At 37.9% G+C, this 60255-nt stretch overlaps 1 protein-coding gene across 2 annotated transcripts; it reads right to left on the reverse strand.

Moving 5' to 3' along the window:
* Positions 1–21924: 21924 nt before the first annotated feature.
* Positions 21925–44455, reverse strand: LOC112501286 (glutathione S-transferase zeta class-like). Of its 2 annotated transcripts, none has more exons than XM_025104996.1 (11): positions 44300–44455; positions 44074–44173; positions 43892–43948; positions 42838–42923; positions 42640–42711; positions 36005–36058; positions 35846–35921; positions 32100–32161; positions 24947–25006; positions 23372–23482; positions 21925–22172 (listed from the first exon to the last, which is right to left on the reverse strand). In XM_025104996.1, exons 1-10 carry the CDS (start codon positions 44300–44302, stop codon positions 23381–23383), a joined length of 672 nt encoding a protein of 223 aa, XP_024960764.1. In that variant the 5' UTR covers positions 44303–44455; the 3' UTR covers positions 21925–22172; positions 23372–23380. The 2 variants fall into 2 exon arrangements, with proteins under 2 accessions (XP_024960764.1, XP_024960765.1); XM_025104997.1 differs by having other exon boundaries at positions 23367–23482.
* Between the last annotated feature and the right edge of the window lie 15800 nt (positions 44456–60255).

A 60255-nucleotide genomic window follows, 5' to 3' on the forward strand; every position in this document is an offset into this window, starting at 1 on the left:
GCTTCAGATCACGTACTCGCCAGTCTCTAATCTTCAGTTTCAGTCTTCGACATTCGCTGAAGGTTCTTTGGTGTGAGTGTTGTCTTCTTGAAGTATTGTGTCTCTGAGATTTACAAAGCAAGTTCTTCAGCGATCACTGAACACACTCAGTGTCTGATCGCTAGAACTGAAAATACAGGAAAAAAAATTACATCGATAGATAAAAGGGATTATCATCAAATCACTAAGAGAGAGGTCAACATAACCTACAATGGCCGAGACCATCGAGTGTCTCGACGCCATTGGCTATCAATGGCCAATGAAGAAGGACTTAAATGCTACCATGAAGTTCTTGTCAAAGATTGAAAAGAACAGGATGTCAGCTGTTTGGCAATACTTGTTCTCTCATTCATCCAGTGCATGGGTGGAAAGACTGGAGGCCAGGACCAGGCCTCTAGGATCGCCTTGACCATAGGAGTATATGCGATTCAACATCACAATATAAATTATGTTGAGGTCATTTTTGATGACCTGGTGCTCAAGCTGAACAAGCGCCAGCGAGAAAAGGTGGTGCTTTACACCAGGTTCCTTTCGATGGTCTTTGCGAAGATCTTTGGAGATCATTACTCCACGGAAGGAAACCTCTAGGTTTCCAAGCTTGGATCCAGGATTCTGGATCATAAGTTGAGGGACAGTGATGTGGCGCTAACTTGTATTGTGTCCATCACTACCTCTTCTCCTCAGGTGGCCAGGACAAGGGCAAACCCCCCCAAGTCCAGCCAAGCCACCAAAACCCCTTCAAAAAACGACCCTCTCAACCAACTCTTGGTTCTCCTCAGAGAGCCAAGAAGTCCAAAAAGGGGACGGCCACGTCTCTGGCTGAAGCCTCTCCATAGGTTTTAGCTATTGAAACTAGCCTTAACCCCGAGGCGCCATTAGCTAACCCTCCTAGCTCTTCAATGATTCCTCTTATCACTGTCGTATTAGTGGCATCTACCCCAACCGCCTCAGTGATCCAAATCACTGAAGGTGTGAATATCAGCGTCGCCACCACTGAACACCCACGTCTCTTCTCAACCATTTTCTCTTCTCCTCCTTCTTTGGTCTTTACACGTGTCGATGAAGTATCAGCGACTGTCCTCCCTGATACTGAGACACACACCACTGGACCTGAGGTTGCTCTTCAGCATACAGATGACCATCCTTTCGAGGACATATTTGCTCATGCCAATGACAATCCTTTTGATGTCATTGATGGCCCCTCAGGTATTCCATCTTCCTACCCTTTCATTTCTACTAACATCGAGCCCTTTATTGCTTACACTTCCTCTCTTGCAGATCCTTCTACGCATCAGCCTGATGTTGAAGAAGAGGAAGAGGACGGGGGCGAGAAAGAAGATGGATGGGATGAAGTGATTAATGATGACTATGATATGGCATATGACATCAAACTTCTCCTCCCCGCTGTTGATTCAGTTCTCTGCAGGATAACTGAAGTCCACCAAGAGATTCCCCGCCAGGCTGACCTTGATGCTAACTTTTTAGCTATTCAAGCGGACGTTCAAGAAATTCAGAGTCACCTCTTGTGTTAGACCCCATAATTATTATGTTTAAAAGTAATGAAGAAAAACAAGTGATGAAGAACCAGAAGACCGATAGAAGACTTCAAGGCAAAATGGCTAAGTCCTCAATACAACCAGAGGGTCGATGGATCGATCAGAGGTGCGAAGGATCGAGCATCTTCATAGCCCCTTTGGTTACCAACACTTGGAGTTTTCGACTATAGTTCAACAAGAGGCATGCAATGAAGATATGAAGACAAGGTTGAATAACGCCCCATGGAAGACAGCTGGAGATGACTAATCGACAGCTAGATTCTATAAAGTCTATCTTGTTTTGTTTATTATCCATGTTTAGATAAACTTTATCTTTACTAGAAGATTATCTAGATAGTCTCTTTAGATAGTTATCTTAAAATATCTTTTTAGTATAAATAGGTGATTAGGCCATTTGTAATCTTGGACGCTTTTCACAATTACTGAAATAAAAGTGAATCCTTTGACACTCAAGTATATTCTTTGAATATTCATCTTTTGTTCTTGAGTGTGCATCATTTTATTCATCCAAACTATATAATTAAGTTATTCTTAACTTTATTATTAGTGTTATTGAGAGATCTGGGATCAACAATTGGTATCAGAGCAAATTGATTGTTCTTCAATCAAAACGATCATCAAAAAACTCTCAATTCGCCTTTTTCATTTTTTTGTTCATAAAAATCTTCTCTAAAAAGCGTAATTTCTCTCTTCCAAATCTTCAATGGCCAACTGGAATTCTGCTTATAGTGTTGGTTCCCTCACCAAACCTCCAACTCTTCAAAGAGAAGAGTATCAACAATGGAGAATAAGGAAGGTGAATTTTCTGGAAGGGATGGACAGAATTCTTCTGCGATCTGTCATGGAGGGTCCCTACATAACCCAAACTCTTGTTCCAAGAGTCCCAGGAACGAGCACGACTGCAGAAATACCAGCTTACTACATGCCCAAGGACGAGAAAAATTAGGATGAAGATGACATGGAGCGAGTAGAAACTGATAAAAAGGCCAAAAGATTAATTATCATGGCCATTCCCAATGAAATTTTTCAATCCCTTGATGCATGCACCACAGCAAAGGAACTACGGGATGAGTTGGCAAGTCAATTCGAAGGAGGAGAAAAAACGAAGAAAAATCGTAGAGCTCAATGTCTCAACGAATACACCAACTTCATGGCTCTTCCTGATGAACCGGTTCAGAAGACGTACGATCGTTTCAACACGTTGATCAATCAATGTCGTCGAAACGACATTTCCAGGACGAAGGAAGAAAATAATGTGTTATTCCTTAAAAGTCTCGGCGATGAGTGGACTCGGCTGTCGATGTCCCTCCAAGCAAATCAAGACTTAGACAGTTGGTCACTTCATGACGTCTATGGAACACTTGCTGCACAAGAGAATGATATAATGAAGAGAAAAGTATCTATCGGTGGACCCCTTGCTCTTGCTGTAGAAGAAAATGATGTTTCAAGGACCTCCACCAGAGACCACAGGAGAAAAGGTAAAAAGGCACTGGTAGTGGAATCAGAAGCGAAAAAAAAGACATCTGAATCCGATGATGATCTCAAAACCTTTGCGAAATCTCTGGCCTTGATAACAAAACAATTCCAGAGGAAGTTCATCAAAAAGCCGTTTGAGCAAAGAGACTCCAGAAGGGATAAGTTCCAGCCCTCCTATGAAAAGAAGCCGAAGAGAATGACCTTCGCTGCTTCAGATGCGAAAAAATCGGTCATTTTTCAAAAGAATGCAGAGGACGTCTGGTGAAGGATGCGGACTATTACAAGAACAAGTACAAATACAATCCTAAAGAGCGAGGCTGAAAAGAAAATTAGGTGTCTGATTCTTCGTCTGATGAATAAGACAAAGCACTCATCTGTCTCATGGCCACATCCAATGCAGAATCCGCCTCTGACTCTAATGAACAGGTATGTGAGTCTTCTATCGATGAAACCAACTCTGCTCCATCTGAGCTAGAGGTAAGGGTAATGAAACTTTCAGAGGACTTCTTGAAACTCAAGAAAAAATTAAATTTCGAAAAATCTGAAAGAATTAAAGCGGAAAAAGAAGTCAGTTTCTACAAAAGAGAGACGGATCTTCTGACCGAAGAAAAAGCTGAACTAGTCAACGAAAAGACTGGCATAGCCTCACTTAAAAAATTAGAGGAAGAAAAGCTTTTGGATTTGAACAAGAAAATATCTAAAGACTTAGAAAAGAAGGCAAAGGCCTTAAAGGAATCCGAGGCAGAGAGGCTCAACTCAGTTGCTCTCAAGGATTTCTTTCAAAAAGAAAGGGAAATTCTTCACCAGAAGCTTCAAACCAATAAACTTCTGATGAAGAAATAAAAGAATGCCCAAAATGTGTACGAAAAACTAAACGGTCAAAAGGACACTCAAGGGATAGGATTCAATGAATTGGACTCCTTCATCGAAACAAAGAAATCCACCCTTGAATCCACTTTCAAACTTGGATGCATTCAAAAACCCAACTTTTTCCCTAAACCCAAAGCAAACTTCAAAAGGGTTAAAGTCGATGGAAAAATTGTCCTTTTAAGACAGGATTTTGAAAATGTGGTGTACGAGAACAACACTTGTAAGAATTTTGATGAAGGGAACGATGCTTCCACACCAAAGACAGATGGACACCCCATGGTTCAACCAGACTCTCTGGTCATCGATCCCACTTCATCAGCAAGTGTTGCTGATGAAAAAGAGAATCCTAGTAAGGAACCATCATCTGATGAATCGATGAACCATCCAAGTAATATTGGAAGTTCATGTAAGTCAAAAGCGATTGAATCCCCAACAGATCACTCTGAACCATCAACCTCTGAACCCACTCCTTCCACAAACATCCATGACAATTTTAATTTTGAAAAATCCGTGAGAGACTTCCTTGACTCTGAATCTGAAGAAGAAATAATCTGCGAATCACCAGAGGCCATTGAGGATAAAAAGCCTCAAAACTTCAAGTCTTTAATGAAATCTGATGCTCCAGCATCTATGAAAACTTCAGATAGAGGAAAAGAAAAACTGAGTAACACCAAATCTGCTAAAGATACGCCACAAGGCCCAAGTACCTCCTCTAAGTTCATTAAGTTTACTCGCGAGCAAAAACAGAAGTGGATTGCCTCTGAAAATTCTAACCACCACTTTTTCTCTCATTCAGCTGAAGAAAAGCAGTCCTTCCTCAGGAAAAAAGTAAAGACCAAGCCTTCCACAAATAAAAAATCTAAACTAGATAGGAAGTTTGTAAAAACAACCGATGCTAGGACAGGATTTTCATCCCCTACATTTACTTCTTCATTTTCATCGAATAAAAAGAAAGTTAGACATTCATGTCCTAAAAATATTAATTGCCAATGTTTAGCTCTTTTACAAAACCTGAGGAACCACATGTTAACATATCGCTGCATATTTTCCAAACACGTCTATTGCTATAATGTTAAAACCAATGAAAACGTGAAAAAGCCCAAGTCTAAGGGCAAGGGAAATGGAAACACACCCAAGCCTGCAAAGGCTAAGGGTAATGAAATTCAGCCCACTCCTAAGAGGGATGATGAAAAGAGAAAGATCGTATCTCCGACTAACTAACGTGGACCCATTATGAAATGGGTACCTAAAAACCCTTGTCTTGTCTTGCAAGGCCAGCATGTGCAACCATGGTACATGGATTCAGGTTGCTCCAGGCACATGACTGGTGATAAAAGTCAGTTGTCCTCCTTCATCAAAAAATCTGGAGGCTCTATCACTTTTGGAGACAACAGCAAGGGTTCCATCAAGCGATACGGCACACTCATCAAATAAACATCTCCATCAGCAAAGTGGCTATTGTTGAAGGTCTGAAGCATAACTTATTAAGCATAAGCCAATCTGCGATAAGGGTATTGAAGTCAGATTTCGCAAGGGTTTCTGCATCATCAAAACACAGCCCGGCCAAACCATCATCAAGGAAAAGAGAGAAGGGAATCTCTATCTTCTGGATTTTCAATCCTCTATGGGACAAGACACCTTCTGCCTTGTATCCCATAAGAGCGATGAAAATTGTCTATGGCATCAGAAGTTCTCTCATTTGAACTTTGACGTACTAAGGAAGCTAGCCAAACAAAAGCTGGTCAAGGGGATTTTGGATCTTAACTTCGAAAAAGATCATATGTGCTCAGCCTGTAAAATGGGAAAGCTGAAATGGGCCTCCCATAAAACAAAGCCAGAAACCTCCTGCACCAAGCCCTTGGATATGATCCACATCGATCTCTGTGGGCCCATCTCTACTCAAAGCCACTCTGGAAAGAAGTACATCTTGGTACTAGTTAATGAATACTCCAGATACACCTGGGTTGAGTTTGTAAAGAAGAAATCAGATGTTCCTAAACTTCTCATCGGGGTGATGAAAAGCCTCCAAGTCCTTCTACAACGCAAACTCATAAAAGTTAGAAGCGACAATGGGACTGAATTCAGAAATGCCAGAATCATGAATACCTCATCAATGAAGGTATTTCCCAAAACTTTTCAGCAGCCACAACTCCACAACAGAAAGGAGTAGTGGATCGAAGGAACAGAACCTTCATGGAAGCAGCAAGGACCATGCTTGCTTCATCGGAGTTACCCATCACATTCTGGGCTGAAGCTATCTCCACTGCATGCTTCACCCAGAACCGGTCAATCATCAACAAGAGGCACCAGAAGACACCCTATGAACTCGTCAATCAAAGAAGACCAAATGTCAAATATTTCCATGTCTTTGGGTGCAAATGCTTTGTACTCAATGATAGGGAATATATTGCCAAGTTCGACAAGAAAGCTGATGAAGGGATCTTTCTGGGCTATTCTCAAATTGCCAAGGCCTACATAGTCTACATTAAAAGGACAAAGATCGTCATCAAAAGCATCAATGTGTCCTTTGATGATTCCACACCAATGACTTATGGACACAGCAATTCAGGACTCTGACTTCAACAGAGAGCCTCTGATTCATCACTCGCCAAACGGAATGAATCAGAGTTAGCTCATTTATTTGAAGACATCTTCGAAGAAAAAGTAATCTCTGAACGTGCACCCACTGCTAAACTCCCTTCCAAAGCCGATGAAGAACATGAAGTATCCAATGTTGAAGGTACATCTCTTCCCGAAACTCATGTTACTTCACCTTCTACTTCTTTTGTGTCTTCAAAACCAGAACATAAATCTAGAGATGATCTCTTCGAAGGGGAGCAAGCAGTTCCATCGGTCGATGAAGAACTGCATCCTGTTGCTCCAGAACCCCAACCGTGAACCAGATGGACAAAAGACCATCCACATCACCAAATCATTGGTGATCCAACATCTGATGTCAAGACGAGATCCACTAAAGCTAATGAATGCCTCTTCGCCAACTTTCTGATCGAACTGAAGAAAATTTCTGAAGCCCTACAAGACCCAAACTGGATAGATGCAATGCAAGAAGAACTACTTCAGTTTGAGAGAAACAAAGTATGGTCCCTCATGCATCTACCTAAAGGGAAGACGGCCATAGGAACTAAATGGGTCTTCAGAAACAAGAAGGACGAAGATGGCATAGTAATAAGGAACAAGGCCAGGCTTGTTGCCAAGGGCTACTACCAGGAAGAAGGGATTGACTACAATGAGACATTTGCTCCCGTCACAAGACTTGAAGCCATCAGGATATTCCTAACCTATGCAGCACACAAAGGATTCAAGGTCTATCAGATGGATGTCAAGTCTGCCTTCCTCAACGGTAAGCTTCAAGAAGAAGTATATGTGCAGCAGCCCCTTGGGTTTGAAGATCCAAAACATCCAGACTATGTCTAATTTCTGAACAAAGCCCTATATAGGCTGAAACAAGCACCCATGGACTGGTATGAAACTCTCTCTACTTTCCTCATCGACATTGGATTCACAAAAGGTACAATCGATACAACTCTCTTTCTCAAAAAGCATAAAGGTGACATACTACTTGTACATATATATGTGGATGACATCATATTTGGTTCTACAAATGCAAAACATTGCGAAAAATTCTCAAAGCTGATGAAAAGAAAATTTGAGATGACTATGATGGGAAAACTTAGTTTCTTTCTTGGTCTTCAAATAAAAAAAATTCCAGAAGGGATTTTCATTAATCAGTCCAAGTATGTAACTGATCTTCTGAAAAAATACTCTCTCTCAAATTCATCATCGATGAGAACACCCATGGCTACAAGAGCTAAGTTATTTGTTGATCCATCAGGTAAATCTGTAGATGTAACAACCTACAGAGGCATGATTGGATCACTCTTGTATCTAACCGCTAGTAGACTAGATATTATGTTTGCTACATGTCTTTGTGCAGGGTATCAATCCAATCCTAAAGAATCTCATCTCTCTGCAGTCAAGAGGATCTTTAGATACCTCAAGGGAACCCCTTCATTGGGTCTCTGGTATCCAAAGAACTCTGGCATTGATCTAATAGCCTACACAGATGCAGATCATGCAGGTTGCAAACTTGATAGAAAGAGTACGTCTGGAAGCTGTCAACTCTTGGGGGACAAGCTGGTAAGTTGGACATCCAGAAAACAAAATTGTGTGTCAACCTCGACAGCAGAAGCAGAATATGTTGTTGCTGCTAGTTGTTGTTCACAAGTTCTCTGGATGAAGACTCAGCTTAAGGACTATGGCTTTCAATATGAAAAGATTCCCATCCTCTGTGACTCCAAGAGTGCAATAGCCATCTCTACAAATCTTGTGCAGCATTCCAAGACCAAACACATCGATGTAAGATACCACTTTCTGAAAGACAATATCGAAAAAGGTACAATAGAGATGTACTTTATTTCTATAGAGATTCAACTTGCTAACATTTTTACAAAAGCTCTTGATGAGAAAAGATTTTTATTTCTTGTCAGCAAGATGGGTATGCTGAATCTCACCACTTAGAGGCAATCCATACTTTCAAACCAGAGATTCTCAATATCTCATGGTTATGCCTACAAGTGATATATCATAATGGCCGTAAACCCCAGGTAATCTAAACCAGAGCCTCTAGTTTTAAAGACCAGATCCTCTGGCCAATTAGAATTACTTGTATATTTATTGGCCAAAAGTTTTCATCGCCTTTGGAACCAGAGCCCCTCTGGTCCAAAGCAAATACATTGTGATTTTTTCACTAAGTACTTCCTTTTCAACCAGACCCTCTGGTTCTAAAGACCAGAGCCTTTGGATTCCAATCCTTTGAGACCAGAGCCTCTTTGGTCACAAAATTGGTCTCCCTCCTACTTTCATTCATATTAACTTAGTCATTTTACATCATTTATATAACCAGAGCCTCTGGTTACAAAGACCAGAGCTTCTGGTTTTCATGTCCTTTGCGACCAGAGCCCCTCTGGTTCAAATTGGACTTCTCACACACCTTTTTCTTACATACTTTCATTATTTTTGCATATCCTTCGTAACAAGAGCCTCTGGTTCCAAAGACCAGAGCCTCTGAATTCAAAGTCTTTGGAACAAGATCCCTCTGGTCCCAAAGGCCCATCCTTTTCATATCCATTTACATGAACTTAACCAAATTCCATATATGTTTCCATTATCATCCACAACCAGAGCCTCTGGTTGTATAAAGCAGAGCCTCTGGTCATCAAGTTCAACCTCCTTATTGATTCTAAAGGGAGTTTTTAACTCAATACACATCCCCATACATCATTTGAGAGGGAGTTTTGAATTCATCATCAAGCATCCATATTGCACAAAACATGCATTTTCCTACCCCAGAGCCTCTGGTTCATCTATCTAGAGCCTCTGGATCACAAGAATGCAATATAAATGATGAATCATCTCTTCCATTCAACCAGAGCCCCTCTGGTTCCTCATAAAGGGTTTTCCATGTTTAACCAGAGCCTCTGGTTTGTCTATCCAGGGTCCCTTATCAATAAAACCCAACATTCCATCGATGAATACATTCATCACGCTTAACTAGAGACCTCTAGTTCCCCCCCCCCCCCAAAAAAAAGTCATGACCAACCAGAGCACCTCTGGTTCCATGACAAAATTATTTTTAACCAAAAAACCTATCTCTGATTGAAAACAGTTGAAAGATTATACAAAATTGCAGCTTTTGTGACTAAAAACTATACAACATGGGTTTTTAGAAGACCAAAACTTTGTAAGTATTTATCTTACAATTAGATGGAATTTTACATATTAAATATTTTTTTGGATTATTTTCAAGTGATATTATTTGGGATAGTTATTTAATTATCCCAAACCACCCAAATGTCATCCTACACGCGCCTGACACCTTCAAAAGGTTGTTCCCAAGAAAACCCTTCATCTCTCAACCCTTCCACCCCAATCTGATACGTGTCCACCTGCATTAATGACACTGTGTAGATATTACGGCCCACGATCACCCTAACGATCACCTTTTTGCCAAACGTCCCTTTCAATCATCATTATCATTTAAATCAAAATACCCAAAAACCACCCTTTCCACTTTCCCACCTATAAATACTCGTCTTCCCCACCACTTACCTCTTTACGCTCTCAAAACCTTCCAAGAACACAGACGACCTGCAAACAAAAACCTGCAACTTCTTCTACAATGGCTTCCTCAGCTTCACACAAATCCCAAAACAACGACAGCGATGTGCAATCGACTGGCGCAGACAGTCGTGCACTTGTTTTCCTACCCATCAAACCCAACAATCATGCCATTGACCTACGAACAAACCTGTTTGAAGACAGGTTCGCTATTATAATAGAGTTCTTTCAAAACAGCATCCTCCAACCTGCTCTTACCCTATCTGAAAATGGCGTACCTTTGAAGTACGTACAACAATACTGGCAGGCATGCGAGTTCTTTCCAGAGAACCGTGGCATCATGGGGGACATTGATGCCCCAAATGACATGGTTTAGTCGGTGAAGATCTCCCGCGCAAAAGTTTCAAAAGTGTTATGCATCCCAACTCGCCAAGAACTCAACATTGAACACTATGCCAAGCCACCCACCAGTTTTGACATCCTTTGGTTCATCAAGATGCTAGGTTACAACCGTGACCTACGCAATGCATCAGATTTCAAGAGGCAGTTCTTGCCTCCTATGTGGAACATGTTCTTCTCGATCCACAACCGAGCCCTCACCTGTAAGCTCGGGAGTATGGATCAAGGGAACATTAACATTATGACAATAATTTATGGCCTTTTTCTTCAACCTAACGCTGGATTACGCCCTTCTCATCTACAATGAGATCCATGCAGTGGTGATCAAGAAGTGCAAACTCGTGGCGGCAGGAAAGCCACTCTCCTTTGTTCTCTTCCCACGGTTCTCTTTCCACGGTTCCTTGCCTTATTTATAAGGGAGGCGATGAGAAGACACAATCTACCGGCCGAAGAACCCTTCACGCAACAATACTTGATGAACGGCCATCGCCCAACCATCTCGAAGGATAGTTACACGACAGAGAGGACCATCTCGAGGGCCATGCTCAACATCATACCAGAAACGTCTGAGATTAGAAGGAAGTATGAACGCTCTCTGTTGTCCCAAGAACCACGACCAGCTACCACAGAGCAAATAGAGCCGTCCCCCGATGCGCGAGGGAGCGCAGGAGTTGTCTTCATCGGATGATGAAGATGATGATGATGACACTCCTCATGCATCCCCGGCCCTATAAACATAACTCCCGCACCCACCTCCCAAAGGGCAACCACACATGCTACCCCTGGCGATCAAGGCCAAAGGGGTATTGAACAAGGACGGCCCAGTCCAATCCTCACCCAAGCCAGCAATCCAGAGGCCACTCTTCAGGCCTCTGGAGATGAATTATCTGAGGAACCACATCATTCATCGCCTTTCTCTAAACAAGGAGGCGATGAAGAAATAAGAGCCACATCGCCTCATGGCTCGCCACAACCCAACACACACACAAAAGCATTTGTTGCTTCTGACTTTGAAGTTCCCCAAGATTGTTCAGCGCGATCTCCCATTCATGCACAAGCCCCTTCGATACTTGATCTAGCGAAGGGGACACACACCTACTTCTCTTACTCGGCCTCTGAATCCAAGGAAGAAGAAGTAGTTGTAGCAACATCGGGAGATAGCTCCTCATTAGAGGGCTATCAATGACTCGATGGAAGTCCTTCATTGCCTACATTCTCACAAGGCAATGAAGGCGCCTCTGGAGCTGAGGCACAACCTGCAGCATCTGTTGTTGCAGGGGTTACCCACATAGCTAATCTTGTCACAAAGGTAGAGTTCCAGGCCTTTGTCGACTCGACTCAGCGGTCCTTGGATGACCTAAAACTCATCTTACAACAGATTGTCGAAACCCCCCCATCCATCGATTTAACCCCAATTCGACAATCCCTTGCCACCCTTGAAGCCCAAGCCAAAGGCAAAACCACCCGCATTCGCATGCTTCAACAAACCGTGGAACAACAACACCACGCCTCATCCACCCTCTCAACCATTCGAAACCAGACCATCATGAACACACTTGCCACCCTCACGGCCCAGGCAACTACGACCAATGAGGCTATAGCTTACATCACCACCCACCTAAACACCATCACCAATACCCTCACTACTCTCCTAACCACCATCCTCTCCCAAATCCCTAAACTAACCCCACCCCCTACCACATCTATAGATGAAATCATCGCCTCTCTCTCCACCCAAATAGCCACCATACAAACTACCCTTACCTCACTCCCAGCCACCATATTAGCCTAAATACCTCAACCAACCCGTCCTCCACCCCCCTCTGTTGCTCCATCCTTTGATGAAGCCTTTACTTCCTTCATTGTAGAGGTGAGGAACATGCTAGCCTCTCTCCCCATCCCACCACCAGCATCCACCTCAACCTCCATACCTCCTCCCGCATCCACATCCACCTCCACCATCAAGTTTGCCACCAGAGCCGACCTGAGGGCTCTGTCAAAGGCACTTATTTCATCTTTCAATGAGTTAAGTGCAAAGTTCATTCATCAAGCCGCACAACCAGCCAAGGCTCTCTCCCAGAGCCTTGCCAATCAACAGGCTCGTACCAACTCTCTCCTTCACTTGATGGAGGAGAGTCGAAGACAGCAGGCCCTGAAGGTGTATCTTGTAACCTTCAGGGAAGAAAAGAAGAAGAAGAGGAGCAGAGCATCTTGCTCATCAAGTCACCCGCAGAAGAGGCCAAGGAATGAGGATCCAGACCAAGATGATCATGGTCTTTGTCCTCATGAAGGGGGAGAACCCGGCTGCTCAACATATGGAGTCTGCTGCACCACCACCATCACAAAACCAACCTCCATCCATAACCCAAGAAACCCAAGAAAAGGAACCAGAGGCTCAGCCCTCTAAAGATGTACACAATATACATGTTCCCCTTGCTACTACCCAAGTACCAATAACCCAAGTCAATGAGTTCTCACCAATTGAGGTGAGTTCTTCATCTGATGAAAACCCCTCAACCCCACAAATAGAAACCAACCTACCCTTAACTCCATCACCAACCCCTCGCAACACAGAACCTTCCATCACCCTACCCATACAACCAGAACCCATAATCACCCAACCTATCTCACCTCATCAACCACCAACCCAAACAGAACCCCATGAACCAAAAACCACCCATCCAGAGCCAAATAAACCAGAATTACCCCAAACTGAGCCAACCCAACAAGAAACCATTCCATCACCAACCCATACACAACCCTTAGCCCAAACTCAACCCTCAATCCAACCACTACAGGTGCAAGCGGACGTTCCCTCCTCATCGAGGCATCCTCCTCAAGGAGTAGTTGATGAAATTATTGCAACCATGGAGTCGCTAAGGAGACGTCCAGAGATGCCACCAAGGGAGCCAGTGATGATGGAGAATATCCATCAATACTTGTACCATGATCGTGATGAAAGTTTGGTACTCAATCCTCCCATACTATCACCAGAGTCGGTGAACCTCCTACACCACAGGTTTGTAAGGCAGACGACCAATCCACCACAGGCCATCTTCTCAAACGAAGGAATAAGGACGGTTCTGGACATCAAGATGAGGACCTTGGCAAACAAAGCCATCAAATACATCGAGTACACCATGGAGCGAGCCCATGGTCATGTTAGCGTCTTCAATGACAATGATTTGATCAATCTCAATCCATGGGACTTGATTAATCCTTATGCACATACAGCTCAGCGACAGAATCAAGGAATCAGATTTGGGATGGCAAACAGAGCGATCGTTCAAGCGATGGAAACCTTGGTGAAGCAYAGAGCTAAGAGTGATTTTCAAATTGCTCTTCAACTTGGCATCGACAGACTATCCTGCACTCCACCAAATGAAGACTTTCCAGGCCTGCAGGAGAAAAGATCTGCCTCAGTCTTAACTCAACCCGAACTTGGATTGGTTTTCAAGAATGAGTTTGGAGTGAAGAAATACTTTCGACTGACTGAAGCCTTCAAGTACTCGACCACAACACTTGAATGGTTTCAGAAAGTCATTAGAGAAAGACTTGGCAGACCTCACGTGCCGATGGGAGAGAGACAGCAACTTATTCATGAGATCTCAACTATCATTCGATTTAGAGGACTGTTGATGCGCCTCTGGGAAATATCACAAGGTAGATCATGAATGAAGTAGTTTTGCTTTGCATTGTAATATCTTTTTGTTCTGTCATTGTAAGAATTCATCCAATGAAAATTTTGGCAAATGATGTTTTTCTTTAGACTAGCCTCTGTTCTTCGTTTATACTTTGAATGTTCTTACACTAGTTTATGTTTGTTCTTTCATTACTTAGGGGGAGATTGTTAGACCCCGTAATTCTTATGTGTAAAAGTAATGAAGAAAAACAAGTGATGAAGAACCAGAAGGCCGATGGAAGACTTCAAGGTAAAATGGCTAAGTCCTCAATACAACCAGAGGGTCGATAGATCGACCAGAGGTGGTATGGATCGAGCATTTTCATAGCCCCTCCGGTTACCAACACTTGGATTTTTCTACTATAGTTCAACCAGAGGCATGCGATGAAGATATGAAGATAAGGTTGAATAACGCCCCATGAAAGATAGCTGGAGATAACTAATTGATAGCTGGATTCTACAAAGTTTGTCTTGTTTTGTTTATTATCCATGTTTAGATAAGCTTTATCTTTAGTAGAAGATTAGCTAGATAGTCTATTTAGATAGTTATCTTAAAACAGCTCTCTAGTACAAATAGGTGATTAGGCCTATTGTAACCTTGGACGCTTTTCACAATTATTGAAATAAAAGTGAATCCTTTGACACTCAAGTATATTCTTTGAATATTCATCTTTTGCTCTTGAGTGTTCATCATTTTATTCATCCAAACTATATAATTAGGTTATTCTTAACTTAATTAGTAGTGTTATTGAGAGATCTGGGATCAACATCTTGACTCTCCAAGAAGCTGTTCAAGCCAACACCGACGCCATTGTTGCTCTCTCCAGCAAGGCTGACGATGCTCAGGCTCTCGCCGTTCAGCAGACTGGACTTCTTCAGCATATCCTGGATGTTGCCCGTCAACCAGCTCCAATGATCCCACCTTCTTTCTCTGCCGATGATCGTGCCCAACTCAATGAGACACGTGAGGCAACGATAATTCTAGTCAGTGCTCTGTCAAGGCTAGAGGAGATGATGGTTCTCCAGCGTCAGCGCTTGGACGAACTCTCTGGCCAATTCTCTCAAGTCTTAGCCAGAGAGGGGGAGATGAGGTCCAACGCTGCTGGACCATCTGATGTTGTTGCTGCTCCTTCTTCTGTTGCTGCTCCAGCATCCGTTGCAATTGAAGCTGAAGCTCCTAGAACTGAAGCGGTTGTTGCTCCTGTAATCCCGACCACGAAGCTATTCCAACTGAGGTAGTTGATGCCATCCCCAAGGATGATGCTCCTTCCATCACTACTGTTGCTGGTGATGATGATGATGATGATGAAAATGATGATAATGAAGATTATGAACCTACCATCCCAAACCCCGGAAGTGACCTAGATGGTGACGACGACGACGATGATGGAGATAACTTTACCATCAAGTACCAGAATCCATCAACCGCCACCAAGGGAGTCACCCTCAGGGATTCTGCATCCCAGGGGGAGCAAAGGGAAGGTGAATCTGCTCCATCAAGGAACCAGGACCCCAAGTCAAAAGGCAAGGCGGTCGCTGAAGAAGGAAACTTGAAGGTATTGTTTAATATCCCTCAATAACCTTTATTTGAAGATTCTACCTCTCAGGTAGTAATCACTTCAAAATATCAACTTCAAATTCCATCAACCACCTGCGATCGACTGGAGTGGGTCCTTGATCACCCTGTCTTCAATGCTCCTATCGACCAGCAGATGACTCAGCTAAAGGAGTCACTCGATCAGACTAGTGTAAAACTTCCTCTTCGTACCTCTAGTGATGGTGACATAAGGCGATTATGGAGGACACCATCAGCGATCTCATCAAACGGATGTCCAGGTATGTCGCTGTCCATGACAGACCATCTCTGAAGAAAGGTGGGAAGAAGAAACTCAAGCTCTCTGATCCTAATGATGGAACATTCCTAAGGAACAAATATGAAACAAGGTTCTCCTTAGATGAAGTCCTGAAGGGTCATCAGAGTATAGACATTTCTATGTTGTATCTTGACTTGCCAGATAAGGGTCCCTATACACCCAATGTTGTGCATTTCAAACCTGAGTTAGGAGTTATATTCCTTGACCATGAAGGTGAAGTTAGATTTCAGAGAATGTCAAAGCTACATCTATGTCCAATGGGTTATTTGGTTTACCTCTTGCTCTGGATAGATGATAGCATGCCTGGAAAAGTCATTGATCTGAAGATACGAAGGAAATGCCTACGTCGAAGAAACCTTGGTGAAGATGTACCTAGCTACATAGATCTAAGTGTTCTAGAATAGTTTCTCTTTGTAACAACAATCTACTTTTCCTTGTAAATCTTTTGTACTATGTCTACTTTCAGTGATTATTCTTATAGTCTGTAAGCACTAGACATGTACTGAACTACCGGTAATATTACCAATGATAATAAAATGAGTATTTCATGTACTTCACTGAAAAAGATCCCTGAAAATAGTAATAGGGACACAATTCTATGAGTTCCAGTGTTACTTTTTACATTCACTGTCAATCTATAAGTCAGTGAATAAGCTTTCAGTTTCAGTTTCTATACTTGTAATTTTCTCTTAGATATAACTTAAGAAAAATTCTCAAGCAAAGACTGACTCACTGAAAAAGATCCCAAAATAGTAAAAAGGGACATGTACTTTATATGTAATTTTTCTTTACTGTTATTTGATAAGACAATTTTCTTTATGTTGTCTTGTTATCATCAAATAGGAGGAGATTGTTGATCCTCTCTCTCAGTGATTTGATGATAATTCCTTTTCACTTGTACGTTGTATTTATGTTTCCGTCTTTTCAGTTTCAACGACCATCATTGAGCCTATTCATTGATCGTTGAAGAACTTGTATTGTAATTCAATCAGAGACAGCGATACTTCAAGATGACAACACTCACACCAAAGAACCTTCAGCTAATGTCGAAGACTAAAACTGAAGATTAGAGACTGGCAAGTACGTGATCTGAAGTGGTACTCAGTGATTACAAGTCTGTCTGCATATGTGTGAAGACTGCTCAAGCCTCAGCGAATGCTGAAGAGACCTCCAGGTTATTCCAGCGTTCAGCGATCAAAGGAAGCTTGCTTAGCATGATTGTTGTTGTATTGTCCTTATGCACACAAAGGACAAACCCATACCCTTCTAAATTTTGGTACGGTATGGAGCCGACTAGTTGACTCTATTGCCCACCAACTTTAGGTAAGGATGTCCGCTCATGAATAGTGCTTTTTGGACAATTCACTGTAGCAAAGGACAAGCCTTCCTCTTAAGGCTTGACGTACTCTAACCCTACCATTTTGCATTAAATGAACATTTAATGCACTGGGTACATATAGAAGTGTTTCTTCTCCAGACAGAGTGTGCGCAACTCACTCTCTAAACTTAATTCTTACTTTGAGCATTTCCTAGCTTAAGTAAAAGAACTTTTCTTTACAGCATTTCTTTTCTCATTTGCTAAGAATTCGTGTGTAACCAAAGATTGTTTAAATAGGTTTTCTTACCTTATCTTTCCGTAGGTCAGTCTTGTAAAATTTGTATTGATCTTCTTTATCAATATACATTTTAAATTTGAAAATATTGTGTTTGTATTCATCCCCCCCCCCTTTCTACAAATTGTTTTACTTGTCTTGTAGACCCTCAAGGGACCAACACATGGCAATACTTAGCAGATGGCATTCTTTACAATCATCGAATTGCATTAACGTCTCCAGGTTTGTTAATTATACATTATAAGTATAGATTTATACATTTATTATTTAAATACTAAATAATTTATTGTTTTTGTATTTGTTAACTATTATGTTCTTTCTTAAATTGTTTTTTAGTTTTAGTTTTTATGTAATGATTGTTTACATTTACATTATACTTTTTATAGATTTATCTCTCAATGAAGAACAACTGAAGAACCTGACATTGTTTGAAATTGAAAAGATTTTACTTCGTAACAATTCCATCCTAAGAAAATTCACCACTATGCCTTACCCTGATAATGGTTCTCTTGAATTTTCAAACAATCGTTTGATTACGGAGGAGCTAGATTATAACATAGATAATCTACATGATGAGTTTCAGGAGCTTCTAACTGCTCTAACAAATGAGGAAAGATGTGTTTATGATGATATCATGACAACTGTTGAAAATAACAGAGGTGGTGTGTTTTTTGTTTATGGGCATGGCGGAATAGGTAAAACATTTATATGGAAGACATTAGTTGCATCAATAAGATCTAAAAAAGAAATTGTTTTAAACGTCGCTTCCAGTGGTAATGCTTCTTTACTTCTTACCGGTGGCATGACAGCACAATCTCGCTTTCAAATCCCTCTAATTATTAATGAGATTCTCTTTATCACATAAAGCCAGACAATGATGTTGTGAAGTTAATAAAAAAGACTACTTTGATTATATGGATTGAGGCACCAATGGTTCATAGGCATGCATTTGAAGCATTGGATAGAAGTATGAACGATATTTTCAATAGTTGACGCATTAGTGATTCACAAATGCTTTTTGGTGGCAAGGTGGCTGTTTTTAGATGAGATTTCAGACAAATTCTGCCGATTATTCCCAACGCAAGTAGACAAGACATTGTTAATGTATCGTTAAGGTCATCTTACATTTGGGAAAAATGCAAAGTCGTAAGGTTAAATAAGAACATGAGGTTAAGTGTTGACAGTTAATTTTCTGAAATTGAACTGACATTGATTTTTGCAAATTGGATTTTGGACTTAGGAGAAGGCAAGGATGGTAGTGATAATGATGGTGAGGCAGTTGTTGATATACCTCATGATCTTCTCATTACCGATTCAATGGATCCTATATCTGCAGTAATTCAATTTGTTTATCCTTCAATTCTTGTGAACATCAAGAATTCATCTTATTTTCAGTAAAGGGCAATTCTGGTACCAAAACATGAAGTCGTTCAAGAAATAAATGACCGTTTGGTATCATTGTTCCCAGGAGACGAAAAGGAGTACTTAAGTTCAGATAGCCTATGTGAATCAGAGCAACTTCACGACCAGTTTGATAAAACTTTGTACTCTCCTAATGTCTTAAATGGTCTTAAAATTATCAGGTTTACCAAACAATAAGATATTACTAAAAGTCGGTGTTCCAATCATGTTACTGAGGAATATTGATCAGAAATCTGGGTTATGTAATAGAACTAGACTACGGGTGTTATCTTTGGGAAATCAAGTTATAGAAGCAGAGATTATATCTAGAAGCAATATTGAAAGTCGGACATTTATTCCAAGAATGTCTTCGACACCTACAAACAAAAAGATTCCATTCAAATTTCAAAGGAGACAATTTCCAGTTGTTGTATGTTTTGCCATGACCATAAATAAAAGCAAAGGACAATCATTATCGAAGGTTGGTTTATTTCTAAGACAACCGGTCTTCACTCATGGTCAGCTATATATTGCTTTATCTAGAGTTAAAAGCAGGCAAGGTTTACAAGTATTAATTATAGATGATGATGGTATTATTAGCAATAGAACAAATAATGTTGTATATAAAGAAGTATTTAGTAATTTATGATATGTGGTTGTTATTCTATTAATAGTAGAAGGGTACTCGTGTAATGCATCGAGACATATCTTGATTTCAGTATTTCGTTTTATTTCTTTTTTATGTTGATATAATACGGTTTTATTTGGTTTTGAGAAAGCAATAATGTTTTTATTTTTGAATAACAAATAAATTTGAAAATATCATAAAATTTTGAAAAAAAATATATATCGATATCAATATCAAATTAATCATTTTAAAAGTTCTTGTGTTTTGGTGTAATTTTTTTAATTCATTTTTTTATAATAATTTAATTTAGGTTTACTAACAAAGAAATTTAATTTAGATTTAAAAATATATTTTTTTATGAAGATAATAATTAAGTATTCTGTTATAACTCAATAATTATCCTAATTATATTTAAGATGTTTTATATTTAAAATGGGATGCTTATCCAGTATTTGATTATGTTTATCTACAGTTAGTTACACGAATTCAAATATGGAGCTATAATAAGTTGTACTTATGCACAATTTACTTGTAATCTTAAATTTTAAGTAATATGCATCAATAAACGGTACTTCATGCATAAAAAATGGTTTTTAAGAGTTTTTGTCAAATACTTTAGAATATAGTATAGATTTAAACTACTTACCTTTGCCTAATTTCTTTTACGTTTTATTATAAATTTTGTTTTACAAGTTTTTAATATTTACTCATATTATTATTAATTATTTATAAAATGCATACTGCTTTCATTTAATTCTTGTAAAATACCCCGTGTAATACACGAGTTCGAACCTAGTGTGTATGTGTGTATGTGTGTTTATGTGTGTGTGTGTGTATATATATATATAGGCGGATTACGTTGCAAACCGCTCAATTCATGAAAACTATGCAAACCACTTTCGACCAATAGGAAAATTCTGTTTTTTTATTTAATTTTAATAAGTAAGGGTATAATGGTCATTTCATCGTACATTGATTAATATTGGAAAGTAATAACTACTGTTAACTATGAAAATGTATTAATAGAAACATTTCATATGGAAGAAGGTAAATCTTTTTTCTTAATATAATTTTTTTACCATTAATTTTTTTTATTATTTTATTGATTTATATTTATTAAAATATGAATTGTAAAAGCAGTAGAATATGAAATCTGTGTTTGTTTCATTTCTTGAAACAGTTTCATTTCTTGATTTAATGAAACAGTTTCATTAACGGTTACTGAATTAGTATTGAAACAAAAAATAATGAAACAATTTCATTTCTTGATTTAATGAAACAAAATCTTTGCTTTAGTATTCAAAATGTTTCATTATTTTTTGTTGATTATAGTATGTTTTATGTTTCATAATTTATTAGGATATACCTAATTCATTGTAGGTGAGAAGAAATCAAACGGTTTCACCCTTTATAGAACGAACTCACATGACTCTTTGTCACCTACGATGAAAGACAGACCGATTGTCATGTAGTGTTGAACGATAATTGCAAACTGTTTCATTAACGGTTATTGAATTAGTATTGGACTATTAATAATTTCTAATCAAAATAATTTTAAAACAAAGGAAATCCTAATAAACGATTAAACATATAAATAATAAAACATTTTTAAAAATTTAATGAAACATTTTGAAAATTGAAATTTTTTTTAATTTAATGAACATTTTTCATGCATAAAACGTTCCGAAATATTAATAAATTAAATTCATCAGTAAAATTATGTTCATGGTCACTATTGAACATGACATTCGTTTCATTACTCAAAGTACATATATTTTTTTAATGAAACGTATACAGATTTTATATTCTACTGCTTTTACAATTCATATTTTAACAAATATAATTTAATAAAAAATATTAATGGTAAAGAAATTATATTATAAGAAAAAAGATTTACCTCATTCCATAAGAAACGTTTCCATTAATACATTTCCATAATTAACAGTAGTTATTAGGATATACCTAATTCATTGTTGGAGATTTGACAAATTTGCCTTTCTTTAATTAAAAACTAAACTTTTATTTTTTTAATTTCTTAATATAAACTCATTTAATATTGACCATTAATGGAGAAAATGAATGGATGAAATTGGTTTGTAAAGTTTTCACAAATGAGGTGGTTTGCAATTGATCCCTCCCTCCCCCTCTCTCTCTCTCTGGTTGAGCCTTGGGGTAACTCGTACAGTTACCCATTATGGCACAAATTCATCAAAATGTACCTGGTATATGTCACTCAAAAAGCAAGTTCTTAGAAAAGATCTATCATAAAACCCATTTCGTGAAATGGAATAGAGGTGAACTTTCCTCCAAACAACATCATCTTTGCTTATATAGTAGACTTGAAGAAACAGTCATTATTGATGTTACATGAGAAAGCTCATAGCACAGTTGAGCAATTATTTATCGGTTTATACCTTCAAGCATTGAATTGGAGCATCATCTTTACGGTTTAACAACGCTTCCCAACTTTTCTTGAAGATGATGCATGCAATGAAACTGCAAATGGAATTGATGAAATACGAAGAGATTATTGAACTGCAGCAATCACAGAGGTTTTAATTCGCATTCGAACAACTGCAACAAATAAATGATATACTGCAGCAATCACAGAGGTTTTAATTCGCATTCGAACAACTGCAACAAATAAATGATATATATATATATATATATATATATATATATATATAGGTGGAGGTTCAAACGAGAACAACTCATTTTACGAGAATACGAGAACACCCTTATGACATGTGATAACACATGTGAGGTGACATGCCTTGCGACTTAAGCGTCTATGATTTAATATCACATGTAATGGTCTTGATGAAATATAGTATCACATCAAAAACACCCTTTATCACATGTGATAATAGATGTGAGGGGGTTAGTGGTGTAAGGACGATTTGTCCCGCAACCAAGATTGCGCTAAAAGTCTCCCACGTGTCTTATTTAGTATCACATGTGTATCATATGTGATAGAATAATAGTACCACATGTGATTGTATATAGTAAAAGGGTGTTCTTGCGTTCTTATAAAATGAAGGTCTTCTCGTATGAACCCTTCCCTATCTATCTATCTATCTATATAGATATATAGGGTATATTTCTTTTACAACCTTGTGTATTTGTACAACCCTTGCAACCCAATTAATTGAGATATTTATAGAAATGATGGGAGTTCATTTATTTTGATTTGAATATTTATGGAATATGAATAGAGTTCATTAATTATGATTAATACTTTATATTAGGAAACAATCAAAACTTCTATAAAATCACATATTCATCAAATGAAATGGACGGTTGAGATTGGGTTGTATTGGTTGCACAAATGTCAAGGGTTGTATAATAACCAACCTCTAGATATATATATATATATATATATATATATATATTAAAAACCACTTTCCGCCAACTCACAATGACTTACCTTCTCTCATATACCCATTTTTCAAACAATGAAATAATGTCCCGTCCCAAAATAAATGTCTATAATGAAAAAGGCAAACAACTTAAGAAATGTGTAATTATTACACATTTTAATCAATCAAATGACAATTTCTCCATTTTTATAGTTAAGGGTAGAATCGAATAGTATGCAATTACTTTTGAAAACGGACACTTATTTTGAGACAATTTAACTAACATAGGAACGTGGAAATTTATTTATAACCATTCAAAAAATTCAAATACCTGACCTATTTGTTTCAAGTAGCAGGAAAGTCTGGCTGGTTTTCAGGCAAAGCATCTTGGAAAGCAGGTAGCTGCATATACGCCTCATGCAACCGAGACAAAAGAGGGAATGGTTTCTACACCAACCGATAACAAATTAAAAGTTGTAGAATTGGTGATGAGATTGGAAAAAAAGATACATATGGCCATCAAAGACATATTTATGATGATTATGAACCCCTTAAAAGATGCATTCAATGTGGAAGACTGGACTTCCCAAGTATTTTACACATATTTCTGATGTACGTCTCTGATGCAGAGACAAACCAGAAACTAGCAGATCATGGAGCAATGGGAGAAAGGCAAACAGGCTGGAAAGAAGCCCAACTTAAAACCGACATAACTTCTGAACCATTATGAGTTTTGGGCCTGTATGGTATGCACAGAGAACTTGTAAGGGCGCGTATTTGATGACAAACTCCCTACGGAGGTTTCGTCCAACTTCGTGCGCCAAAATTAATGCTCATTGAGCTTCTTTCCAGCCCGTTTGTTTTTTTTCATTGCTCCAGGAACGCATGTGTTAGTTCCTGGACTGGATCTGCTCTTTGGCAATAAGAACGTGGAAACACCATGTTTTTAATTTCCAGGATGAACATCTAGATCAAAAAATCTGTTTTAGACAAGGCATTCATCTAGGAAGATCACTTATTTCAAGTTTTTGCAAATAGTTGCTTGTGCTACATTAATGGCTTCATGTTTTTGTAGTCAAGTTATGCATGAACAAAGGAGCAACTAAAATATCAAGCTCTTCCAGCAAGAAAAGAAGTAGTTATGCTAGGTCGCATCTTTTTTAGCCTTCCAAACAACATAGTAACTGCACATCTGGATAACTTTCAGAAATTGGAAAGAAAAGATAATTCTGGCACAATAAATCAAAACTGATGGGGCTTAACTAAAATAGTTTTTTTTTCTTTCCTTTTTTTGCAGACCATCATGTGAAAGGTAACTTTTTACCAAAATCCTTGTAACAGCCTTTCCAGCCACTTTTCCTCGCTCTGGGGTATAGGACACAGGTTTGTGTATATCCCAACCGCTAGGCACTACTTTCGAGTGGGATATACTGGTTTGTTAGGTTTGGTTTTCTTGCAACCAGCCTTTCCCTTGCATGTTGCAACTTGCAAAGAGGCGGTGTCTGCACTCGAACACCTGAGCTCCCAATCACAAGTGAGTGATGATATTGGTTGCTACATGTCTCAGTTAAAATAAAGTATTGTATTATACCAATATATACGCATAGAACATATTTGCACATATAGACACACACACAAACCATAAGCATACCAATGCCCACCTCCTCTCTGATACCATTTGGGATTACTTATTTTCTTACTTATTCATTGGTTGCTTCAGACTAATTGCACTGACAAACATCTATTACCACAAACGGTTTCAAAGGGGGATAGTTATGGATCATATAATAAAAAATCTAGATTATCAAAACAACTTGAGGAACTTGCTCCCTCCTTTGATATGGAATTCAGAAAGTGAACTGTAAGCAAACCAATTATGTAATTTAATATATAAGTCTCAGTAGACCCTACCATGTCAAGGTTGAACCTGTGTATTGAACCATGGATTTGTGGTGCCAGAAATACATCAGCCTGCAAAAGTGGAAGAATTTTAAACAATACTCCAGTCAGCATGCATGCATTTAAATAAACTAGCCGTCTGCAGTGACCTATAAAGCGGACCTGACGGTTAACAATTGATTTTTATATGATATCATATTACATTTTTCAACCTTTACTTTGTTTGTTGAACAACAAAAAAACAAAAGAGTCAATCAGGAAGCGAGACTATCATTCCACTCCGAATTTCCTGATTAACCCATCAACCCACCCCCTGGGACCCTACCTCGGTGTAGGATATTGGGTTTGTTTGGTTTTGTAGGATCTTTAGCATCAAACTATGTCCATCCAACTTCAAGACATTTTCGTTGTGAAAGTGGCCATGTGCTCAACAATATTATCCTCACACGGAGATCCTCTATTTTATTTTCTTACTGGGGACAATTAAATTGAGAACAATCCTATTTATTGTTATGGTAACCCACCTTCACCTCAATATTTAGAACTTTCCACCTGCCATTTCTAAGACCAGTAAAACCACCAACAGACAAGTTTAGTGAAGGTAGCAAGGGAGAATACAAAATGGAATTGAAGCATGTCCAGTTTCCATCTAACCAAATAGATATTTTCATTACTTCATAAACCCTAAAATCTAGCTGTATACAAATCAGGTGAAGGGAAGGTATTGGCATAATCTTCAGTTTATCCACATCATGCAGAGCAAAACCAAAAGAAAATGAACGGAAACCACTACATATTTTTACGAAAGATGTATTAACAAATCAAAACTATGAACTACTGCAATCATTGCTGTTGAGCATCAGAAGGAAGCTACCCTTCACAGAGGCTGCATCCCTAAAGCTATTTGCTTCTTTCAGAGAGGGGGAGGGGGGCATTAAAGAAAGACCAAGAGTTCTTTGCTTATTTACTTTGTTCTTTTTTCTCAGGATCTGTCTTCTGCATTCATTACCAAGCATGGTCATCCCTCACATACCATTCCCCACATACATGCAGGGATTCGAAAAAATCTATTTGAATTGTTGCCCACATACATGCAGGGATTCAAAAAAATCTATTTGAATTGTTGCTATTAGTATATATGTGCATGGTATAGTTCAGGGTCTATTCTGTCATTTCTAGATCATTGTTAGTATATATTTTGATGCAACAATGGAGAATCAACGCGGAATTAAAAGTGTAGTTGATTGATTAAAGGTAATTCTAGTTATTCGAGATGCTGAGATCACCCAGGCATGCGCCACAATTAAATACAAAATACATACCCGATATCCAGCCCTTGCCCCTTATTAATAGTCCTGTCTAACAGAAAGCATAATTTCTGCAACACACAACAAAAGTCTAACCAAATATTCTATATTTCCCATACTATGCATGCACTATATATATTACCCAAAGTGCCCCTCCCCCTCCATGTTCTAGCATGCCTGATACGAGAATGAAACTTGAAAGAACAATTGAACACAGAAGACCAGGAAGAAAGGTATGATTTGAATTGAAAACTTAGAATGAACAAAATTACAATCAAAAGTTTAGGGATAATCCCTCTCTCACAACCATAAGGTTGGAGCCTCAAACAACCATGAATGAAAAATAACCGAATGAATGATTATGGAATCTTCCTTCCCTTTTATTCTTCTCTCTTCTAACTGACCTCAGCCACTTGCCTCATTCCCTTTGTTGTCATTCCCCTTTTTGCCCTTCTAGAATACACCTTTAATATCCTAGGTTGGTTTGCTTGGAACTAATTAATTCCCCATCCGTCTCATTACTCCCCCCTTCCAACAAAGTCTTGTCCTCAAGACTTGTATCCGGAAACTGACTTTGGATCGATAAGGCATCTTCCCACGTTGCCTCGTCCACCGAGCTACCCCTCCATTGAATCAACCATTGCACGACAACTTCATTATGAACTTTGACCGTACGAGATGCTAATACAGCAGCAGGAATGATCAGATCAGCGGTATTTAAATCCAATTCAGGTGGTAAAACAGCGTTAGCAGTACCATGGATAGGTTTCTTTAACAATGACACGTGAAACACAGGATGTACTTTTGAAGTAGGAGGTAAATGCAACTTATATGCCACCGGTCCAATCTTATCTGTGATTTGAAACGGCCCAAAAAAACGCGCTGCCAACTTCTGATGGATTCGACTAGCCACAGAAAGCTGTCGATACGGCTTTAGTTTCACATACACCCACTCCCCAATAGAAAAATGCACTTCTCTTCGCTTCTTATCTGCATTGCGTTTCATAATTTCTTGGGCACGTAACAGATGAACATGAAGTTGTCGTAATGTTTCATCTCTATCTTGTAATTCATCTAACACCTGTTGAACTCGGACTTCACTCGGTATGAACTGTGTTACTGTTGGAGGTTTCCTGCCATACACTACTTCGAAGGGGGACTTTCCAGTTGATTCATGAAAGGTCGAGTTGTACCAAAATTCTGCCCAAGGGATCCAAAACGACCAAGAACGAGGTTGATCCACTGTGAAGCATCGCAGATATGTTTCCGAACAGCGGTTAATGACCTCCGTTTGACCATCAAATTCCGGATGATAGGCTGAACTCATGTGCAGTTCAGTACCCTGAGAACGAAAAATTTCTTGCCAAAAACGGCTCAAAAATAACGGGTCACGATCACTGACTATAGACTTGGGAATTCCGTGATGGCAAACTACCTCTCTTACAAAAATATCAGCCACAGACTTGGCAGTGTACGGGTGTTTATGCAGGATAAAGTGACTGTATTTCGACGATCTGTCCAACACTACTAAAATTGCATCAAATCCTTTTGACTTAGGTAATCCCAAGATAAAATCCACTGATAATGTTCCCAAATAACATCAGGAATATCTAAAGGCTGTAACAACCCTCCTGGCCAGTACAAGTTCACTGCTAAAAGCCAACATGTACGATAGTACCCAGAATGACCCCCCGAAGCTGAATGATGGAATTCTTTTAACAGAGAAGGAATGTACTTCGAAGTTTTTGAAATAACTAACTTGCCTTTGTAATATAGCACCCCATTTCGAACCATATACCCTGGATGAGCACCAACTTGGTTAAGACAATCACGGACAATGTGTTGTATCTCTGTACCAGCCTTGTGTTCCTCGATCATCTCTGCTCCCTGTAACCATAAATGCTGAGACATAACCGTCAACAACTCCCCATCCTCAACTTTACGAGACAAAGCATCCGTAGCCCGATTTTCCTGGCCCGGTTTGTAGCAAATATCAAAATTATAGCCCAACAATTTCGCCACCCAGTTCTGTTGATCCAGACTCGTGATTCGTTGTCGAAGTAAGAACTTCAAACTTTTTTGGTCCGTGTAAACCACAAAGGTAGTTCCCAATAAGTAAGACCGGCAATGCTGGACAGCTAATCCCTCTGCCTGAGGCATCACTCCAATACAAAAGGAATGTTGAAATCAGGAAGAGCCAAAAGTGGGGCTGTAACCATGCCTTCTTTTAACCGGTCAAAAGCTTCTTGCGCCCCGTCGTGCCAAGTGAAAGCATCCTTCTTTGTCAAATCAATTAGAGGCTTAGCTATGCTCCCGTAATTTCTGATGAACTTCCGGTAATAACTGGTGAGACCCAAAAACCCACGCAATCCTTTAATCTGTTTAAGCACCGGCCAAGCTAACACCGCTTCAATTTTTTTAGGATCCATTGCAACTCCATCACTGTTAATAATGTGCCCCAAGTATTCCACTGACCGCTGGCCAAATGAACATTTTTTCCTGTTCCAGCACTTTCAAGACAACTTCCAAATCAACTAAACGTTTTTCCCAAGGACTATATATCAAAATGTTACAAGGGTGGTGCCTGATTGATTTGAGCTTGGCTCCAAAGATCAAAAGTACCAAGAGGTCCCACGTTCAAATCCAATGAGGAATAAAAAATCCCCTTGTGGCCACAGAGGTTCAAATGCGGTGACTCCGGACTATCTGCAAAGCAGGTGGTCGCCCTGGGATTAGTCGGCTCGCATAGCGGGTTGGATATCCAAGTTAATAAAAAAAATGTCATCAAAGAAAACCGCCATCATTTTTCGTAACCAAGGACGGAAAATATCATTCATCACTGCTTGGAAGGTAGCTGGGCATTTGTGAGGCCAAACGGCATCACCAAATATTCGTAATGTCCATCATGTGTGCGAAAGGCAGTTTTTTCGACACTATCCGGATGCATTCAAATCTGGTTATAACAGATTTTAAATCCAATTTCGAAAAAAAACCGAGCACCATGTAGCTCATCAATGAGTTCTTCGACCATGGGAATTGGAAACTTATCAGCCACTGTAGCTTTATTCAAAGCTCGAAAATCTATGCACATCCTCCAAGTTTGATCTTTCTTACGAACCAATATTACGGGGCTGAAAAAAGCACTCATACTTGGCCTGATCATGCCGAGAGAGGAGTTCATGCACTTGTCTTTCAATCTCCGTTTTCTGAACATGAGGGTATCGATATGGTCGTACACAAATTGGATCATGGGGGTTGTTGAGGGTGATAACATGGTCATGATCCCGCTCTGGGTAAATCCGATGGGGCTTGAAAAACAGCCGGGAAACGATCCAATAACCGTTGTAAAGCTTGCCCTTGATCAGGAGTTATCTCATGTCCCAACCCCTCAGCAATAGTGGACACCAACGGAACAGCCGTCTCTATTCCTTCCGATGTACCCAACCACTGTTGCAAAGAACCAAGGGACCCCTGAGAAACTCGCATACCTTGAAGAAAAACCGGAATGCCATGAAAATTGAATTTCATCCACGACTGATCCCAATTATGGACCACCTCTCCCAGCGATTGCAGCCAATCCATTCCCAAAACCAAATCCAATTCACCAGCATCAAAAATTAAAACATCCACCATGAACTCATATTTTCCCACCAGCACTTTGAGATTGAGGCATTGTTGATACCTTATGACCGTCTCCGAGCTTGATGCTAATACCCGAACAACAAGTAAAGGGTAAAGCTAAAGAGTTACCAGATTACGAGAAATAAAGTTATGAGTTGCACCGCTGTCCACGAGAATGACAACGGGAATATCCTGAATCGCACACTCGAGCTTCATCATCTTACCACCTGGAGTGACCCTTGTTGAGACACCAAAAAATTCTAGAGCAGCACACATCCCCGACAGAATTTGTTCTTCGCCGGAGTTGGGTCTATTCGTCCGACTTTTCCAAATAACACATATCGCCAACGCCTTCGTCATCCTCATCCTTCCCCAATAATAACACCAGGAGCTTGCCTTCTGGAAACTTGTGCGTCGGACCATATTGTTGCCCACAACGAAAACAGAGCCCTTTTTCCCAGCGCTCTTCCCATTCCGTACGAGTGAGAGAACGAAATCCTCTATCGCGTTGAATTCCCAATGGAACTTCAGAAGACGGAGAACCTGATTGACGAAGAGAGGAATACGGTTTGACTAGTGAGGAACGATCATTGGGCTTCGGGGTAATTGGGCTTTTACCACTCTCCGTCCAGCCCAAGGGAAAAGAACGAGAATCCATTGGACCCTTGGCCTGTACAAAGAGCCTGCTTGATATCGGAAGAGAGTTTGAGACATGTTACCCGATGACGGCCGTAACATCTCCTCAACATCCTTTGCCAAATACATGGCATCCAGACGCGATTGGGGACGATGCAGACGAACCTAGCGTTTCACCTCATCACGTAATCCGGCGACAAAATACCCTAACGCCTGTGATTCCAGCAATTTGGGAACCAAAGATAGCAAATACTCGAAATCATCGATGTAATCGTAAATGGAAGATGCTTGTTTAATGGTGGCTAGTTGTTCATATGGGTTTTGGATCTCTAATCCACTGAATCGCTGTAGTAATTCGACCTGAAATTGTTCCCATGTGATAGAATCATGGACCTGCTTCACAATCGTGAACCGATGTTATGCTACTCCAGTCATGCTCAACTGAGCCAAACGGATACGGAGATGGACAGGCATACCATGAATTTCAAAATATAGATTAGCCTTTTGAATCCACCCTTGAGGATCAAATCATAGAATTTTGGTAGCTTAATTTTCTTCATCGCCCATGGCAACCCATCAGTCGATTTCGGAGTTTGAGCACCCCCATCGCCCGGAGACTCGACGAAGATACCGGAAAATTAATCACCAGATCCTGATGCACCCCCAGAACCATGAATCTGTTGGTTCCCCTGTTGTTTCAACCATCCCAACATCACCTTACGAAATTCAACAGATTCATTTCGATCCACCTCCGGGGCCTGCAAGGCCGATTTGATTTCAGTCGCATCCGATTGGAGCTGATGAATTACCTCTTCATGTTGCTCCAGATGACTTTGCACCGAACGAGTTTCCATTGGTAGAGAGCAACACAGACGGCAGGTCAGGGCAGGTCGGACCAATGATACGAGAATGAAACTTGAAAGAACAACTGAACACAGAAGACCAAGAAGAAAGGTATGATTTGAATTGAAAGCTTGGAATGAACAAAATTACAATCAAAAGTCCAGGGATAATCCCTCTCTCACAACCATAAGGTTGGAGCCTCAAACAACCATGAATGAAAAATAACCGAATGAATGATTATGGGWTCTTCCTTCCCTTTTATTCTTCTCTCTCTTCTAACTGACCTCAGCCACTTGCCTCATTCCCTTTGTTGTCATTTCCCCTTTTTGCCCTTCTAGAATACACCTTTAATATCCTAGGTTGGTTTGCATTGGAACTAATTAATTCCCCATTTGTATCAACGCCACTTAGATTACTGCTTATCATATTGTTTGTTTACTTTTTGTAACATATAACATTGATATCAATACAAAAGAAAAATCTCTCTCAACCATTGTCTCGAATTCATCATCAATTTTCATCAATCATTTAGCCTATCTCAAATCTAAAAGCTGTCACCCCTGATAAGTGTTCTACTTGAAAATGATTGTAAGGTACGTGCATCTACTGAATTTAGATCAAACCTAGCTACAACATAAACAAAAAATAATTAGGTTTAGATCGGAAAAGATCAACAAGCTAGACTATCTTCTAAGAGTATGCATAATCGAGATTCTAGATACACATGCAAAAGAAAATGGATAGGAAGACAACAATACCAGGAAAACATCATCTCCTGTGGCATATTTTCCGGCATGATTTTGTAGTAACTTCTCGAGTGCTGCAAAGTCAAGTTACGTAAGCCTTTGTAAATTGAAATCAAAACTTGTAGCATATTTATAACACCCATATTTTTATAAATATTTTGTATTTTGGGAACGCAGGAATTATCGTTGGACTCCAAATTTAATGTGTAAATTAATCTCCAGATGCAATTTTTTTTGTCTTGGGATGATTCGGGTCAAATCGGGATTAAACTCGTTGAATCGGGGCATTCAAGAGGTTCAGGCAACTTCCCGGGCGGGCCTAAGCAGCGGGAAAAGTCGCCCAAGCCATTGGAATGTGGGCGGGCGTTGTGCAGAGCAAGGGAATCAAAATAGTGGCTGAGATGGCCTATAGGGCGACTTATGGTCGCATGCAAAAGCCACCTGGGTGCACAGTAGAGGTGAAGGGTAGAGGCGCCTGAGGCGACCTAAGTATGGGGCCGGGCGACTTACCATCGGGCAACCTAGCCCCATTTCTTAAGTTCCTCCTCATTTCTCACCATCGCTCCTCATTTACTCCCTTTTCCTCTCACCCTCTATTCATTAAATTCGGTGGGAACGCATTAAAGTTGAATTCCAAAGGTTCTTCAAGGCACTTTGGAGTCTCTAAACTAAGAGTGTTGGTTGAGATTTAAAGCTTCAAGGATCTTCTTTCGATTTGGAGGTTTTGCTTAGTTTCTAGGCTTTAACCAAAACCTAGCATTGTGAGTGCATTCTACATTTTTCTGAATCCATATGCATGTCAAGATGCTATATTTTAGTCTCTTAAGCTTTCATTTTATATATTTCAAGTATTTGATGTCTTTGGACCATTTAGGTCAAACTTTGGGAAATTTGGGGACTTCGTACCTTTTGATAAAGTAAGTGTGGAAAATCATTTTATATGTTGTGAAGATGATTGGTACAAAGTAATAAAGTATTTTGAAACTTATAATCAAAGATTTTGGCATACTTCGGGTTTGTTGATGAAATGGGAAATCTACCCACTTGATAACTTGTTGTACATAAATATCCATGTGTTTGATATGGTTTGGCATATCTAGAAGTTATTGTGTACTAGATTTTATGCAATGGATCCATAGGCATAGGAGTCAGTTTTATTGATTTAAAGGGGATGGACACTCCCGTCTTGTAGCTTGAAATAGGCATTGGGTCTACTTAGGCAATATAGTGTGGGCTCTTGGAGTTCGACCATTGACCAACATGATGTACTTTCTAGTAAATGAGCTTAACGAGGATTTTTGGAGATTTCAAACTATGGACCTGGAGTGGTTGAAGTTGATGACTCATTAAACTATAGATCTTTGGTGGTACTTGGTTTATTCGAGAGACTAGACCCCATATCACGAAGCTAGATCCCAAGTCTCTCAAGTGTGTCTTGCTTGGCTATTCTCGTCTTCAAAAGGGGTACCTGTGTTTCTCTTCTAAACTATGTCATCTGCCGAGATGTCTCTTTTCAAGATACTACTCCTTTTAACCTATGCCTACCACCCGTATCGATACCCATCATGAAGAGGCTGATGATTTGTTAATCTACTATGTTGCACCCACTCAGGAGCACTTTGTAGCATCTCCTTGTGAGCATGTACCTACTTTCGAGGATACTTCGGAGCCTGAGTGTCGGCCTGTTGTTCAAGTATATCAGAGGCGACATCACCCAATACTAGATCCCGATCCTTTACCTCTATCTTCGTCGATGGATCCACCTAGTACTCCCACTCCTACATCATCACCTGACATACCCATTGCTCTTCAGAAAGGTAAATGTACATGTACGTACCCTATTGCTTCTTTTGTTTCTTACGATCAATTATTTGCCTCTTCGTGTTGCTTCATTACTCAGATTCTATATCAATTCCTAATATTGTTGGTGAAGTATTGGCCCATTTTGGATGGTGTACAGTGATGATCGAGGAAATGAATGCCCTTGATCATAATGGTACATGGACATTGGTAGATATGCCTGCCGATAAAAAGGCAATCGGGTGTAAATGGGTGTTCATCATTAAGTATCAGCCAGAAAAGCTCGCTATGTTAATAAGAGATATGCTAAACAATATGTGCCTGACTACTTCGACACTTTTTCTCCGGTTGCCAAACTCGCTTTCCGTCGACTGATCATCTCATTGGCAATCAAGTTTGATTGGACCTTACATAAGCTTGATAATAAGAACGTTTTTCTTCATGTTTCTCATCAAGAAGAAGTGTATATGGAGCAACCACCTAGATTTGTTGCTCAGGGGGAGTATAGGAAAGTATGTCGCCTTTAGAAATCCTTGTACGGATTAAAGAAGAGTCCTAGATCATGGAAATTCATCCACGTTATTTTGAAATATGGAATGAAATAGTGTAAGGTTGATCATACAGTTTTCTACAAGTGTTCTAAAACTTGTGTAATCCTACTTGTAGTATATGTTGATGATATTGTGATTATTGGAAGTGATAGTCAAGACATATCAAAACTAAAGACATTCCTTCAATCTCACTTCTAAGGATTTGGGACCACTGAAATATTTCCTTAGAGTAGAGATCATGAGGAACAAAAGTGAGATCTTCTTATCACAGAGAAAATATGTTCTCGATCTTCTAAAAGAAACAGGAAAATTAGGGGCTAAACCGTGTAACGCCTATATAACTCCCATATACGCCCAAGAGAGGATGATGGAAAACCATTTCATGATTTATGTCGTAATTGAATAAAGAATTCAGAAAATCTATACAAGTATTGGATAAGAATCTACAACGCCCTTCTTGACGATCCTTTACTCGGACAACATCTAGGGTTCCTCGACTTAAACCTTCGTTGTCTCCGTGAAAGAGAGGAGTCCTGAAAACGCTGGACAACTTTTATTTTGCTAGGCCCATAGATAAAAAAACCCACTTTTTTACGACCTTGAGAGGTATAGACGGCTTCTTGGGAAACCGAATTACCTTACTGTAACACGTCCGACATTGCATTTGCAGTCAGCGTCAGTCAGTCAATTATTGTCAGCTCCAAAATTGGGTACTTCTAGGAGAAATTCTTTGTTATCTTAATGGTGCTCCAGGTCACTTTATAAACGCCATGACCATGGTAAGGTAGAATGTTTCACTGGCCTAATTGAAGCTTTTTCAGATGCAGACTATGGAGGATGCAAGGATGACAGTAGATCCACCTCATGATATTGTGTTTGTTGGGGAAAATTTGGATTCATGAGTAAGAAATAAAATGCGGTATCTCGGTCATTGGCTGAATCATAATATAGAGCAATGGCCGACTTGATCTATTATAGTATGGATACATCAACTACTTAAGGAAATTGGTTACGCAATTACACTTCCTAACAGCATTGATGTGATAATGAGGCAGCCCTTCATATTGCATCAAATCCTGTTTTTCACGAACGAACTAAGCATAGATTGTCATTTTGTTCGAGAAGATGGAGGCAACAGGACGCATTTCGTCAGAAGATCACTTAGGAGACATTTTTACAAAAAGTCATGAACCTGAACTGTATTGACTATATCTATAGCAAGCTGCGCATGATTTAGAAATGTATAAATATATGTATTTTGTATGTAAACTGATTCAAGAGAAATACAATCACTATTGATTTCAATATCAAATCCCATGCATTTATTTAATATCAAGTTCTTTCTTATGTGCTTTTTAGATCTAGTTTTCAGGTTAATGTGGAAAGGAAAATCATATTGGAACATACCTGCAAAGCCTTTACCAATATGCTTTTGTACCCATGGAATCTTTGCATCAGGACCAACTTTTTCCTCGATGTATTTCTGCAACAATAAATAAAATCCAAGATTGTGGAAGCGATGTCTATGAACATTTCTGCAAATCAACAACAAAAATTCTTACTGACCAAAACATCTAGGTTTTGAAGAGGTTGTATGCTTGCAGAAACAATATTTGCAGCCTACAAATTTAGAAGGAGATGACTGTTAGTCACACAAAAATGATGAAGGAACCCGAACATAAACCACGAAGAGATAAGCAACAAAATATGATGACGTTGTATAGAAATATTCAGTATCCTTAAAGATACTCGATATCATTGTAAAATAGAAATTGGAGATTAGGGTAATATCTCCTTGTAATTGGCTGCTGTGAATATCTTCTTATAGGTTAGGAATCCTTTCATTTTCTTCTCAGATTCTTTGTGTATATATAGCCTATGTACCTCCCACTTTTAATACAAGTGAAATAAAAGAATTCCATATGGTAACAGAGCATCTTTGATCTCATACTACTCTCCTCTCTGAACAATCGGAATTTCGTACTTCTGTTGGATGTGTTTCAATCACAACAGCATCAAGCAACAACCCCAAGCTCCAAAGTCATCTTGTTGCTGTGTTTCAATCACAACAGCGATCAAGCAACGACGGTAAGCTCCAAATTCCCCTTGCTATCATTGTCCTCTCACCTTCCTCAGTATCATTATGACTGGCACAAATAATCCTCTTCCCAAACCCACTCAGAAGTCATCTCCAATTCAAAGACTTCTCACCCGAATCCTCTAGAAAATTCTGAGAGTTCCCTTTCAATTACTGGTCATAAATTAAATGGCCATAATTTCTTCAATGGTCTCAATCAGTCATGTTATATATACATGGTCGAGGAAAGGGAAGATCATCTTACAAGGGCTCTCCTAAATATGATGACCCAGTTTTTTAAACTAGAAATCAGAATGGTGATGGCATGGCTAATTAACTCTATAACCCTAGAAATAGGGGAAAGTTTTCTTCTCTACTCTATAGCTCAAGAAATATGGGAGGCTGCCCGAGATACGTATTCCATTAACGACAACACTACAGAATTGTTTGCCATCGAAAGCACACTCCATGATTTACGTCAACGAGAGTTATCTGTCACTGCCTATTACAACTTACTTACTAGGCATTGGCAACAACTTGATCTTTTATGAAGTTCATGAATAGAAGTGCCCTGCAGATCAAGCTACAATACAAAAAATGGTAGAGATGAGAAGAATATTCAAGTTCCTTATGGGACTCAACAAGGACTTGGATGAAGTCCAAGGACGAATGCTAGGAATCAAACCACTACCCCAAACCAGGGAAGTGTTTTCGGAGGTCAAAAGAGAAGAAAGTCGTAAGAAAGTCATGATGGGGACTGTTCCTTCAACCTTACAAGTTGACCGATATGCCCTTGTTACACGAGGATCCTCATATCAGCACTCAAATCCACATCGTGGAGGGAATCACTTTGATAGACTTCAAATCCACAAACAACTTATCTTCGTTTATTTTAATTGTTTTATTTGTTTTTCTTCATAATCCGTTTTATTCTAGGAGTCTTTTACTTATTAGTTTAAATACCTTCATTGTGTACCTTTTTGGAATATAGATCAATTTATTATAATTCAATTCTCTACAATTGAATAGGAAGAGACTGCAGCCTCTCGAACGCTGTAGGGTTTTAATACTCTAATCTTGGCAACTTTTTATCGACTCTTATCAAGTTGGTATCAGAGCCTACCACTATTGTTCTGAATAAGTAATCGTGCTACTATCCACGAATTACTGTTCACGATCACTGTTCACGATCACTGTTCACTATTCACGAATCATTGTTCACTATTCACGATTCATTGTTCACGATCACTGTTTACGATTACTATTGACGCGATAATGACTCCATCAACAACATCGAGGATGGACGAGGTGGAGGAAAGCTTGGGAATGGTCCAAGCGGAGGTGAACTCGTTGAAGGACGACATGCAGAAAGTGATCAAACAAATGGAAAAATGTTGATATTGCAAGAAAAAGCGCTTAGGAGAACGGAGAAGAGCAGGGGAGAGGATAAAAGCGAAGACAATGCACAACCAAAAAAGGCGGACTATCGCATAGACAAAAACTACCATACTGTCGGTTTCTTGCGATAAGGGTGAGGAAACTAGAGTTAACTGTATTCGAAGGGACAGGTCCAGACGGTTGGATATTGAGGGTTGAAAGGTATTTCGCTCTTAATAAACTAACCAATGAAGAAAAACTAGAAGTCTCGGTCATTGCTTTTGAGGGTGACGCCTTGTTGTGGTTCTAATGGGAGAATAAGAGGAGACCCATTAGGCTATGGGAAGAATTAAAAACATTACTGCTTCATCAGTTTAGACCAGCGGGGGAGGGATCTTTATGTGAGCAATTCTTGGCCGTTAAGCAAGACGGCACAGTGGCAGAATACAAAAAACAGTTTGTTATGTTGGCAACCTCGTTAGAAGGGATTGCGGATGAAGTTTTCGTTAGTCAATTCTTAAACGGGTTGAGTCCACAAATCAGGGCAGAAGTCCGCACCATCGCACCGGTGGAATTGGGAAAGGCCATGGAACTAGCTCAGAGGATAGAAGAAAAAAACAAGATTTTAGCAAGAATAAGTAACCCAAAAGGTAGTTGGTTGAACAAGCGTAATGGAGGAGGATCTGCGGGAAACAAGGGATTTGTTGAACCCTCCAACAAGAGTAGTGGACAGAGAGGAAAATCTGTCGGGGAATTCTGAAGGTTGTCCGATCAAGAACTTCAACAACGTAGGGCTCAAGGTGTACTAGTGTGATGAGAAGTATTCTTCGGGTCACCGATGCAAAAAGGAGCTTAGTGTGCTGGTGGTTCAACAGCCGGAAGAGTACAAAGTCGATGAAGACACGGAAATGGGGAGATGATAGAATTGGCAGGGATAGAAACGGGAGGAGAAGTGGAAGTATCATTGAACTCAATAGTAGGACTGTCAACAACGAAGACTATGAAGCTAGAAGGAGAGGTAGAAGGCCAAAAGGTAGTTGTTTTAATTGACAACAGGGCTTCCATAATTTTATAGCCATGATGTTTTTTTTTTTTTTTTTGTAAGGGTGTCCGGGCCAAAGCCCGACTAATCCCCGGCAAATTTGGAGGCTAAACATGGCCCCACTTAAATGTCGCCAACACTCCCCTCCCAGGGGTCGAACTCGGGTTCATGACTATGCCATGCCCAAGCCTTTACCACTAGGCTGGAAGGTCTTTGACTATAGCCATGATGTTAGTTGAGAAACTCGGGTTTATCTACAAGAATCATAGAAGAATATGATATCTCAATGGGAGCGGGAGAAGCCATGAAGGGACGGGGAGTATGTCAAGGGGTGAAGCTAAGTATGCAAGGAATTGAAGTTGTGTATGAACTTTTGCCCATTAATTTGGGAAACTCGGACGTAATATTAGGCGTTAAATGGTTGGTCTCACTGGGACCAACATGGGTGAATTGGCAAAACCAGGTTATGAAATTCAAAAAAGGAGGGGAAACCCTAACCTTAAAAGGAAATCCAGCTCTTGACAGATCCCTAGTATCATTAAAATCAATGATGATGACCCTAAGGAATGAAGAACAAGGGGTGTTAATTAAATTAGAAAATGTGGAAGCTGAGAACAAGGGTAGCAAAATGTTATTGGACAACATGGAGAAACTTATAAAGGAGTATGAGTTTTTTTTTTTTTTTGTATGCCAGACGCGTTGCCACCGAAAAGAGGGAGACAACATGGGATTGTTCTTAAGCAAGGAGTAGAACGGGTCAATGTCTGCCCTTATCATTACCCGCAATACCACAAGGATGAGATCGAAAAATTGGTCAAAGAAATGTTGAGTGCAAGAATAATCCAATATAGCCAAAGTCCATTCTCAAGTTCGGTACTTATGGTTAAAAAGGACGGGAGTTGGAGATTTTGTGTTGACTATAGAGCTTGAAAAAAATTACAGTACCGGACAAATTTCCAATCCCGATAATTGAGTTGCTAGATAAATTACACGAGACTGCTTATTTTTCAAAATTAGATCTTAAATCTGGCTATCACCAAATCAGAATGAAAGAGGACGTATACGAAGACCGCTTTTAGAACACATGAAGGCCACTACGAGTTTCTGGTTATGCCTTTCGGCCTATCCAATGCTCCATCCACTTTTGAAGCACTGACGAACGATATATTTCGACCTTCTTTGTGAAAATTCGTGCTGGAAATTTTTGACGATATTCTGGTGTACAGTAGGGACGAAAGTGATCATGTAAAGCACTTAAGGGAGGTCTTTAAGGTTGTGAGAAAATGCAAAAATGTAAATGATTATGTATTTAATGTAAGAGTAATGGGAGCCAATTATAATCCCATAATATTAGTGATTGTAGGCAATCCCATAAAATCAAGGATTCATAGAATAGTTTCATTTTCTTCCCCTTTGCCTTGTGTATTTATATTATATGCTTCTCTGTCAAGAATGAATAAGAAACACAACAGAATTCCTAAATCTGTTATGGCATCAGAGCTATCGAAACTTGGGAAGCCTTTTTAGCCTTCATAAACCTTCTATGAAAATTTCGCAGGCGTTCATTGCCTCCTTCCTTTGATTCCTATTTTGTGGCCTTTATTGCCAACAATTCCTAACAGGCACAGAAAGAATGACATAACCCAAATCAGAATCTGCCATAACCCATGTTTCTAAACCAGGAGATTTACAGCACATTCATGCATCATACCGATTGGATGGAAAGAACTATCTCAAATGGTCTGTCCTAGGTACTTGTTTTTTACCTATTCAGGTGAGCATCCCTTTTCATTTGGATTTAATGTCTCAGGTTCAACCCTAAAATACTCCTAGATCATTGATTCGGGAGCAACTAACCATATGACTCACTCTTCCAAACACTTCTCCACATACTTAACCTTGGCCAAGTAACAAGAAAATTATCACTGCTGATGGAACTCAAACCACCATAGCTAGTATAGGAGATATCCAACTCAGCTCATCTATTCTTTTATAAAATGCTCTTCACGTCCCAAAATTGTCTACTAATCTGATTTCCGTAAAGAAACTAGCACGAGATTTACCTTGTCAAGTGGTATTTTGTGACGAACATTGTTTGCTTCAGGACAAGGATTAGGGGAAGACAATTCGACTTGCTAAGGAAAAGGATCATCTATATTGTCTTGAGATGCCAAAAAGTACCAGATTATCTCACTCTCTCGTATGAGAATCTATTCTTTCCAATAAAGAAAAAACCATACTTCATCATTGTCGTTTAGGTTATCACTCATTTAGGATTATTAAAGTTATTTTTCCTTATTTGTTTACACCAATCGACGTTGAAAGCCTTCATTGTGAGGTATGTGAGCTTGCTAAACACAAGCGTATCCCTTTTCCTATCAGTGATAAAAGAAGCAACTCTCCTTTTTATCTTATTCACACTGATATTTGGGTCCATCTAATATTTCCAATGTGTCGGCCTATCGGGTGCAAGATGGTTTGTGACCTTCATTGATGATTGTATACGGGTTACTTAGGTGTTCTTATTAACACATAAGTTTGATGTCAGCACTATTCTCCCTAATTTCATTTAGATGGTAAAATATCAATTTGGTGTAGAAGTTCAAAAAATAAGATCCGATAATGCTCGAGACTTTTTCAATCAAAACTCACCTCCTATTTTCAAAAAGAGGGAATAATTCAAGAATCTTCATGTGTTAAAACACCTCAACATAATGGAGTGGCAGAGAGGGAAAATGCGCATTTATTAGATCAAACTAGAGCATTATTATTTCAAAATAATGTTCCAAAACATTTTTGAGGAGAAGCAGTGCTCACAGAGGGCATGACCTCCGAGAAAAGATGTGGGATGAGCAATGAGGAGGAGGGACAGGCCAAGGAAGACGTGGGATGAGCAACTGAGGATGGACATGGCGGCCTATGACATCACCGAGGGCATGACCTCCGAGAAAAGATCTTGTGGCACACGACTAGGATAGCAGCATATGGTGTAGGGATGTAGAAAAATGTGGATGGGCGAGAGGGAGGGAGTGGGTGAGGGTGAGGGTGGGGCATTAAGAGGGTTAGAGAGGTGTCAGATAGGTTATTGGTGCTCTTTGTTAAGTAAAGAATTGTGTAGTGTTTGTTCCTCTTCTATGTTGCACTGTAGTCCCTTCTTTTTATGTCGCCTACTTTAATTAGTCTACTAATTGATTAATGGGTTGGCTGATTCATTGATGGGTTATAGGCTACTGATTGATCAAGGGGGTACTTATTTCATTGATGGGTTGTGGGCTGCTAATTCACATACTACCCATGTTCGGCCTGAAGGGCTGCTTATTTTAATTAAAAAAAAAACAATGCAATATTTGCTGATGAAGGCTCGAGTCCACAAACTTCTCTCCCCCATGAGTGTTGTTGCCGGTTAGGAAGGCCTTAAAGAAGTCATAATTGTAGAAATAGATTAAGTACCTTAAATATTGAAGATGCACAATATTCTTTTGGAAAGAGGGTGACAACTCTGGCAATTTTATAGATAAGAAAGAATTAACACCTAAAAGGCAGGAGACTCCCATTTAGTTGCAAGTTCATTCAACAATTGGGACACGTCCATCTGGTGGAAATTTTGACCGCCTGGTGATACACTTTGGTTGGTCTCCATAATGTTAACATCAAATATTGCACCAATGTAGAAAGCTAAGAGAACAAGAAGCCAAATGATTTTACCTGGTAATTAATTGCCCTTTTTTCAAGGTCACGTGGCAACAAAGGGTGTTGCGGATACTTCTCCTCAAGGTACTGTATAGAAGGAAAACATGATGGCGAAACAGGGGACAAGGACCCAAAAAAGCATTATGATAACAATAAACAGAAGTTAAATCATTTCATAAACAGAGTTCTGTAAAGCAAGCATTAAAAACTCACCATTACGATTGCAAAAGAGTCAGAAACTAGTATGTCACCATCCACAAGCGCAGGCACATACCCGATCGGGTTGACTTTCACAAACTCTAATTAGAAAAGGGAGTAATGTTACTAGCATATTTTATATGGTATTGACCACATAAAATAAGAAACGAGGAACCCATGAATCCAGGAAAAACTAAAATATTGTCACACAGAAATTGCCAATGCACATAAATTTCATCAAAATAGAAGCTGCAATTATATTATGGAACAGAAAGTTAATTACTGAAGTTTTGAGCATGCAAATACAAAGACAAACACAGTTAGATTAAATTTCTCTGATTTTATCCATTAAAAGGATGGCAACTATCTACAAACTATGATTCAGTTTAGCTTCTAAACTATAAAAATAGTCATTAGAACTTCATTAAAGATTAGGCAGAGCTCTAGCATTAGATCCCTCTATCTTCTGATTTGTTTCATAACAAAGCACTATCAAATAGTAAGTCCACTCATCCATGAATTTCGGTCCTCATTTGAAATATGTGATGTGAAACGGTTTCCTACACAAACCTTATACACCCTTTCTCCATAAAAGGTGATAAAGTTTCACTAGAGGTAAAACAACAATCCTCAAAATACTGGTACCAGTTTTGCTAGAAATTTAGAACCACCACTTTTCGCTTTGCAGGGCTTCTTAGAATTCTGATTTTACCATCAAATATCTCTGCGACACTAAGTTATCCTTATCAAGTATGAAAGTGAAAATTCCTCACTCTGTTGACAGAATGGAATGGAGCCAGCTTCTTGATGGTACTACAATTAACTTCTTCTCCCCCGTTTCCAAACTTATGCCCACTTTCTGAACTTTGCCAAAATTTAGAACATAGCTGTTTCATAAGTAGTAAACGTGTGGACGTTGAAACTTTTACACTAATCTGAATCTTCATCATTTTATATTTTCTCTTTCAAGCATACAGTCTAATACAACTATGGAGTAAAGGAATCATTCAATTAATATCGTGCAAATTTAAATTAATTAGGGTTAAAGTGAGGGAATTAAATTTGTTACCAGGGCTATGCTGTTCTCCTTTGAGCAGATTAACCGCTTTGTATTCATAATCAAGTCCTGTTGCCCATCCAGAAACAATATATGAGGAACAATTATGAATTATTCAACGATTTTCTTCTATCAGTAGCATCAAAAATTAATAACCTAACAAAGATCGTTTGTAGGGAGAAATTGAAGAAAACCTTTCAAGTTTAGAGCGATTCGAACACGGAAGGAACATGAGCTCCTGTAATAAGAATAGAGCTGCAGCTTCTTCGACTCTTCCTGACCACTACTCGTTGTCTACACCATCGAAGTATGAATCAAGATCGACAGTGTGTGTATAATATACATATTATATATTATATATACATACATATATATATATATATATATATAGAGAGAGAGAGAGAGAGAGAAGGGCCGTACCATAGTGGATTAAATCTTAACAGTTTAATGATCTGAAACACAGAGGGAATGAGCATAAGAGAGGCGAAGCATGAGTGCAGTCAACAGGGCGACATTTTTCAACGAACAGAAACAACCGTGAAGGATTTTTCCTTTTTCCTTCTGCAAACAAAGGATACAGCAAGTTAAAGTTTGGTTTTGGTGACTTGTTTTTCGCTTATGGTTAAAGTTTGGTTTTATTTTTTTTATATTTTTTTTTTCATTAATTTAGATATCCAACCGAGAATTCTAACTAATCACGACCACCTGTTTTGCAGATAGCCCGGAGTTATCGCATTTGAACCTCCGTGGCCACAAGGGGATTTTATTTCTCCTTGGATTTGAACCTTGGACCTCAGGTACTTTTGACCTTTGAAGTCAAGCTCGGCACCACTCTTGTGATTAAAGTTTGGTTTTATTGTAATTGTAACTAGTGTTTGACATCGCGCAACAATAAATTTTTTAAATTTTATTAAAGTTAGTTAAACGAGTCGATGATCACATTTATATATTAAACTAATAAGAATCTATATTACCTTTGATATATAAATCTAACTTATCATTATTGATTGTTCTTTTAATATATATATATATATATATATATATATATAACTCTTATATATCAATATTTTATTATATCGAACTTTGTAATTGGTTAAAAATCATTAAAAAAATATGTGAAAATATTAATTATAATCATGAGGTGTAATAACAGAATTTTTTTTATCATAATACATATCAATTTATCTTCTATATATATTCTCAGAAAATATTTATATTCACTAAGCAAACATTATGTTGTTACTTACATTGATATAATTGTTGAATATTTTTGTAATTTGCTTATATTAGTTCATGATATACTCATTTGCAACATTAATCAAAAACCTCATTAAACCCCTTTTTTTCCTACATGTGATTGCATAAAGTGATAGAGATGAAGAATAATACCTAAATTATATTATGATAGTAAACCTCAATTTTTCATCTCTATATTTAAAACATGAAATTCATTAGGATAAAGTTGTTTTGGTAATTTTAAAAAGTTTAACATTCAACCTTTTCATTTTCATTTTTGGATAAAACAACCTTATCCTAATAAATTTCATATTTTAAATATAGGGATGGAAAAGTCTTTTATATATATCAAATATTTTAAAAAATAAAAAATCTAAGAAAAAGAAAATGGGCTTCTAATGTTTAGAAGATAACACCTCATTATGTTTTGTTTCTTCTTTAAGAATTAAAAATATTAGAAAATAATTTTCAATCTCAATGCTAAAGAAGGAAAAAATCACAATAGACCGATCAACATCAACAAAAACTCATATCATATTTGTTTTATTGAATGACGTCTCAAATCAACAAAAAAACAAATCACATTCACAAAAACTGAATAAAGAAGAAGAATTGAGAGATTAAGAGAGATTATTATGCTAAACAATGTTACCTTATTTCATCAATGATTCATATGTCACTTTATCCATACAGAAACAGTAGGAATCTTTAAAGGAGGCATCACATCCTTGGAAAAGAAATAGAAGTCTCTTTCTTATATCCTCTCTTGTTCTTAAGTTTAAGTTCATGTTCTTCATGCTTTCTCTTATACAAGCTTCTTAGTTTTAGTCATCTTCTTAGTCATATTGTCACAGACTAGTCTCCCAGTCTTGGGAATCACCCTTGTCTTGGGAATCACCCTTTGGTATCAGAGCCTAGCCACCGTTCCCCCTCCTTTCTCTTTCAAGATTTGGATTAGTATGCTCTATGGCTACCGTATTATACGGATCTCTCATATCAGAAAGCCAATCTAGAAGATAAAGTCGAGCGATTCGATATTAAGCCTTAGACGTTTTTGTATTCTCAAATTGTTCTGACACTGGTTGGGGAGAAAGTGACAAAAACTGTTCCTGCGTTCAAAGTTGTTTGTATAGTACCTATGCAAGCATGTTGGTATTCTAAAATCTAGTGTCGACCAAGGCGATACGGGAGAACGCTGGAAGACCTTTCCTACCATGGAAGGTAAGGGCTAGTCTAATAGCACCAAAATGGATATGAGTATATCCTTGAGCTAGGCAATGTCTGGGAAGGTCTGGTGGGAGGGATAATGTCACTAAATGTTCGGCTGAGGTGGCCGGGAGTTGGTGTGAGTCGAACTTGGATGCCTGAACGAATTCTTTTACCTGTTGGTTTGAGCTGGATCCTATTAATTCCAACTTTAGTGTGAATTCTCCGACTAAAAGACGAAATACTATACTTACATAAGCAAAAACCCATATCATGATTTATCTTATTGAATGACGCCTCAAATCAACAAAAATGTCAATCGCCTCCACAAAATTATAACTGAATAGAGAGGAAGAATTGAGAGATTCATAAAGAGATTTATATTCTTGCATAATTCCAATTTTAGTGTGAATGTCTCCAATTAAACGACAAAAATAGTATACTTACATTAACAAATTAAAAACCCATATCATATTTCTTTTCTTGACTGACGCATCAAATCAACAAAAATGCAAATCGCCTCCACAAAATTATAACTGAATAGAGAGGAAGAATTGAGAGATTAATAGAGAGATTCATATGCTTGCATAATTCCAACTTTAGTGTGAATGTCTCCAATTAAAAGACGAAAATAATATACTTACATTAACAAAAACCCATATCATATTTCTCTTCTTCAATGACGCCTCAAATAAACAAAAATGTAAATCACCTCCACAAAAACTGAATAGAGAGGAAGAATTGAGAGATTATTAAACAATGTTATGCTGTTTTTTCGAGGATTCATATGCCACTTTATCCACACACAAAAATTCATATGTCTCCATAATTCCAACTTTAATGTGAATGTCTTCGACGAAAGAGGTGTACCGCAAAATTATACATGAATAGAGATGAATAATTGAGAGATTATTATAGAAGTGTACCATGAAAAGGGAAGATGAAAAATTATAACTGAATAAAGTGAAATAATGAGAATTAAAAGAGTAATTATTAGAGGGAACATGAATAGGTTGAAACAACCTAATTAAAGAATCTTAAATGTGAATATCAAAAATCAAAAACAAATATTGAGGTGGGAGAAGCTTGAGAAAAGGAGAAAAAAGATAAAATGTTTTCTTGTTTTGAGAAGAGACCATATCATTGCATGCGGTTTCTTCTTTAATATTGTTAGGATTGAATTTTAGAGTTTAATTGTATTATTTTTGAAAGTTGACTTTGTATCTTTTGTATTTGGTTTGACCTATAAATAGGTTTAGATTAGTAGTTTGAAAGTGTTAGAGAGCTTAATTGTCATTTGTCATATATAGATTTTGTTTCACTTTTAATCCTTTTGATTAAATCTAATTAAAAAAATAAGTTAACTTAAAGACATTTTAGTCCTTTTACTTTTTTATTTTTTTTGTTTTATTAAATTATTATATAATAATACATATTATAAGGGCTTTTAAGTCTGATGACGAAGGAGATAATGTCGAGAATACTTCTGCAAGCGACAAGGTTTATCCTCGTTGAGGAAGAGACTACAAAGAAAGTAGTTAGAGAAGCTCAGCGTACTCGTCTTCTAGCCTAATTTTTTTATCTTCGTATTTTTCTTGATCAATGTTGGTGGTCGATCCTACAATTATAGTTTTTGAACTTATGAATACAAGTGTCTTTGGTCCATATGTTTTGTCGTATTTATAATTTTGCCTTTCCAGCTTAGGCCAATTACGGGCATCTAATATGAAAGAATAAACTAAAATTAATACTATTGATGTTAATGACGACATTCAGTCGAACATAACTTGTGGACGAATGACATGTGCCTCTATTGGAGAAATAATATATTTGTTGTCTTTGTTGACGATCTTAGATTGATGTAGGTATGCCACAAGGGTTTAATTGTAAACAAATTTTTTTTTTCAATTGACGGTTGTTGTTATTAGTGACCTTAAAAGAACTTCCATTCTTCCATCTTGTCATTGTGCTTGGTGATTATGCGTTAAGAAATTCATATTGATGACTGTATATTTTAATCCATAACGAGTGATCATGCTATGTAACATGTGGCATGTGGTAACCAATGACTATATGTCTTGAGTTGTACCTTATCTGGCAATCATGTGTATTTGCAGAAGAAAAGGTTAAGGGTGATCATTTGTTTGACCAATGATCCTTTGATGCTTAAGAGAGTTCAAAAGAAATACTTCTTCAGGTGTATCGTATTCTAGCTTCGTGGGAGTCGCGATTATCTATAGTCTGAAGTTGATAGGCACCTTTTTCCATAATTTTTGAGATTTTATAAGTCATTCCCAACTAGTGCGTCGACGTCATAACTTAGATCGACTATGTGATGGTTGATCGAATGATGCCATACGAGGAAGTTCAGATTGGATGGACAAAACTTCCTTACATCCATAGACTAAAGGAAAAGGGGTCTAACTAGATGTATGCGGTGTCATGCGATTAGCCCATAATATCGAGGGCATTTCTTTGACCCATTTACCTTTAGTAGCTTTCAGTGTTTTTTTTATGGAGTTGATAATAACCTTATTACTGGATTTAGTGAGTCCATTTGACTGAGGATAATGGGGGGTCGACGTGATTAATTTTATACATCGTTCGCCAAAAAGTCAATAGGTTTTATCATTGATAAACTGCAATCCATTGTCACATAAAATTTTAAACATAATTTCAAATCTACAAATAATGTTAGTCTAGATAAAAGACACGACCTCTTTATCCCGGACTAGGGAAAAAGCAACAATCTCTGTCCATTCAGAAAAATAATCCATAAGGATTGATAAAAGTACTTATTTTCCCGATGTTGGGGGAAGTTTACCAATGATGTCCATAACCTATCGCATAAAGGGCCATATAATTACTGTTGTATGAAGTCCTTTAGAAGTTTGATGGATCATACCTGAATGTGACATGCATCACAATTTTGGACGTACTTAATGACACCCCTCATACGGTAAGCCAATAATAACCTTGTCATGAGATATGGTTAGCCAAACTACATCCTCCATAATGGTGTCTACATTCTCCATTATGCATATCTTTGAGGATTTCTTATGTTTGTTAACGAAATAGGCATCATAGATTTAGTCTGGTCGATGACCGTCTCTACAAGGTATTAGCGATTATCACATACCTTGATGACTTGAATATGATTTTTCTAGCTTTGATTTTGTCATTGGGTAATTAATCGTAGATAATGTAGTCCTTGATGTCTTGTGACCATGCTTTCAAATAACTCGTTATGTCCTCATTAAGGTGCGTTATGGAGGCAAGGCTTGGGTTCGCCGCCACGTAACCCCTATGGCTCCACTCTAAGACTTGGCTTGCATTATAACACGTTATGGCATGTTACGACATGTTATGGCTTGTTACATCACGTTATTTTGTAAGATGTGGGATTACATTAATATATAACTTAGGATAAATGATAATTATGTACGAGTCCTAGAACTTAAGAAACATAAAAAAGAAATGTTAAAACTAAAACCTCAAATAGGTAAATAGTTACCCACATTCCCGTACATGAAAATTCAAACACGAATTCTTTGAAAATTGAAAAAGTAGTGAGTTGAGGTTCAAGAGATTTAATGCCAATTTTGCACTCTTGATTGCACTTCCGATAAGCTCTATGTATTTGGTATTAATGGTTCTTCATTATTTTTTAGTTTTTTCTACTTTATATGAACTTAGTTTGTTCTACAGTATTATTCAAAAGACAAACACATACAAGTGTAGGTGCGGGTGTATGTGTGTCTATATATATATATATATATATACATATGCCGCCTTACGGCACGCCTTGAAAAACGCCATGGTCTCGCTATAACCCGTAAGACTTGAAGTTTGACCTTGCAGTCACGCCACGCCTCACGTCATATAGAACCCTGCTTGCGACCAATCATCTTGTTCATTTATTACTTCCAAAGGAACTGTTTTTGGTGAAAATTCACCCTCTCGACCGATGAGGATTTTCCCTCGGCAAGGATATTTCCCTCGACTAGACTGATACAACCAAGATTCATATGGTCAGAGATCATAATACCTACGGTGTGGTTATCATTGACCACAAGATCTTCGACCTTGCTCGAGGATTATTTTTCTTTAATACCTAATTGACGATCAAAAATTCCTTCGACACACGTTATATTGACTTACATTTATTACATCGACCATTGCAAATGTTTTTTATTGTAGGAATAAAGGCATGCACAAACATTAACTCACAAGATCGTAACGTCCAAGCCAAGATTCAAGACATTTTAATACCAATGTTCAAGTCATTAATAATAGACATAGTCAAGCATTGGCAACCATTGGCACAGATCCAAGAATTGCCTATAAAAGGCCATAAGATCTTCATAAACAACCCCTAGATTATCTGAAGCTCTACGCGTATCAAGCTCACTCACACGAACAATTGTTATTCTATGTCGTTTCCCATGGCCGATATCCGAACATTATCTACATCATTGTAATTGTATAAAAGGAAGACGTTCTTGATTAATGCCCATAGTGCATCGACGGTCCTGAGTATGTTCTTTGGTTTTTTTCCCTCGTTTAAGGGGTTTTCCGCATCACCAAATTCCTTGTGTTCATTGTCTTTATCTACTATTTCCAGTCAGTGTTGATTTTGAAGTTGATCGATCTTTCATCATCAAACGTTCTACATTTGAAACCTTAAGTTGTCTTTTCTAGCACAATTTACAGCATAAATAGTCTTGTGGCAGAAAATTATACTCATTGTGATTTTTGGCATAAACAGTTTGGCGCCGGCGCCATCCGTGGTACCCTAGTTAGAGATCATCCTTTGAAATAAACTTCGCGTACTAACGTTTTTCCTTGTAGTAATTACAGATCTAGGATCACTTGGATGGAATTGACGACTTACAACTACAAGAAGTCTTCCATGACCCCAGTAAGCCTGATCGAATGGATATCGTTGGAGCATCCCTAGAACCCGATGTCAAAGGACGAATCATTGAATCCTTAGAAGAGAACACTGATCGTTTTGCCTGGACGCAAAAAGACATGGTTTGGATTGATTCCAATATTTATCTCATAAATTGAACATCAATTCAATATATAAGCCCGTCAAACAGAAGCGACAAAAATTCGCTCCCGAAAAGAATAAAATTATCAACAGAAAAGTTGAATAACCTATTGAAGACTGGAAAAATTCGAGAAGTCAAGTATCTCGACTGGTTTGCCAATATAGTTGTCGTACAGAAGAAAAACAAGAAATCATGTGTATGAATTGACTTCACTGATCTTAACAAAGCATGCCCGAAACCTCATTACCGTTACCTCATATAGATGCCATGGTCGACGCAACAACTAGACACGAACTATTAACATTCATGGACGCCTATTCTGCCTACAACTAGATCCTCATGCATCCGCTGATCAAGAAAAAACCACCTTCATGACAAATAAAAGTATATATTATTACAAAGTTATGCCTTTTGGATTGAAAAATGTAGGATCTACATACCAACGATTGGTGAATTGTATGTTCAAACAACACTTGGGCGACATGATAGAAGTTTATGTTGGGTTCAATGCTTTGTGATTAAAATGTTGTATTCAATATTTTTATTTTCTTTGTATAAATAGGTATTTTCTTTGTGTTTTAGATGAGAACTTTGCATGTAAGTTTTGAATCTTGTAACCTGAACTTTGAAGCTAATACAAAGAACCTTTGAAAAATATTCTCTCTCTCTACTCTCTAACTTCTGTCATTGTTGATTTCATGTTTTTGGTCTTATTTTGATCAATTGATTGAAGCTGGGAATCTCAATCGGTATCAAAGTAAGAAACAACAATTAGAGAATTGGATTGTATTGGATTTGGTTTGAATTTGGTTGAAGAGCTGTTCGAGACTTACTGTTTTTGAACGAACATTTTTGCTACTGTTTTGATTCTTGAATTTGATAATCTGTATGTTTTTGTGATTGAATTTGATTGAATTTTGTACGAAAATCATTTATGAATTGATTGGTATCATTCAATTGCATAATTGACTCGATTTGGTGTTTCAATTTTGGATTTTTTGAATTTCTTGACTTAGAAATTATTCTTGATTGTTCTTGATAATTTTGATGAATTCGACCCGTTTAATCTGTTTTGCTAAGAATTGGATTGAGAAACTTGTTTTTGGACACATTTTGAGTTAATCTGTGCATGTCTTATTCAAGTTTCATTGATTTTTAAGTGTTCTTGAATCGTTTTCTGTCTGCTTCCTTCATCGCTCATTGAATACATTCATTGAGCGATAAGGAATTTCATCGCTTGTTGAACATATACATTGTTTGATATCCTAGTTTTCATCGCTTAGTGTTTTTAGGAGATAATCCTTTCATCACCCATTGAACTTGTATTCTTCTATGTTTTGTCATCTCTCAAAGCGTTGAGCGATAATCTTCTTCATCGCTCACACTGTTATCCAGTAAAGTCCTCATCGCTCGAGTAATGAGCGATAAGTGTTCCTTCTTGTCTGATCAGCAGAGTTGAGCGATAAGCAAGAGTTTGGGCGACAAACAAGTTTGGGAGATAAGGAAGTTAGGCGATAAGAAAGTTGAGCAATAAAGTAGTGTGTCCGATAAGCTTTAATTGGGCGATAAGCAGACTGTTTGGGCGATAAGTAGTGATTATCTGATTTTCTAATTTTTGAACTGTTTTTAAAGATCAAGAGTTGATCAATTGATAGAATGACTTCAAGAGAAGTAATGGCTATAGGTACAGATACAAAACCAACAGTTTTGTTTAAAGGTGATTATAATCAATGGAGAGATAGGTTCTTGAATTTTATTGAAAGATAGAAAGATGGAGAAATGATAATGAAATCTTTAATTGAGGATCCAACTGAAGTTTTGGAAAGAAATACCAACAATTCCTAAGTAGAACAAGGAAGCTCAATTTGTTCTTAAAAAAATCAAAGTTTACACAAGCTGAGAAAGACAAAGCTCATGCTGATATTGTGTGTGAATCCTACATGATGCAAGGACTGACAAAAGAAATCTGTACAAGTATTGACAATTACAAGAAGTCAGGGAAGAGTATGTGGGATCAGATTGAAAAGATGATGATGGATCAAAAGTTGGGACTCTGCTGAAGGTGACAAATTGCATTACTAGTTATGAGGAATTCAAAGCTAGAGAAGGAGAAAGCTTAGATGATGTCTACGAAAGACTATCTAGATCGCTGAATGAGTTGATTAAGAATGAGATTAACAAGACCAGGATTGAGATAAATGTGAAGTTTCTGAGTAACTTACAACCGGGAAGCCATTTGCTAACAATATCATATATAACAAGTCATTATCTGATACTGATATTCATGAGTGTATGTAACTCTAAAATAGAATGAGAAGGAAGTTTTAGAGAAGAGAGAAGCAAAAAAGAAGTCAGAGAAGGAAGTAGTTGATCCTTTAGCTTTGGTGTCTAGGAAGAAGAGTAGATCTAAGGCGAATAAATTTGTGAAAGAGGTGATTGTATCAAGTGAGAGTCCTCTGTAGAAGAGGTATCTGATAGTGATTCTGATTCCGAGATGAAAGAGCTTAAGCAAGCAATGGTCATGTTAACAAGAGCTTTTTAGAAAAAGTTCTAGAAGAAGCCGCATTCGAACAGTCAAAGGTTTTCATCTGGATCCAAATATGATTATAAAGACAAGTTTGGTGAGAAGAAGAAGTTTGAAGAATAGAAGTTTAAAAGGAAGTTTGATGAAAAGAAGAAATTTGGAAAGAGTGTAGTGGATGAAAACACTAAATGTTACAACTGTGGAAATAAGGGACATTTTACTGTGAACTGTAGAAAACCAGTGTCCAAAAACACTGATTACTACAAAAACAAGTTCCTTCTTTCCAAATAGAAGGATGCTGGCAAGGCTTTGATGGCAGAAGATGATCATTGGCTGAATATTACAAATGATGAGGAAGAAGTTGATGTTGTAGCTCATATTTGTTTGATGGCAAGAACAAAATTAGAAATGTCTGATAATGAGGATGCAAAATCTTATTCAAGTTATGAGGTACTTGAATCTTCATGTCTTGATCAGATGCATAGAATGATGCTCAAATTGCAGGATTTTCTGCATAAACTTAAAACAAAAAAGATCATGTTGTTATTTTAGAAAAAGAACTTAAAAAACAAGATAAATTTCTTGATTTACACTCTGAAAATGCTGGAAACTTTGCTTGGGCTCAATCTTTGATATCTGAAAATAAAATGTTTCTTGAATAAAATGATATCTTGATTGACGAGATATCTGAAATATCAGAAAAGCATAAATCATTAGAGTTGGCCAATGATGACTTAATTGTTAAAAACAACACTCTTACATTACAAAACAAGCGCTTACTCGAAAAACTCAAAGATCTTGAGGATAAGTTGTATAAGAGAGGCCAAACTGATCAAACTATTTTTCTAAACAAACCAACTGAATCTAGATTTTTAATCCGAGAGAAGGTTTGGTTTATGAAAATCCAAAATGTTTAAACAAAGCTCTTTACTATACTCCAACGCTTTACAAATTTGAATATCTATACCTCAGTCCTGATTATCAAATTCAATTTATGAAATCATCTAACGAGGTTGAGGAATAAGAAGATTTAAATAGAAAGAAAAAAAGATAAAATGCAAGTTCCTTTCAATTATACTAATTTAAATGAAAGCTATAAAACAAGAGTTCATGCACCTTCTACGGATTATTTTCATAGTTATTCAAATGCAAAACTCTCTTCAAAACCAGTTGAACAAAAACCTTATACTCCTACTCTTCTTTTGGAAAAACAGATTGTTCGGAAAAACAGATTGTTCAGTTGAAAAATATTTTAAAAGAAGAAAGAATTTCATTTGAAAAAGAAAAGGAATTGCTTTTGAATAAAGTTTAAAGTTTTGAAACTCAAAAAGTTACACAAGAAGAGGAATGTTTTGAGTCTGTTGATTCATAAGCTTCTTCTTGTAAAGCTTTTATGAGAAAATTTATGGATAAATCTTTTTATGAATCTACTGATTCAAATGAATTCAAAATTTCAAAAGAAGAATTGGACTTTTCTGAAGTTCTAAATTCAGATACTTGTTTGGATGAAGAGATTGATCAATTTGATTTTTTTTCAACAACTTCCCAGCCACGTTGATTTTCTTGAAAAAGATAAAGAAAAGGTTGAGGATCTTGTAAAGTTTTTTAAGGGAGAAAGTTCTAATTCTAAATCAAAACCTACTTATATTATAAAAAGTGTTGGGTCATTGGCCAGCATCTTCCTAAATCGAATGTGGCGCTGGCTGCAACGCTATAACGAAATAAGTTGCGCCTTCTCCACCAGCAATTGCTTTTGGCGTAGTGGTAAGAGCTTGGATCCTAACATGTGGTATCAGAGCAGGTCACGGGTTCGAATCCCATAGAGTGCATAATAATGCCAAAGGCATGGTGTGCAACCATTGACTTCTAGCGAAGATCTTGTTAGTGCTGGCAGACGCTGGGGGGGATTGTTGGGTCAATGACTAGCATCTTCCTAATCGAAACATGGCGCTGGCTGCTTCGCTATAAGGAAATAAGTTGCGCCTTCTCCACCAACAATTGCTTTTGGCGTAGTGGTAAGCGCTTGGATCCTAACAAAAAGAATAAATCATAAAGGCGTTTATAGAAGCAGAAGAAGAGTAATGTTAAAAATCAGAAAACTAAGGTCAATCATGAAAAATATTTTGATGGTTTTATTTCTGACGTTTCAAATAAATCTTTCATGAGTAAGTATGTCTAGCAAGTAAAAGGCTCTACGCGAGTAGATTTCACAAAGTTATCTTCATTACCTAGAAACAACAAATATAATGATTTTGCTAATGATGTACAAAACAAAGTTTCTGATGTGAAAAAGTACTCTTTGAATGAAATAATTTGTTTAGCAAATGGCAAAATCTGTTGCTCTAAATGTGGATGGGATGATTTTTTTCCTTTTGCTTATTTTAATTTTGTTCATAATTCTTGTTCTCATGCTGATTATGTTAAATCAAAATTTCATAAGAAGACAATTTTGAAAGGTAGTTGGTTTGGTACTTACAACATACCACCAACTAAGTCTAATCTGAAAGGACCCATACTGAAGTGGGTTTCTAAAGCTAAGTGATTCGTTTTGCAGGTTAATCGGCATGTGTGGTTTCTAGATTCGGGATGTTCGGAACACATGACTAGTAGAAAGGATTTATTATCTAATTTTGTTGAATCTTTTGGAGGTGGAAGAAGAAAACCTTCAGATCCTAACGATGGACCAACTCTGAGGAATGAACTTGAAACAAAGTTCTCCTTGGATGAAGTCCTGAAGGATTCAAAGAAGCCAGACATCTCCATGCTGAATGTCTCTTTGCCAGCAAGGGTCTTTACATACCCAACACTGTGCATCTAAAGCCTGAGTTTGGATTTATATTCCTTGACTATGAAGGTGAACACAGCTTTCAGAGAGTGTTTGAGTTTAATATTTGTTCTATGGAACATCTTGCTTATCTAAGATATTGGTTGGACAAATGATCTTTATAGTGAAATGATAGACTGCAAGATCAGAAGAGAATTTCTAAGTCGAAAGATGCTTTGAGAAGAAGTACCTGGTTACATCGACTTCAGCGACTTAGATTAGTTATAAAATTTTGTCTTGTAAATTTTATCTTTCATTATAAGTCTTATTGTTATATGTCTTTTCTTTCAATTTATATGTAATAAGTCTAGAATGTACTAACTGAAACACTTGTAATTCTTCTTTGATTAATATAAGTATTTCATCAGCCTCACTGAAAAAGATCCCTGAAAAGAGTAATAGGGACACATGTTTATAAGTTCCAATATGCTCTTACAATCACTGACATTCTTCAGTCAGTAAACATGATTTCAGTTTCAGTTTCCCTTGTTGTACTTTTTCTTAAACTTGTAACTTAAGGAAACTTATATAGTAAAAACTATATCACTGAAAAAGATGCCAAAATAGTTAAAAGGGACATGTACTTTATATGTAACTTTTCTTTACTATTAGACCTTAAGACAATTTTCATTATGTTGCTTTGTCATCATCAAATAGGGGGAGATTGTTGATCCTCTCTCTCGTTGATTTGATGATAATCCCTTTTACCTTTCGAAGTATTATTGTTTCTGTCTTTTCAGTTCCAACGATCATCACCGAGTCTGTTCAGTGATCGCTAAAACACACATTATAATCCTACAGCGACAACGATATTTCAAGAAGACAAAACTCACACCCAAGAACCTTTAGTAAATGTCGAAGACTGAAACTGAAGATTAGTGACTGGCACGTTCGTGATCTGAAGCGGTATTCAGTGATTACAACCTGGTCAACATATGTGTGAAGACTGCACAAGCCTGAGTTAATGCTGAAGAGACCTCCAGCGTTGTTCCAACATTTAGTGATCAAATGAAGCTTGCCCTGCACAATTGTTTTTGTCTTGTCCTTTCACACACAAAGGACAAACCCATACCCTTTCAAGAGTATAATACTGCACGGAGCCGACTAGTCGACTCTAGTGCCCACAAACTCCACGAAAGGATGTCTGCTCATGAATAGATAAATGTACTATTCACTGTTGCAAAGGACAAACTTTCCTCTTAAAGCTTGACGTGTGTTCTAAACCTTCTGATTTTCATTTAATGCAATGGGTATAAATAGCTGAGTGCTCTCCTCATGCACTACACACATCTCTATAGCACACAAAAGAACACATACGCTTATCATCAAGCAAGTTAGAATTTATCTCTAAATTCTAAAGTTCTTACCCAAGAAGAACATCTTTCTATCTTTATCTTATCGACAAATTTCTTATATTTACTAAGTATATTTGTGTGTAATCTTAGATTGTTTTTAGATAGGATATCTTTACCTTTTTTATTTCTACAAACAATCTGTAAAAATCTGTAATGATCCTTCTATATCAATATATATTTTTAGTGGAAGCCGCGCAGACTCTTCTCGCATATTCTAAGCTCCCATTATTTCTTTGAGATGAAGTTGTTGATACGACATGTTTTACTCAGAACCGCTCTATTATCAATAAGAGGTTTGGTAAAACACCTTATGATCTTATTAATAAATGAATACCTAATATCAAATTCTTTCGAGCTTTTGGTTGCGGGTGTTTCGTTTTAAATGATAAAGAGACAGAGGTAAGCTCAGTGCTAAGGAAAATGAAGTAGTTTTCATTGGATACTTAAAGAATCTTGCTGCATATCAGGTCTACAATAAACGAATGAAGATTGTGAATGAAAGTGTGAATGTATCATTTGATGTGTTGATTGGCTTCTAGACAAGACATTTCAAAACTTGTGCTGGCAAATAAACTTTCGCATCAAGCAAATCCAGACGAAGCTGCTACATCTACAAATAATCTTTCAGAACTGGATTCATTATTTGAAAATTTTTATGATGAATATTTTGGTAATAAAACTGATAGTTCAAATGTTTCGTCCAAGTTGAATGAAGTTCATTCTGAAGAACAAATGTCAAGTCCATCTGTGGATATACCAGTTTCATCTTCTGAATATATTCTTGATGAATCAATTCAAGAAGAACAAGGTTATCATGATTCAAATGAAGAGAGTCTAACTAATACTCTGCCATAAGTCTTTGTGGTTCAAGATGAAAACAATCATATTTTGTCAGAAAATCAGACAGCTGTAAATTCAAATGTTCATCCTTCACCTGAACCAGTTCGGGAGAACTCCCCCAGTGCTTATGTGGATCAAATTTCAGACCAGTTCTCTTATATTTCATTACCTCATAGCAGTAAGTGGACCACAGATCATCTAGTAAGTCAAATTATTGGAAATCCGCACACAGATCATTACCTTATCAGATCATCTTGACCAGATAAGTGACCGGATAAGTAACCGAATAGCTAAATCATTTGGCTTAATTGAATTTGTGATTGAGACTTCATTGCTTGAGCGGAGAGTTATCCGCACACATTTTGAGCGGATTATAAACCGGACAGAAGCTTAAATCGTTCAAGGACTTCACAGTTTGAGCATTAAGATCAATCGGAGTCTTAATCGCTCAGGTAAGTATTTCAAACTCATCAATCGGATTTTGAAGTTCAATCTTGCTGTCTCTCATGTTCAATTTTAGTTGATTTGTACACTGTGTATATCGTTCACTGGTTCTTAAAAGATTCAACTAAATTGTTGACTGGGTTGAGGTTAATCGCACATTTCACTATTTTGATCATACACTATATCGTTTAATCTGTGTATCCAATTTAGTTGTTTATCACAATCTGTCAAGTTTCATAAATCGCTCAGTGTTCGATTTACATCAAAACAGGAGCTAAATTGTGACATACATCAACTGTTTAAAGGTTCTATGTTTGTTCTTGGATTTAGTCTTGGCTTGAGCGATAAAGAAACAACTGTGAGCGATAATTTTGAGCTATTAAGAGACAAGATTTATTGTTTTAGGTTGTATTGAGCGATAACTGTCATTTGTTTTGCTTATTGTGATTGCTGTCATTTTTTTAAGTTGTGCTGGGTTGGAATAGTAACTGTTCCTGCAGTAAGTTGCTGGTAGAATTTCACAGCAGACTGTTTGCAGTTAGTTTGTTATTCAATTCATTGATTTGAGTCCAAATCAGTTGTCTTGCATCACTTGCATCACTTTGATTGTTTCAAGGTTTAAATCGCTTGTTTCAAAGATTCAAGGTGAAATCGTTTTTTTCAAACAGGTTCATTAAATTTGAAATTGACAGCCACGAGAGTTCCTTTATCTTTCTCTTAGTACAGTTGCTTCTCATTTCTGACAGCTTTTATAAGCTACACAGTGAACTGTTTTAAGCAKAATTGAAGCAGCTGTTGAAGTTTGCTTGGAGAAAAGAAAGTGACTGTCATCATGCCATACAATTGAAGGCTGTTGAAATAAGAGCAGAAAAGAGAAGAGGAATTACATG

This window comes from Cynara cardunculus (assembly GCF_001531365.2).
Source record: "Cynara cardunculus var. scolymus isolate 2C chromosome LG 17, CcrdV1, whole genome shotgun sequence".
NCBI lineage: Eukaryota > Viridiplantae > Streptophyta > Magnoliopsida > Asterales > Asteraceae > Cynara > Cynara cardunculus.

Bases quoted from the DNA above. Each gene is read 5' to 3' on its own strand.
- LOC112501286 (XM_025104996.1), bottom strand. The intron at 36,059-42,639 runs GTAAAATCATTT...CTAAATTTGTAG, and splicing joins AAAGGGCAATTAATTACCAG to GCTGCAAATATTGTTTCTGC. The intron at 25,007-32,099 runs GTATTGTTGTCT...CCACTTTTGCAG, and splicing joins CAGGAGATGATGTTTTCCTG to GCTGATGTATTTCTGGCACC.